Here is a 72089-nt window from a genome sequence, read left to right as displayed (position 1 = left end):
CGTGTGCGGTATCGTCCAAAAAATATATATTACTTCACGTACCTCAAAGCCTTTCAGCAGACTCATAAAAGCTTCATGCAACCCGCTTTCGGCGGATGAAATCCTCCCAACCACCGTGCCCATTAGCGCACGATGCGTTTTCGAGACAGCCGCTTGCTCCAGAAGATTCATTAGTGCGTCCGATCGCACACCGGACGGTTCCGGACTCTTTCTGTGGCTCTCCTTAGGAGCCGAATACCCTGGACTTTGTTTGGCCGAAGGTTTACCTTCTGGCCTTGGCGGATCAGGAGAAATCCTCCGTGACGACACCTCAGGGTCGCCCGCTTCACGAGGCGGGGAGGCACGGGGAGGTGTTTCGCTCTCCATCATCTCCGGAAGAAGATCCCCCGAAGACGAACTCTGTCGAGAAGGGATACGATCCGAACTACAAGACGCACGCCTCGGTTATCGTTCTCGGAAACGAAGCAGGATATATTTACTATAAAGTACTTTCGTTTACTTACAGCTCGGTAGAGGGCTGGTCCCCTTGCGGGTACTGTGCGGTAAGGATGCCCTCCGGGGTAGGACCCTCCGACAAAGGATTCTTCCCTCGCTTGGAGAACATTACTTCCAAGTCTTCATAGGCGGTCCTCTTCCTTCCCTGGGGACAGGGAATTTTAGATTCTTCCCCCCCGGTTATCCTCCTTCGCGGAGGCACTAATTCCCCTGGTTAGGATGAATAGTGAGTGAGGCTCGCTCTCGGCTTCTTTGTTCCTCCCTTTACCTTCCCCTGATGGCGCTTGATAAGGCGCAAGCTCAAGCATCCTGGCTAGTACAGGATCCGGTGAGCCCTCGGGAAGGGGGGTCGGACACCTGATCATCTTCGCCTTTTTATCCAATCCTGGTCAAAAGGCGACTTTTCAGAATGATGTTGTGATAAATTAAAAGACAATGTGTTCGGCCACGGAATTACTTACTTGAGTGTCTGGACGATTGCAGTTCAGACCCGCATCCTCGGAGGTGTCCGGACACTCTATTTGTGATCCGAAGAACGATCTGTATATCTCTTCGAGCGTCATGGCGAAGAAGTGCTGAATAGTTCGCGGTCCTTCGGGTTGAACTCCCACATACGGAGAGGTCGACGTTTGCAAGGCAGGGCTGGACGAACTAGCATAACTCTCATTACCTTAACAAGGGTGACATCTGTCTCGTGGAGATCTTGGATGCGACTCTGCAATGTCGGCACATCATTTACTGGCCCCCAGTCCAGCCCCCTGTTGACCCATGATGCCAGTTGTGGCGGGGGGGCCGAGCGGAAGGCAGGGGCGGCTACCCACTTAGTACCCGGGGGAGCTGTGATATAAAACCACTCCCGTTGCCATAAACTGGACACCTCCTGGAAGGAACCCTTTGGCCATGGAACATCGGCGCCTTTTCTTATTACGGAACCTCCGCACTCTGCGTGTCGCCCCTCAATCATCTTTGGCTTCACATTGAAGGTCTTGAGCCATAAGCCGAAGTGTGGGGTAATGCGGAGGAAGGCTTCACACACGACGATGAACGACGAGATGTGAAGGATGGAATCCGGAGCCAGATCATGGAAATCGAGCCTGTAGTAGAACATGAGCCCTCTGACAATAGGATCTAGACTGAAACCCAGCCCTCGGAGGAAGTGGGAGACGAATACGACACTCTCGCCAGGTTCGGGAGTGGGAATGACCTGCCCTCGAGCAGGCAGCCTGTGCGAGGTTTCGCCGGTCAAATACCTAGCTTCTCTTAGCTTCTTGATGTCCTCCTCTGTGACGGAGGAGGGCACCCACTGACCTTGAAGGTTGGATCCGGACATGATTGTAGGTCCGAAGTGCCTAGCCTGAGCCTTGGGTGTTGGAACTCGAGGTGGGGGAAGGATTCGATTGAGCGCGAGAAGAAGGGGCAGGCCTAGGCCTCTTTATAAAGAGGATGAATATCAAGCGTCCTCCGCGTGGCCGTTTGGGACTTGCCTAAATCGAGGAGTCATACTAACAGGCACGATTGGGTTACCCATACCCGTATTGATGAGAATCCCGTGAAAAAAGGGACACGATCTATGCTTCGACAAGACGTGCCAATAAAATCCGCCTCGCAACACGTGCAGTGGCAGGCTCAGAAAAACGGTTCGTCATGACCAGACCACGGCAGTACGCCACATTATGAAAAGCTGTCGGCAGATTGGATTTGTGGAAATATTATTCTCTCTATGGTGGTATGTGGAATTTGTTTTGCAGAGCCGGACACTATCCTTGTGTTCAAAATCTTCTATGGAGTATTCGGAGGAGGAACCTGCCTTGCAATGCCGAACATAATCTGCACGCCAGACTCACCGAGATTGAAGCCTGGTTCAGGGGCTACTGAGGGAGTCCTGGATTAGGGGGTCCTCGGACAGCCGGACTATACCCTTTGGCCGGACTGTTGGACTATGAAGATACAAGATTGAAGACTTTGTCCCGTGTCCGGATGGGACTCTCCTTGGCGTGGAAGGCAAGCTTGGCAATACGGATATGTAGATCTCCTCCCTTGTAACCGACTCTGTGTAACCCTAGCCCCCTCCGGTGTCTATATAAACCGGAGGGTTTAGTCCGTAGGACAACAACAATCATACCATAGGCTAGCTTCTAGGGTTTAGCCTCTACGATCTCGTGGTAGATCAACTCTTGTAATACTCATATCATCAAGATAAATCAAGCAGGAAGTAGGGTATTACCTCCATCGAGAGGGCCCGAACCGGGGTAAACAATGTGTCCCCCGCCTCCTGTTACCATCCGCCTTAGACGCACAATTCGGGACCCCCTACCCGAGATCCGACGGTTTTGACACCGACAGCAGTGAAACCACCGCACCTCTCCTCATGCATGCGCATAACTTCTCCCATTTACTTCTCCATCGGGAACCAATTTTCCTCGGCTTTTTCACTACTCCTTGATCTTCATTTGCATCCAAACCACACTGCATTCACATTGTTTTAACCTCTTCACATCCTCCTGGGGTAATTCTGAAGCCCCTATAAATAATCATCTTCTTCAGTTAGATTAGCCATCTAATCCTAATTCTCCAAACCATAGCCCTCCGGTCCAGCGGTTCCAAATGGCGAAAGAGATCGAGATGCAGGTTTTTAGCGTCCAACATGTCCTCGTCGAAGGCTCGTTGAGCATAGTTGCCACAGTCACCGACCACCCAAGGGTTGTTCGGAAGTGGATCAACAATGTATCCAACTCCCTCCAAAAGGTGGAGATGAATGTCATCAGTCTCGACGCAGAGTACACGGAGCGTTCCACTGGGAAGATCCAACGCGCCGCTGTCCTTCAGCTCTGCCTCGAAGATGATGTTTTGGTGTACCACATCATACACGCGCCCTCCATACCAGGTGAGCTTCACGATTTCTTGTCTCGGGAGGACATATACTTCTGTGGGGCAGCCATCGCAGGGGACAAACAGAAGTTGGAGCCGTACAACCTTGATTTGAAAACCATCGCTGACCTACAAACCAGAATAAAAATTCCTGTAGAAGATTGTGATAAACCGACACCATCCCTATTCGACGTAGCAAATTTTGTGCTAGGAACAAACCTTCAGAAGGGTGATGAGACACTGGCATTAAGGTCGTCTGGATGGGAGAATTATCCCTTGACGTACGAGCGGATAAAATATGCTGCCCTCGATGCCCGTGTGAGTTTCGAGATAGCTGCAAGGTCCAGAGAGCTTGTTGCGAAGCCGTCTACCACAGAAAATGAGAACAACAAGAAGAAGAAGAAGATGCTGCACCAGCAGCAGGGCATTATGGATGGATGAACTATTTCCTCTCTTGTAAAAAAATATTCCCTCTCTATCTATATTGATATAGATGGACTATTTCGATGGTGTGCATGTCTTTGGAACAAGTAGTAGCGTGGGTCCGCTTGACTATAAGGAACTATTTATCCGCCTAGCTTTCTCTACTACTCCTTCTAGTGATCGGTATGCAATGCATGTGTCCGTAGACATGACAGCTTGTCCATGGAAGTTCAACTACGACGACCATCATGTTTCATCCACTGCCACTCGCGATTCCCACGACGCCGCTCCAACCCATGGCACCACGTTCCCCGACGTGCGCCTCACCCCTCTCGGCCGCGCCGCCCCTCTGCCTTTGTGTGCATGACATGTGGGCCACCTTAAATGCGGCGAGCATCAAGTTTCTACCACAGCCACACGCGATTCCCACGACGCCGCATGAACCCATGACACCACACATCCCGCACCATCGAATTTTCATCCAGCGGCTGTGACACATTTCGTCTCGGGCATCAATCCTCAGCTGGAGTACTTCTATACTACAGGTTGTACCCACCGGTGTGGCCATCTACGCCTCGTAATGCCCTGACGCCCAGCTGTGGCACCCTCGCCACGGCCATGCCACCACCGGCCGGTTCATCTCGAACGAGTGAGTCGCGAACCACACCACCACCATGAGAATGACATGTGGGCTAGCCGCATTTAACATCCGCATGTCATTGACTCAGAGCATGGTTAATAATATAGCCGGCTGCTGGCTATATGATGTTGCCACGTCACATATAGCCAAGCTTGTAGCCAGCAAGTACAATAGTTGAATATTAATATGTACTATTTTGTTGTTACATGACCCACCTCGTTCTCTCATAAAATGCCTAGGAGCACGTGCTGCAGCCGGCTGTTAACTAGTAGCCCGCTTCTCTTCTCTTTCACCTTCTCTCTCGTCCAACTAAGCAAAAATATAATATTTAATGTCTTACAGCTCGCCTACATCACCTTATTGTACTTGCTCTCATAGGCCGGGCACTAAGCCACTGAAGTTCGGTCCCGTGGGCCCCGAGAGGGAAATGTAACTCCTGCGGCAGGCCTTGTGGTGCTCCCGTAGTACGAGCTCGTGCCAAACCCGGAATTTGTTTCTTACTACTACCAACTACTAGTAAGGTACACGTGCATTGCACACATGAGATTCTGGTGGTTTGTGCATTATGCTTCTACATGTGGAGTCTTCTAGATTCTACATGTGGCAAAATCTGGTGGAATGTAGATGATATCCAACGGCCAGTAGTGCTCAGATTTGCCATCTTTGTACCATCGGATTGGCTTCATCCAACGACCAACTTTCAAAGTTATGGTTTGGTTTGCAGCCTAAGGTTGCCACGCCTAAGCTTAGGCATGTCGGCATGTGTTTGGTTCATTGATACACTTGTGGCTTGCCACACTTTTCTAGCTACATGGTCCACATGTCATAGACTCAACTTCTTGCCAAATCTTGCCACACTTGTGGTGGCCATTTTGTTAGCCACATTTTTTGTGGCAGACACACTTTGCCTAAGCTTAGTTGTGGCAAAGTTAGTCATGAATGAAGTTCAACCATGGAGTCTTCTAGATTCTACATGTGGCGGAATCTGGTGGAATGTAGATGATATCCAACGGCCAGTAGTGCTTAGATTTGCCATCTTTGTATCGTCCGATTGGCTTCATCGAATGACCAACTTTCAAAGTTATGGTTTGGTTTGCAGCCTAAGGTTGCCACGCCTAAGCTTAGGCGTGCCACAAGTGTGTTTGGTTGCGTTCTCGTCTCAGCATAGTTGTTCCCTCGTCATGCATGCTCAACTCAACACCCCTCTTCATGTATGCTCTCTTCATGCATGCTTCTAGTGTATTTGTGCTAATCTAGTGTGGACTCATGCACCCTCCATACACTCTACCAAACACCCAAAAATGGGTCGAGAAGGGAACTCTTGGGATCATGCACCCTTCATACGCCCTACCAAACACACCAGGCATGTGTTTGGTTCATTGCTACACTTGTGGCTTGCCACACTTTTCTAGCTACATGGTCCACATGTCATAGACTCAACTTCTTGCCAAATCTTGCCACACTTGTGGTGGCCATTTTGTTAGCCACATTTTTTGTTTTAGACACACTTTGCCTAAGCTTAGTTGTGGCAAAGTTAGTCATGAATGAAGTTCAACCATGGAGTCTTCTAGATTCTACATGTGGCGGAATCTGGTGGAATGTAGATGATATCCAACGGCCAGTAGTGCTCGGATTTGCCATCTTTGTATCGTCGGATTGGCTCCATCCAACGACCAACTTTAAAAGTTATTCACACACTATATAGGGGGTATAGATATAGATGTGCCGGCCCGTTGCAATGGATCCAAAGTATATCTGTTTAGTGGAGTGCACTCTAAACTCATTATCTATTTATTTTTCTCTAACCTTTCGTAGCCATGCAACCAAGCCACATAAGCTTCATGGGTGCCCCCCACATCATATTATTCATACTACGTTGACAGAAAAAATATAAATCACCCAAAACAAGATCTTCCCATTTTTTGTTCCTACGATGCTGTGCCGTGCACGTACCTACTAGTTGTATAGTGGTAGTACTAGTTGTATAGTACAAACTTGGTACTAGTAGGAGCAGAGTAGTAGGGAATGCTCCTACTCTATCAACGAGCCCCATCTGACACCAAATTTCTTGGCTTCCGTGCTACAGCTAGATCTTCCCCTCGTTTCTGTTTTCCAACCCGGCGGCGGGCGGGGTGCGGTTTGCCAATAGTCGGTTTGCTCAACGGCGGTCCCACATGAAAGTGAAAATGCTAGGCAACATGCCTTCCCTAAGCTATGTGTCGTGTCGGACGGGCCGTGGAGTACTCCCGATTCCCGGGCGTGTGTGGGGGGAGTGCGACGCGAATGCGGCAGGCCTTTTCCTTTTACTAGCAATGTGCCCGTGCGTTGCGACGGATCCAAAGTAGTAGAATAGTAGTACTTGTTCACAAACTTGAAGGAAATCACTCTTGTTTTGATATACTCCTAATATATTACTCCCTCCATTCCTAAATATTTGACTTTTTAGATATTTCAAATGGACTATCACATACGGATTATATAGACATATTTTGAAGTGTAGATTCACTCATTTTGCTCCGTATGTAGTCACTTATTGAAAAATCTCTAGAAAGACAAATATTTAGAAGTGGACTGTAAGTGCTACTCCCTCCGTCCAGGTCAATAAGTCATCTTTGGTTGTGCAGCGTGACCAAGAAGGAGGGAAGACTTATACACCTAGACGGAGGGAGTACTACTATTACTTATGTACGTGCAAATGCATGTTTTAACATTAAGATGCGGTTTTTGTAAAAGTAGAAAAACAGCACTAGTCAAGCTTGTGAAACGATTCAATGCAAAACAAATGCAAAAATGCTCGTTTGATTGTTTACTTTTAGCTTCCTTCTCTGTCGTACTTTGTACGGAGTATCTCACTGGTTGGAAAGGCATGCAAATTCCCAAACCGCTTCCTACACCCTGCATCGAATTTTTTGCCTAACAAATTGTGCCGTGCAATTGGAATTCCAACTTGAGTACTACTACTAGTAGGAGTACCAAGGGCCAGTTCTTTTAGGCTTCTAGATTAGTAATCCCATAACTACTACCTCCGTCCTGGTTTATTGGTCCGCATTGTAATCTGTGTCAAATTTTGATCATAAATTTAACTAATGAAATGTTGGTGCATGTCACATGCACTAACATTTTATCAGTTAAATTTTTGGTCAAAATTTAGCACAAATTACAATGGTGAGGAATAAACCAGGACGGAGGTACTACTAGTAGTAGTTTAGAAGCCCAAATAAATGAGTGAGGCGCCTTAATGTTACTCTCCACTGTGACTAGTCTTATGGGAAAAGCTGGGGAAGCCGCCAAAAGAACTGGCCCAAGGAGTAGTAGCTAGGGATACTAGGAGTAGTAGCTAGGGATCGAGTGTGCGAGATGAACTGGAGAAAGTAAATGCAGAGAGATGAAATGCAAAAAATACGGAGGGATGTGATGGTTGCTTGTCCGTTTATTTTACAAGGCCACTTATTACTGGGAGTGGTTGGGTTTTGTGATATGACGGCTTTACTGCCGTGCCACGAGCGGGGTGAGACTCCCGTGCAGCGCCGCCCTCTACACTAGTACGACTACATCGGTCGTGGTTTATCCCCCATTGAATTTGACTGAAGATTTAACTGACAAAATGTTAGTGCATGTCAACAAAAACAATATCGTTGGATTCGTATTTGAACATAGTTTTCAATGATACTCCTATAATTTTAGGTGACATGCATCATCATTTATCGTACTATATATAATGTTAGTACAATTTTGGTCGTACTAATCTATAGTAGTAAGGTGCCCGTGCGTTGCATGGAAGAGTGAAATGCATTGATCGGGGTGTTGTTTATTTTGACAAAGGATGTGGGGGCCATCTCATGTGTAACGGGTATCGATAGGTTTGTTCAGATATTATTTCATCACTAGAGCTCACAAACATCCGGGTGAAATAGATAAAAAAGTATCTTTTGCAAACAAAAGCGTTCAACTGTTCAACCTGCATCCAAAACTTGTGAAGAAATAACTCTTATTGTGCTTTGCATGAAATGATCTTCAAGAATTAGTTTTTGAGTATCCATTGTTATACATGTTGGCTACAGATGACATGGCACTTTCTTATAGTCAACAGTTGGCTATACTGTTCTTGTATTAACCATGCCCTTATACACCTAGACAGAGGGATTAAATCAGGATGACCTGGGAGGGGGCAGAGGATATGTAAGAAATGGTTCATCATAAGTCTTTCACCAGTACTGTAGTAAAAATTCATACATGGAAGATTCTAGACTAAACCATAAATGGATACACTTCTATTCATGCGCGATACTCCAATAGAGCAAGATCATGCATGGAAGTCTCCACATGCTTAGGCAGCGGATTACATTGAGCGAAGACTAATGATCAACATTTAACTTGATAATGCAGATGTCCAGGTGAACCTCCTGGGAGTCCCCGTGCACATCGTTGGGGTTCAAATAACACCGTGCCCTTTCCATGTCCACATCGGCGGGAAAGTCCCAGCTCGGCAGAGTCCAAGTATGCTTGGTGTAGCCATTGTCGCCGCCCACGTACCTCCGACGGGTAGTAATAGTGAGCACACACGCATACATCGGCCTCGTGTCAGTGTCAGTGTCAGCGACGTCGCCCCTGACGCACACTACAGAGATGTGGTGGCGGCCTGCGCGGGCCTCGCCGGTGGCCACGATCAAGAGGAAGACGCTGCCGTCCTACTCCGAGACTAGCAGGCGGCGCTGATCCTCCAGCGACTCTGGCACGGTGAACGGGTAGCACGTCTCGTACTTGATGTTCTTCGCGAAGGTCCATTAGTGATTGCCGCACGCCTGCGTCAGGTGATGCACGATGTCCGCCGGCGAGCCCCAAAACGGCACCGGGCACTCATAGCAGTAGACGAAGGGCTCCTTGGAGGCATCGACTAGGCCGTCCATGAAACGGGAGTGGCTGTAGGGGACGTTCCGCCAGTTGAATATATGAGCAAGTTATTACGAGATTTATTACAAAATAAATCATGACGGCTATAACAGAGATTAAACTAATCATGCGGACTAGCATAGTAGATGAACAGATCGAATCTAGGACACAGACTAGAAACATGAATTCTACCACGATTTCGAACAGGAAGGACAGAAACACATACGGTGCAACGGGAGCAGCACCATTGGCGTTGAGGTTGTCGCCCATGTCGTTGAGGAAGAGGTTGCCGAGGTCTGGGAAGAAGTCGTCGTCCATGAAGTCGTCGCTGCTAGCAGTCGCGGGAGTGCGCTCCCCAAATTTCAACAGCGCCCGCCGAATGGAGCGTAGGAGGGAGTGGCTGTAGGGGACGTTGCGGCCGCCGAATGGAGCGCAGGAGTAGCCCACGAAGCAGTAGATGGTGCTCCTCCCTAGTCTCTATTGTTATCTCTATCTCAACTACTCTTCTTTTTTTTATAATATACTAGTTGTAGTTGTCAAATCGAATAGTACTGCGTCGCCCACTGCACGCCCGGCTGAACACGCCTCCTCGCCTCCATCAAACCCCTCTGTTAAACCCGCATGCAAACCGAGAAACCTACTCCGGCCACCGTACGTTCATGAGCGGGCCGGAATTAAACGCAACACCAGCCGAGCTCCTCCCGTCCGCCCTCAGTTTAAACGAGGCCAGATGCCGGCCAAGCTCCTACCGTCCGCCCTCTATTTACACGAGGCCAGACAGACAGCGGGCAAGAATCGCACCCCTCCGCCGCTCCCCCATCTCCGCCTTCACCAATTTCTCCACTCTTCCGATGGCTTCCAAGGAGCCGTTCTCTGGCATATTACCCGGCTGGGTGGCCCGCCGAGCCCTCCGGATACGGGCGAGGCCGCTCGGTGCTTCACCAACCTCGCTTGGCCCGACGGAGCCAGTTCCCGCCCCAAGCAGGCGCGTGGTTCAGCAACTCGCCGCTCCAGTTCAGCTCGATGAGGAGTGGCGAGTTGCTCCACGCCGGCATGGCGGCGAGCACACCGGTATGGGCATTGTCGCTGCCGCGTGGTACCGCGCCCCCCATGTCTGTGGGCGCGCCTCCCATGCCTGCGGCAGGGCCATGCAGGCAGAGACAGAAGCCGGGTGCGTGGACAGCGACGAGTCGGTGGCTAGCTTCTCCGTGTCCGCCGCCATCATCGAGGAGAAGTAGAACACGGGAGGCCGCCGCCACTCGGGTCCCATGAAGGCCACTGCCGAGGCGACGACTGTGCATTCAGGTGGTTTCTTTGCTTCTTCGTCTCTTCCAAGGACCTTCGTCGACCCCGCAAAGTGTCTGCCGGACATGAGGAAGACAAAGGGATCCGCGGTCGGCCATTTAGATTATGTACTCCCTCTCCAGCTGGCGGGAAATTTTGGTTCTAAGAATGGATAAATTGTATGTATCTATAACTAAAATAAGTCTAGATACATCCATTTCTTGGACAAGTATTTCCGGACGAAGGGAGTATTAATTATACCAAGATAGCTGGATTGGCCCCGCTTAGTTCATGTAAATGTAATGAAATCCATCATGTTTATATGAAGATCCGGCTTTTTTATACGAATTCCTTCATGCTTATATGAAATCATTCCGTGTTTGCACGGATTTCATCTGGTTGGTTAGAGTTGTGAAAATGTATGCTGCTGGCGTTTGATGTCGTCCTCCGCGGAAGGAAACGGGAGGAAATTTGCCGGCTGCCGTTGGAGATGCTCTTATGCTGGAAATAATAGAGTGACATCCAATCCATTTGAGTTAATTGCATGTATGATTGTCCCTCTATAAAAAGTTAATTGCATGTACAGTGTACACGTGACTTGCAGGGTGGCTACAGCTTCGTACAGAAAGTTAAAAAGAAACAAGTCCATCCTTAATCTTGTATTCTAAGTACTCTATGGGTTCCACTGTCAGTACAACAGCGAAAGAAGTATATATTAAATAAGTAATATATAATATAAAAATCTAAAGTTAAAGACATAATTCGAACTCATGTCATCGCATTGCGAGCATCCGGCGCTAACCAGTCCAGCACATTTTTGTTGTAGACCATGCTGCTGATATATCTCCATGTCTACTCTTACTCCATCTGTTCCTAAATATTTGTCTTTTTCAGATTTCAAATGGACTACCACATACGGATGTGTATGTAGACCTATTTTAGAGTGTAGATTCACTCATTTTGCTCCATATGTAGTCACTTGTTGAAATATCAAAAAAGACAAATATTTAGGAACGGAGGGAGTAGAAAACAGAGTTGGTGATGATGGTGTGCGTGCCATCCTGCAATATAGGCCGTCGGATTTATATCTAACGGATAGGAAGAAAACTATGGCAATTTTGCAAAAATTTACCCACACCCCTCTCCACGTTCGCAAATACGGCCTTCCCTCGTTCATCCTTTTCTCTCACAAGATAAACTACTCATACAAATGCATCTTGATTTTCCGTGCAACGCACAGGCATCTAGCTAGTTTCTTTTAAAATAGTTACTGCGATAATTTGGTTGAAGTGATATATTTTAAGTCTGCCCCGAATGATTTCAGATTCACTAGTAGTAACAAAGAAAAGGTTGCCTTGTTAATTAACAGAAAACATGGTGAAAACTATCACATGAGGCCGGTAAAAACGAGGCACACTGGGTTCAGCGTCATCGTCACTACAGCTGTGCGCACGCGAGAAGTCTACATATCAAGGGGGCTACTGAGCGAGGCACAGAGACACAATGTTCGAGATAGAAACCAATTGACAGATTACTATCAGATTGAGTTGTCACCCTTCTGCTGTCATTGTTGGGGTGGAGGGAGGGGGAGGGAGAGAAAGACATATCAAGAGTGTGCACGGTAGGCACAGAGGCACAACTAGTGAGTGTGTGTGTATGTGTGTGTGTGTGTTTGAAAGAGGAGTAGATAGATTACTATCAAGATCGAGGTGTCGCCCTACTCCTTCGGTGTCGAGTAGTGTGTGTGTGTGTGTTTGAGAGAGAAGCCAGTCGATAGATTAGTATCAAGATCGAGGTGTCACCCTACTCCTTCGGTGTTGGGAAGTGTGTGTTTGTGGTTGTGTGGGTGTGGGTGTGTGTGTCGAGGGGGGGGGGCAGTGACACTTACATATCCCTACTCTTATAAAAACAAAGTTGGTGATGATGGTGTTCCTGCCATCCTGCAATATAGGCCATCCGATTTATACCTAACGGATAGGAAGGAATCTGTGGCAATTTTGCAAAAAGATACCCACACCCCTCTCCGCATTTGCAAATAAGGCATTCCCTTGTTCATCCTTTTCTCCCACAAGATAAACTACTCATACAAATGCATCTTGACGTTCGGTGCAACGCATGGGCATCTTGCTAGTAGGGAGAAGGAGTTTGTGTGACACATATCAAGCTATATTAAGGGATAGGTAGATAGCATTTGTGCGAGGCATACTTAAAGCATCACGAAGATAAACAAAGTTGTGTGCATGCAAGTGCCAAAAAATGAAGCGAGAAACAATGTGTTGGAGAGAGAGAGAGAGCGAAATCTCAAAACAAAAGGTGCTCTGTTGGAATCCCATTGTATGAATTCATATGGTTCCAGAACTCGAGTTAACCTTAGGCATATGTGTGAGAGACATTATTATACTTTGAGACATTAGTGGCTGTGGGTGGGCGGAATTAAAGGGGCGGGCGTGTTCAACATAGAGAGCGTGTGTGTTTCTGTGTGATAGACTTGTAGGACGGGGTAGAAAGACGAATTCTAACCTTGACGGAGGGAGAGAAATACACGAAGTGCGCGTGTGTGATTCCGATGACCACAGGGAAATGAGATATGTATGCGTGTGAGAGAGATTGCACAATTCATTCACGTAACACTATTTAGCGATCGTGGACGTGCATCGCTTGAACATAAATCAATATCTACTTCATATCGTGGCCAAAGGTACAATATTGATTCAACGCTATAAAGATTGGACACTCACATATCACATTTTTTTCTATTTAAATAAACCTTTTCAGTTGTGCATGCCAAAGTTACAGTGATGTTTCTTCAAACAACCAATGTAGCTATCATGTACATGCACCATTGTTACTCTTGCATTCAAAATCATTAGTCTTGGATGATTTAAGGTTCTATTATGAAGTAATATATGTAATATTCATATATGAATTCAACGAGTACGCAATTTATGAAATGGAGGCTATGTAATCATATGAGGTAACACTTTTAAGTAGCGGACTTCTTTTTGTGCGCCTCTACACTAACACGTCAATGCATTATGTTTAAACTAAATAACCAATTGCACTAAATTATCTATTTACACGAGAAATACATAGGCTGAGTGTTTGATCCCTTTTTTTGTGAACGCGCCACTACACCCGTACGATTGGCCGCGCCCGTGTGAACGTCCAAGTTATCGGCGCATCATCCCGCGTTATTGTCTTTTTTTCTGGGGTGGACACACGAGTTATCAATTGCTGACGCGTGCCCCGTGTACACAGTCTCGCATGACCTTACCGCTAGCACGGTCCAAAATTAATTGAAACTGGATACGAACGATCCCGCGGGCGGCAAAATCTCCCGCCTCCTTCTAAAATTTCCGCCACCTTAGTCTTTAGCATGCGAAATTCCCCTTTTGTCCGTGGTGCACGGAGACCAACAGTTACAATACCGCCCTCATCTACATAATAGGTCGGGGCTGCTTTGGTAACTTCCAGTTCCCCCCACTACACGGCACCCCCATTTCCTCTCCCCTCCCGCAAAAACGACTAACTCCACAGCACCAGAGCATCTCACATCACGCCGTCCGTACTTCATCGCCTTTCTCCCCTCCCCTCTCGAAACCCTAGACTGCTCATCCACCGGCGTACCAGAGCCCATTCACTGCCAGCGGCGTCCACCTCGCCGGATCTACTTCTGCGGCCGCATCTACCCCTCCCACCTCCCCTAGAAACAAGTAGACTGCTCATCCACCACTGTACCACAGCCCATTCAGTGCCGTCCTTGTCCATGGCGCCGGATCTGCTTCGCCGGTACTCTCGTCAACCGCAGCGCATCTACAGCGGCTCATTCATACTCCCCACCGGAGACGCTTCATCCACACCCCCCGGAGCCGCCCCACCGACGCCCCCGTCGACGGCCTCTGATCCTCTTCGCCGACACCTTCCTCAACCCTACCGGAGCCGCTTCTCCGACAACATCGTCAACCCCACCGGAATAGCTTCACCTATACCATTTTCAACCCTACCGGGGCCGCTTTGCCAACTCACAAGTCCACGGCCTCAGGTCAGCTTCCTTGCACCCTCATCCAACCTACCAGAGTAGCTTCTGATGCCCCATCCACGGCCGCAGATCCGCATCGTCGACACCATCCTTAACCCAACCACCGGAGCAGCTTCACCTACGCCCTCGTCCACGGCCACAGATCCGCTTCGCCCACACCGTAGTCCACCCTACCGGAGCCGCTCCACAAACACCCTACTCGACGGTTCTAGATCTCCTTACCGGACCCCGACAGCCAGCGCAGCGTCATCACCCTTGACGTTTCTAACCTGATTCCCACCGTCTGGCAAGATGCCAAGCACCCGCCACGGCCTACGTACTTGTCACCTTTAAACCCGTCCAGCATCACCTGCCCGATGTACTTCAAATATACTAACAGGTCGCTTTTACCTGTTATGCAGCTGGCAAAAACTACAAGGACGATGTTTCTTCTAGATCTAACAGCTTGGCCAACCAAGATCCTGGACCGAGGCATTGCTATGATCTTGTAAGCGTCTCTCTCTCTTGTATTGTTCTGTGCCTTCCAGCGTGCTTTGCTAGGATTTTTGACTAGTAATCCCTTTGTGCAGACAATGATTTCTACTACTGGTTGCTAAATTAGATATGTAGATGTCATACATGATACTACCTCGTACCTCCATTCCTAAATATAAGTCTTTCTAGAGATTCCAATATAGGCTACATATGAAGCAAAATGAGTGAATCTACACTCGAAAATGCATCTATATACATCTATATGTGGTCCATACTGGAATCTCTAAATAGACATATATTTAGGAACAAAGGCAGTACATTACACAAAACCGTAGGTGGCATGTAGGAATTCCAGTACACTGCATTAGGCTCCCTTAGAGTGCCTGCTAGTCCAGCACACAGAGTCATCGCTAGTTTATGCTACACACACAATCATTAATTGGTGGTTTAAATATGCGCAAGGGATATGCAATGTATTATCATGTAGAGATGTCTGAAATTAGCCGTGCCAACTTGTAGATTGGGTTACACAATGAAAAAGTACAAGATGTATGTGGCAATTTCATGGAACATCGCAAAAAAAGGAGAGCCAGCGGCGAGCCTATACAGTGTGCTATGGTACATCACTCCTCCATTGCAATCATCGTGACATGTTATTTGTATGTCAGTTCTATTGGCCAAGTTTCTTAGGGACAATTATTATGAGTTATCCTAAGAAAATAAGCACCTGTGAATATAAGCTCCATGTAATAAGCCAACCAGTTCTTTTCATTGCGTTTTTAGCTTATCTTTGGTATGCTAAGTGAAAAGTCTAGATTGCATTATATTTTTTCATTTTGCTGCCCATATGAAAATTAATTTGACTTGCAAACATCACAAATTAAACCCAGTGTAGTAATTAATATGATAGGAAAACAGACCATCACTATTTGCTCAAAATGCAAATACAAAGATACCATCTACTTGGCACAATCTACTTTGGTCAATGTTTTCCATAGAGATCCCATTGCCTAATTTAAACGAAAAATGCATGACCCACATTTAAATGAAGAACAATTATTTATTGAAATTCGATGGACCAAGTGGCTGGTTATTATCATATAGCAGCACCACCTGAAAGCATCATATAGCAGCAACAGCAGCTCGTAGCAACTCATCATACAGCAGCAGCAGCAACAGCAGTGTGCAATTCATCATATACCAGCAGCAGCTCATAGCAATTCATCATATAGCAGCAGCAGGAGCAGCTCATAGCAATTCATCATGTAGCAGCAGTAGGAGTAGCTCATAGCAATTCATCATATAGCAGCAGCAGGAGCAGCTCATAGCAATCCATCATATAGCATCAACAGGAGCAGCTCATAGCAATTCATCATACAGCAGCAGCAGGAGCAGCTTATAGCAACTCATCATATAGCAGCAGCAGCAGCATCTCATAGCAATTCATCATATAGCAGCAACAACAGCTCATAGCAATTCATCATATAGCAGCAACAGCTCATAGCAATTCATCATATAGCAGCAGCAGGAGCAGCTCATAGCAATGCATCTTATAGCAGCAGCAGAAGCAGCTCATAGCAATTCATCGTATAGTGGATCAAAATGAAAATTTGGCAAAAAATCAGAGGAGATCCTCACCTTGTTGGATGAGCTCATCCTTCAACAGCACCTCAAGGCCAGGGCCTGGGAGGTGGGGAGGGGGAATAAGGTGCCTTCTGCCGTAGTGTGGCATCAGCCGTAGTTGTGCAGCGCCTGCCGGAGTAGTGCGTTGGACGAACCACTGTGGAGCAGCTGCTGGAGACCATGAGAATGAGGGGCGGCACCAGAGGGAGGAGCAGCCAGGGAGATTTGCCCCTACCCGTCGGCCATGTAGCCTAGCTGGACATTGCATCGTCGAGGACCAGGCCAGATGGGACCAGTGGCCGGCTTGCTGGAGGAACCCTAGTGCTGCAGGCAGGGGATCGCGGTAGAGGGAAAGGGGAGAGGAGATGCAAGCGGGCAGGGCAATGAACGCTTGCGTGTTTGTTTTTACTTGAGGGTGAAGTGTGAAGCGGGCGTCACCAGTTGCATTTTGAGTGTAATATAGGCAGACAACAGAGTCATTTCACTATTCCCCTTCCCTTCAATTTTTAGTGAGGTTCTACCCGAAACACCCCCCTCCAAAGCGAAATTAGTTAAGCCCAAGCCCATAACTCAAAAATGACTTCTTTACATCTTTTATGGCTTATTTTGACAATAAGCCCTGAAAAGGCGGAACAGAACTGGCCCTTAACCTGCAATTCAATTGTGCGTGCAATGATGAATCACTCCTGCCTGCTATAGTGTACATTTAGGCATCATCATACATGGCATAACCTAATACATGTGCATTCCATTGTAGAATCTGGAATATGCAATGTTTATGTTAGTTCATATGTTGCACATGATGTTTAAATGCCCCTTAAATCTGGTCAGTCAAGTGATGGTCTTTAAGCCTCCTTCTTTGCTTCTTTTCTTGATATGTAAGATTTGCTCACACATCTGTTCAATTGCTTGTTTGCATCAGCCAGCCATACTAGGACTGTTTGCTTTGATTACTTGCTGTTCTTGACCTAACACTCTAACAGAGCTTGTCAACGATTTAAACACTAAGGGCTGCTATGTGGGGCCTTTTCTAACTCATAGGTGACATAAAGGTTTGGCTGTACACTAAAGTAGGCTCTCCAAGAGTACCTGGAGGTCCAGTTCGAAGGTATGCCTAGTTTTTACATAGTGCACACATAGTAAATGCTCATTTCATTGTGTGCAAGTGCAAGAGATGCGGCATGTTTCATTATGTGGTGTTGTTTTGTTATAATTTCATCCTTTTGTGTTCACAGACTGGAAAGTATGCATATTTATCTTCCAAGGAGACGAGTAACTAGTTTGTGTCACCTTGTAGAGGGGGTGCAATGAAGATAAGATTGAGGATTTCCAAGTACAAGATGTTAGGAAGGAGCCTTGCAAGAGAAGTAGGAGCTGCACTGAGCCTCTTCAACCTGTTAAGATAAGTCACTGTATCCAACTCAACAGTTCAATTCCTTGTTTGTTTCAGGCATAGTTAATTTGCTCTTTTGAATTGCTTTATTTTCCTCAGTTAATGAGATGCCCAAAGAATGATGCCTGATGTTGGGTACTTGTATAACTATTAGTTGACATAATTAAAGGCCTTACCATTTAATTACTCTGCCGAAGTGTGCCTGTAGCTTTGAAGTCTATTAACCAACTATTATTGAATGAGGCTCACAATCTAGTTTATACTAGGCGAATGATTGCATAGTTTTGCTTGCTGTAGTATGTTTGTATGAAATCCTCTGCTGTTCATTATGCTCCCTAAGACTTTAATTGAGCTACAGAATGGCCAACTACTTGCTTACTTCTACGCAACATGCTGTCTAAATTTGTAACTTGTCCGTGTTTTGGATTGGGCCCCAACATCATGCTCCTCTGGTGAGCTAAGAGAGATTTCTGTATGCAGGCTGCACAGACTACCTTTTTTATAATTTTGAAAATATCACCTGCTTATGCTTCATGACGTGTAACATTATTGTTAGTCCTGTTTTGCCATGTACAAAATAGTCTGTCTTGCTCGCTTCACTGTTGTAACTATATTTTTGCCCTAGTCATGTGTACTTACAGAAACATTTCAGGATTAAGTGACATCAACACAAAGATCTGCGAGCAGTGCAGCATGGCCGTCACCGAATGATTATGGATTGGAATTGGAATGTGCTGATGTTCTCGAGCATCAACTAGAGGTGGCAAGACAACGTGTACATGATTCTGAACGTACAATCAACAAGTTGAGACTGGACATGCAGGTATTAGATGCAGGAGTCAAAAAAATGAAACAAGACACTGAGGTAACAACAAAGCAATTGGAGATTTTGTAGACTAAAATTTCTGCTATCTAAATCCGGTCAATCCTATTTTCTGAAGAGATTATAGTTCAAATGGTAAGTTATGTTGATGTGCGTCGATGATGTATGAGATGTATTTGCCTAGTGTATGTAATTTGTTGTTTGTGTATGCTTTATTATCACTGGTGCCGAACCATAATGCCCAGTGGGTATAATCGGCTGTAATTTCTTTATTGTATAGTGTAGGATTATTCTACGTTTCTATGCCTTAGTCTCTTTATTGTATAGTGTATGTTTTTTAGAGGTGATAGTATAGAGTAGGATAATTCTTTGAATATGCTATATCGTTCAAACGGGGGCCAACTTGCCCAAACGTTGTAGTGACCATGGCCCTCCACAGGCCGTACGTTCCATGGGCCATCTACGGGACAGACGATGCCTGGCCTTCTGTGGCCGTCGGATTCGTGGGCCTTCTATGGGCTGTCGGATCCGTGGGCCTTCTATCGGCTATCGGATCCATGGGCCTTCCATGGGCCAGCGGATCCATGGGCCTCTATGGGCCATCGGGTCAATGGGCCTTCTGTGGGCCGTCGGGTAAATGGGCCTTCTACGGGCCGTCTCATCTATGGGCCTTGTACGGGCCGTATAAGGGGCCGTAAACGGGCTAGAGTGGAAATCGTACGTTTTATGGGCTGACCATAACGGGCCCTTAAACGGCCGTATTTGATGATGCTATGAAAATGGCCCAATAGATTAACGGGCCACAAACGGGCCGACTGTATCCACGGGCTGAATTTGGCCCACAAGCAAAAAAGACCTGTAACGGGCCGTAAGTAAAAGAATGCTGGAAATGAGCCCAAGAATAAATGGGCCCTGAGAAGGCCGAAAGATAACATGGGCTGGAAACGGCCCAACGGTATAATGGGCCGTCAATGGGTATAAAGTGATACACTGTTCATCACGGGCCAGTTTTACCACGGGCCGTTAACGGGCCGAGGGTTACTAAGGGCCTCAGATGGGCCAAAAGACGTCATGGGCCATACATGGGCCGGAAGTTAAAATGGGCTGGAATTATATTGGACGGCCCAGATGATGCTACTGGGCCTAATTCGGATAGGCCGTAAACGGGCCCTGGGTTAGCGGGCTGTAAATGGGCTATATGCGAACAGGCCGTTAACAGGCTTGCCGTGGGCCGGCCCGCCACCTTTTGACCAAGTCAAACGGGCCGGCCTTTTCACAGGAATGGGCCTCTGTTGGGCCGTGCCACGTGTCGACGTATCATAGGCGCTTTGGGTCCAATGAGTGAATGACATCTGTCCCAACGGTGAGCCGACATGTGTTTCCTCCAGCCAATGATGATTTTACACGTGGAAAATCCCCATTGGTCGGGGCTGTTAGCGCGTTATCGGATCCAAAACTGGACCCGATAGCTTAACGGCGTTCTGTTACGGTGGATGCCACGTGTCGGTCACCCTTGACGAAAGCACTTCTGTGATGCGCGATTTATCGTCATGGAAGTGGACACTTCTGCGATGATAATTTTGGTAATGTCATGGAACACTTCTACGACAGCACAGGTAGACTATCTTGATGTGTCATAAAATTGGCATGGATGTACATGCATGACAAAAAATGCGACCTATTGTGACAACCACGTATCATCACGGAAGTGTATTTTTTTGTAGTGAGCGGTGCTTAGGCGATGCCCTGCGTCGGTAGCAACATCATCACCATCATCACGCCATCGTGCTGACAGAACTCTCCCGTGAAGCTCTGCTGGATCGGAGTTCGTGGGACGTCACCGAGCTGAACGTGTGCTGAACTCGGAGGTGCCGTGCGTTCGGTACTTGGATCAGTCGGATCATGAAGACGTACGACTACATCAACCGCGTTCTCATAACGCTTCCGCTAACGGTCTACGAGGGTACATGGACAACACTCTCCCCTCTCGTTGCTATGCATCACCATGATCTTGCATGTGCGTAGGAATTTTTTTGAAATTACTAGGTTCCCCAACAGTGGCATCCGAGCCAGGTTTATGCGTAGATGTTATATGCACGAGTAGAAAACAAGTGAGTTGTGGGTGATACAAGTCATACTGCTTACCAGCATATCATACTTTGGTTAGGCGGTATAGTTGGATGAAGCGGCATGGACCGACATTACGCGTACGCTTATGCGAGACTAGTTCTACCGACGTGCTTTGCACACAGGTGGCTGGCGGGTGTCAGTTTCTCCAACTTTAGTTCAACCGAGTGTGACTACGCCCGGTCCTTGTGAAGGTTAAAACATCACTAACTTGACGAAATATCGTTGTGGTTTTGATGCGTAGGTAAGAACGGTTCTTCCTCAGCCCGTAGCAGCCACGTAAAACTTGCAACAACAAAGTAGAGGACGTCTAACTTGTTTTTGCAGGGCATGTTGTGATGTGATATGGTCAAGACATGATGCTAAATTTTATTGTATGAGATGATCATGTTTTGTAACCGAGTTATCGGCAACTGGCAGAAGCCATATGGTTGTCGCTTTATTGTATGCAATGCAATCGCCCTGTAATTGCTTTACTTTATCACTAAGCGGTAGCGATAGTCGTAGAAGAAATAGTTGGCGAGACGACAACGATACTATGATGGAGATCAAGGTGTTGCGTCGGTGACGATGGTGATCATGACGGTGCTTTGGAGATGGAGATCAAAGGCACAAGATGATGATGGCCATATCATATCACTTATATTGATTGCATGTGATGTTTATCTTTTATGCATCTTATTCTGCTTTGATTGACGATAGCATTATAAGATGATATCTCACTAAATTTCAAGGTACAAGTGTTCTCCCTGAGTATGCACCATTTCCAAAGTTCGTCGTGCCGAGACACCACGTGATGATCGGGTGTGATAAGCTCTACGTTCATATACAACGGGTGCAAGCCAGTTTTGCACACGCAGAATACTCGGGTTAAACTTGACGAGCCTAGCATATGCAGATATGGCCTCGGGACACTGAGACCGAAATGTCGAGCGTGAATCATATAGTAGATATGATCAACATAGTGATGTTCACCATTGAAAACTACTCCATCTCACGTGATGATCGGACATGGTTTAGTTGATATGGATCACGTGATCACTTAGATGATTAGAAGGATGTCTATCTAAGTGGGAGTTCTTAAGTAATTTGATTAATTGAACTTTAATTTATCATGAACTTAGTACCTGATAGTATTTTGCATGTCTATGTTGTTGTAGATAGATGGCCCATGCTGTTGTTCCGTTGAATTTTAATGCGTTCCTTGAGAAAGCAAAGTTGAAAGATGATGGTAGCAATTACACGGACTGGGTCCATAACTTGAGGATTATCCTCATTGCTGCACAGAAGAATTATGTCCTGGAAGCACCGCTGGGTGCCAAACCCGCTGTAGGAGCAACACCAGATGTTATGAACGTCTGGCAGAGCAAAGCTGATGACTACTCGATAGTTCAGTGTGCCATGCTTTACGACTTAGAACCGGGACTTCAACGACATTTTGAACGTCATGGAGCATATGAGATGTTCCAGGAGTTGAAGTTAATTTTTCAAGCAAATGCCTGGATTGAGAGATATGAAGTCTCCAATAAATTCTACAACTGCAAGATGGCGGAGAATAGTTCTGTCAGTGAACATATACTCAGAATGTTTGGGTATAACAATCACTTGATTCAGCTGGGAGTTAATCTTCTGGATGATAGTGTCATTGACAGAATTCTTCAATCACTGCCACCAAGCTAAAAAAGCTTCGTGATGAACTATAACATGCAAGGGATGGATAAGCCTATTCCTGAGCTCTTCGCAATGCTAAAGGCCGCGGAGGTAGAAATCAAGAAGGAGCATCAAGTGTTGATGGTCAACAAGACCACCAGTTTCAAGAAAAAGGGTAAAGGGAAGAAGAAGGGGAACTTCAAGAAGAACAGCAAACAAGTTGCTGCTCAGGAGAAGAAACCCAAGTCTGGAGCTAAGCCTGAGGCTGAGTGCTTCTACTGCAAAGGGACTGGCCACTGGAAGCGAAACTGCCCCAAGTATTTGGCAGATAAGAAGGATGGCAGGATGAGCAAAGGTATATGTGATATGCATGTTATTGATGTGTACCTTACTAAAGCTCGCAGTAGCACCTGGGTATTTGATACTGGTTCTGTAGCTAATATTTGTAACTCAAAATAGGGACTACGAATTAAGCGAAGATTGGCTAAGGATGAGGGACGATGCGCGTGGGAAATGGTTCCAAAGTCGATGTGATCACCGTCGGCACGCTACCTATAATTGTTATTTGGTGCCAGCGTTGAGCATGAACATTATATCTGGATCTTGTTTGATGCGAGGCGGCTATTCATTTAAATCTGAGAATAATGGTTGTTCTATTTATATGAGTAATATCTTTTATGATCATGCACCCTTGAAGACTGGTCTATTTTTGATGAATCTCGATAGTAGTGATACACATATTCATAATGTTGAAGCCAAAAGATGCAGAGTTGATAATGATAGTGCAACTTATTTGTGGCACTACCGTTTGGGTCATATTGATGTAAAGCGCATGAAGAAACTCCATTCTGATGGACTTTTGGAATCACTTGATTATGAATCACTTGGTACTTGGGAACCATGCCTCATGGGCAAGATGACTAAAACACCGTTCTCAGGAACAATAGAGCGAGCAACAGATTTGTTGGAAATCATACATACTGATGTATATGGTCCGATGAATATTGAGGCTCGCGGCGGGTATCGTTATTTTCTCACCTTCACAGATAATTTAAGCAGATATGGGTATATCTACTTAATGAAACATAAGTCTGAAACATTTCAAAAGTTCAAAGAATTTCAGAGTGAAGTGGAAAATCATCGTAACAAGAAAATAAAGTTTCTACGATCTGATCGTGGAGGAGAATATTTGAGTTACGAGTTTGGTCTTCATTTGAAACAATGCGGAATAGTTTTGCAACTCACGCCACCCGGAACACCATAGCGTAATGGTGTGTCCGAACATCGTAATCATCCTTTACTAGATATGGTGCGATCTATGATGTCTCTTACTGATTTACCGCTATCGTTTTGGGGTTATGCTTTAGAGACGGCCACATTCACATTAAATAGGGCACCATCTAAATCCGTTGAGACGATGCCTTATGAACTGTGGTTTGGCAAGAAACCAAAGTTGTCATTTCTTAAAGTTTGGGGCTGCGATGCTTATGTGAAAAAGCTTCAACCTGATAAGCTCGAATCCAAATCGGAGAAATGTGTCTTCATAGATACCCAAAGGAGACTGTTGGGTACACCCTCTATCACAGATCCGCAGGCAAGACATTCGTTGCTAAGAATGGATCCTTTCTAGAGGAGTTTCTCTCGAAAGAAGTGAGTGGGAGGAAAGTAGAACTTGATGAGGTAACTGTACCTGCTCCCTTATTGGAAAGTAGTTCATCACAGAAATCTGTTCCTGTGACTCCTACACCAATTAATGAAGAAGCTAATGATAATGATCATGTAACTTCAGATCAAGTTACTACTAAACCTCGTAGGTCAACCAGAGTAAGATCCGCACCAGAGTGGTACGGTAATCCTGTTCTGGAGGTCATGTTACTTGACCATGACGAACCTACGAACTATGAGGAAGCGATGATCGCCCAGATTCCGCAAAATGGCTTGAGGCCTTGAAATCTGAGATGGGATCCATGTATGAGAACAAAGTGTGGACTTTGGTTGACTTGCCCGATGATCGGCAAGCCATCGAGAATAAATGGATCTTTAGGAAGAAGACTGACGCTGATGGTAATATTACTATCTACAAAGCTTGACTTGTTGCAAAAGGTTTTCAACAAGTTCAAGGAGTTGACTACGATGATACCTTCTCACCCGTAGCGATGCCCAAGTCCATCCGAATCATGTTAGAAATTGCCGCATTTTTATGATTATGAAATTTGGCAAATGGATGTAAAGACTGCATTCCTGAATGGATTTCTGGAAGAAGAGTTGTATATGATGCAACCTGAAGGTTTTATCGATCCAAAGGATGCTAACAAAGTGTGCAAGCTCCAGCGATCCATCTATGGACTGGTGCAAGCATCTCGGAGTTGGAATAAACATTTTGATAGTGTGATCAAAGCATATGGTTTTATACAGACTTTGGGAGAAGCCTGTATTTATAAGAAAGTGAGTGGGAGCTCTGTAGCATTTCTAATATTATATGTGGATGACATATTGTTGACTGGAAATGATATAGAATTTCTGGATAGCATAAAAGGATACTTGAATAAGAGTTTTTCAATGAAGGACCTCGGTGAAGCTGCTTATATATTGGGCATCAAGATCTATAGAGATCTATCAAGACGCTTAATTGGACTTTCACCAAGCACATACCTTGATAAAGTTTTGAAGAAGTTCAAAATGGATCAAGCAAAGAAAAGGTTCTTGCCTGTGTTACAAGGTGTGAAGTTGAGTCAGACTCAATGCCCGACCACTGCAGAAGATAGAGAGAAAATGAAAGATGTTCACTATGCTTTAGCCATAGGCTCTATCATGTATGCAATGCTGTGTACCAAACCTGGTGTGTCCCTTGCTATTAGTTTAGCAGGGAGGTACCAAAGTAATCCAGGAGTGGATCACCGGACAGCGGTCAAGAACATCCAGAAATACCTGAAAGGACTAAGGATATGTTTCTCGCTTATGGAGGTGACAAAGAGCTCGTCGTAAATGGTTACGTCGATGCAAGCTTTGACACTGATCCGGACGATTCTAAATCGCTCACCGGATATGTGTTTTTATTGAACGATGGAGCTATCAGTTGGTGCAGTTCTAAACAAAGCGTCGTAGCGGGATCTACGTGTGAAGCGGAGTACATAGCTGCTTCGGAAGCAGCAAATGAAGGAGTTCATATCCGATGTAGGTGTCATACCTAGTGCATCGGGTCCAATGAAAATCTTTTGTGACAATACTGGTGCAATTGCCTTGGCAAAGGAATCTAGATTTCACAAGAGAACCAAGCACATCAAGAGACACTTCAATTCCATCCGCGATCAAGTCTAGGTGGGAGACATAGAGATTTGCAATATACATACGGATCTGAATGTTGCAGACCCGTTGACTAAGCCTCTCTCATGAGCAAAACATGATCAGCACCAAGGCTCCATGTGTGTTAGAATCATTACTGTGTAATCTTGATTGTTGACTCTAGTGCAAGTGGGAGACTGAAGGAAATATGCCCTCGAGACAATAATATAGTTATTATTTATTTCCTTATTTCATGATAAATGTTTATTATTCATGCCAGAATTGTATTAACCGGAAACATAATACATGTGTGAATACATAGACAAACAGAGTATCACTAGTATGCCTCTACTTGACTAGCTCATTGATCAAAGATGGTTATGTTTCCTAACCATAGACATGAGATGTCATTTAATAAACGGGATCACATCATTAGGAGAATGATGTGATTGACTTGACCCATTCCGTTAGCTTAGCACTTGATCGTTTTAGTTTACTGCTATTGCTTTGTTCATGACTTATACATGTTCCTATGACTATGAGATTATGCAACCCCCGATTACCGGAGGAACACTTTGTGTGCTACCAAACATCACAACGTAACTGGGGTGATTATAAAGGTTCTCTACAGGTGTCTCCGATGGTACTTGTTGAGTTGGCATAGATCGAGATTAGGATTTGTCACTCCAATTGTCGGAGAGGTATCTCTGGGCCCTCTCGGTAATGCACATCACTATAAGCCTTGCAAGCAATGCAACTAATGAGTTAGTTGCGGGATGATGTATTAGAGAACGAGTAAAGAGACATGCCGGTAACGAGATTGAGCTAGGTATTGAGATATCGACGATCGAATCTCGGGCAAGTAACATACCGATGACAAAGGGAACAATGTATGTTGTTATGCGGTTTGACCCTTAAAGATCTTCATAGAATATGTAGGAACAAATATGAGTATCCAGGTTCTACTATTGGTTATTGACCGGAGACGTGTCTCGGTCATCTCTACATAGTTCTCGAACCCGTAGGGTCCGCACGCTTAACGTTCAGTGACGATCGGTATTATGAGTTTATGTGTTTTGATGTACCGAAGGTAGTTCGGAGTCCCGGATATGATCACGGACATGACGAGGAGTCTCGAAATGGTCGAGACATAAAGATCGATATATTGGTTGACTATATTTGGATATCAGAATGGTTCCGAGTGAGATCGGGAATATACCGGAGTACCGGGAGGTTACCGGAACCCCCCGGGAGGTATATGGGCCTTAGTGGAAAGGAGGGGAAGGGAGCAAAGGAGGGCCCCCCCCCAAGCCCAATCCGAATTGGGAGGGGGGCCGCTCTCCTTTCCTTCCTCCCTCCTTCCCCTTCCTTCCCTCTCCTACTCCAACTTGGGAAGGGGAAATCATACTCCCACCGGGAGTAGGACTCCCCCCTTGGGCGCGCCTAGAGAGGGCCGGCCCTCCCCTCCTTTATATACGGGGGAGGGGGCACCCCATAGACACACAAGTTGATCAGTTGATCTTTTAGCCGTGTGCGGTGCCCCCTCCACCATAATCCACCTCAGTCATATCGTAGCGGTGCTTAGGCGAAGCCCTGCATCGGTACCAACATCATCACCGTCATCACGCCGTCGTGCTGACGGAACTCTCCCGTGATGCTCTGCTGGATCGGAGTTCGTGGGACGTCACTGAGTTGAACGTGTGCTGAACTCGGAGGTGCCATGCATTCGATACTTGGATCGGTCGGATCGTGAAGACGTACGACTACATCAACCGTGTTCTCATAACGCTTCCGCTTACGGTCTACGAGGGTACGTGGACAACACTCTCCCCTCTCGTTGCTATGCATCACCATGATCTTGCATGTGCATAGGATTTTTTTTGAAATTGCTACGTTCCCCAACAACCATCACGGAGGGGTTCATCATCCTCATTGGTGCGTCTCTGATGATGCATGAGTAGTTCATTGTAGACCTATGGGTCCATAGTTAGTAGCTAGATGGCTCCCTCTCTCTCTCTCTTTTGATTCTCAATACAATGGTCTCTTGGAGATCTATTTGATGTAACTCTTTTTGCGGTGTGGTTATTGGCTTCCGATGAACTTTGAGTTTATCATCAGATCTATTTTATCCATGGAAGTTATTTGAGCTTTGATCTCTTATATGCATGATTGCTTATAGCCTCGTATTTCTTATTCGAATCTTTGGTTCAGTTAGGCCGAGTAGATCATTTTTTCTTGCCGTGGGAAGAGGTGCTTTGTGATGGGTTCGATCTTACGGTGCTCAATCCCAGTGACAGAAGGGGAAATGACACGTGTGTATCGTTGCTATTAAGGATAACAAGATGGGGTCTATTCCTACATGGGTAGATCTTGTCTACATGTCATCGTTCTTATTGCATAACACCATTTCTCCATGAACTTAATACACTAGTTGCATGCTGGATAGCGGTCGATGTGTGGAGTAATAGTAGTAGATGCAGGAGGAGTCGGTTTACTAATCTTGGACGTGATGCCTATATAATGATCATTGCCTGGATATCATCATAATTATTTGGAGTTCTATCAATTGCCCAATAGTAATTTGTTTACCCACCGTATGCTATTTTTCTTGAGAGAAGCCACTAGTGAAATCTACGGCCCCCGAGTCTCTTCTTTATCATATTTGCCTTCGAGATCTATTTCTATTTGCCTTTATTTTCAGATCTATTAATCCAAAAATCCATAAATACCTTGCTGCAATTTTTATTATTTATTTTATTTCACATTTTATCGAGATCTATTTATGCGATCTATCACAATTTTTATCCCTACAACTTGGCAATTTCTGGCACCGTTACCCGAAAGGGATTGACAACCCCTTTAACACATCGGGTTGCAAGTATTTGTTCTTTGTGTGCAGGTAACATTCACATAGTGTTGCTTGGTTCTCCTACTGGTTTGATAACCTTGGTCTCATCACTGAGGGAAATACCTGTTGGGGAACGCAGTAATTTAAAAAATTTCGTACACACACGCAAGATCATGGTGATGCATAGCAATGCGAGGGGAGAGTGTAGTCCACGTACCCTCGTAGACCATAAGCGGAAGCGTTATGACAACGCGGTTGATGTAGTCATACGTCTTCATGATCCGACCAATCCTAGCACCGAAAGTACGGCACCTCCGCGATCTGCACACGTTCGGCTCAGTGACGTCCCACGAAATCTCGATCCAGCTGAGTGTCGAGGGAGAGCTTCGTTAGCACGACGGCGTGATGACGGTGATGATGAAGCTAGCGGCGCAGGGCTTCGCCTAAGCAATGCAACGATATGACCGAGGTGGATTATGATGGAGGGGGGCACCGCACACGTCTAAGACAATGTCTGTTGTTTGTTCTACGGTGCCCCTGCCCCCGTATATAAAGGAGCAAGGGGGAGGCCGGCCGGCCCTTGGGGCGCGCCAGGAGAGGAGGAGTCCTCCTCCTAGTAGGAGTAGGACTCCCCTTTCCTAGTCCTACTAGGAGAGGGAAAGGAAGGAGGAGAGGGAGAAGGAAAGGGGGGCGCCGCCCCCTTCCCTAGTCCAATTCGGACCAGAGGGGGAGGGGGCACGCGACCTGCCCTAGCTGGCCCTCTCTCTCTCCACTATGGCCCATGTGGCCCATTAGTTTCCAGGGGGGGGGGGGGGTGGGGGTGGTTCCGGTAACCCTCCGGCACTCTGGTTTTCTCCGAAATCACCCGGAACACTTCCGGTGTCCGAATATAGCCATCCAATACATCAATCTTTATGTCTCGACCATTTCGAGACTCCTCATCATGTTCGTGATCATATTCGAGACTCCGAACTACCTTCGGTACATCAAAACACAGAAACTCATAATACCGATCGTCGCCGAACGTTAAGCGTGCGGACCCTACGGGTTCGAGAACTATGTAGACATGACCGAGACCCATCTCCAGTCAATAACCAATAGCGGAAGCTGGATGTTCATATTGGCTCCCACATATTCTACGAAGATCTTTATCGGTCAAACCGCATAACAACATACGTTGTTCCCTTTGTCATCGGTATGTTACTTGCCCGAGATTCGATCATCGGTATCTCAATACCTAGTTCAATCTCGTTACCAGCAAGTCTCTTTACTAGTTCCGTAATGCACCATCCCGTAACTAACTCATTAGTCACATTGCTTGCAAGGCTTATAGTGATGTGCATTACCGAGAGGGCCCAGAGATACCTCTCCGACAATTGGAGTGACAAATCATAATCTTGATCTATGCCAACTCAACAAACACCATCGGAGACACCTGTAGAGCATCTTTATAATCACCCAGTTATGTTGTGACGTTTGATAGCACACTAAGTGTTCCTTCGGTATTCAGGAGTTGCATAATCTCATAGTCAGAGGAACATGTATAAGTCATGAAGAAAGCAATAGCAATAAAACTCAACGATCATAATGCTAAGCTAACAGATGGGTCTTGTCCATCACATCATTCCCTAATGATGTGATCCCGTTCATCAAGTGACAACACATGTCTATGGCTAGGAAAGATAACCATCTTTGATAAACAAGCTAGTCAAGTAGAGGCATACTAGGGACACTCTGTTTGTCTGTGTATTGACACATGTACTAAGTTTCCGGTTAATACAATTCTAGCATGAATAATAAACATTTATCATGAAATAAGGAAATAAATAATAACTTTATTATTGCCTCTAGGGCATATTTCCTTCAGTCTCCCACTTGCACTAGAGTCAATAATCTAGTTCACATCGCCATGTGATTTAACACCAATAGTTCACATCTTTATGTGATTTAACACTCTATAGTTCACATCGCCATGTGACCAATACTGTCGGGGATATACCCCGCGGTATGACCCGGCCGGACTTGGCGACTCACCAGAGACCCGGCTGATACTTGGCGACTCATTGATGACCTCGACGGCGGGTCAGATGGATGACAAGGCCCAAGGCCCAGAAGGCCGGTTCATGTGATGGTGGGCCGGCTTAAGAGGAAAGGCATAAGGAATATTCTCCGACAAAGGAAGCAGGACTAGGACTCCACTTGTAATAGAGTAATCCTAATCCTACTAGGACTAGTCATGTAACCCGACCCTTCAATATATATAAGGAGGGGCAAGGCACCCCAAGAGGGACAGAAGATAATCGCTAAGGCTAGACACAACTAAAGGGGAGCCGGCTTATGCAGCGACTCCCTCATGAGCATAATGAGACCTAACCACAAACAGCACCTAGGGCTATTACCGGATGATGTTTCCTGGGTCCCGGAGCTATCAAAATCCTTGTCTTGTGTGTTGATCTGCCTCGCGTCTCTCATCCCAATCAAGCCCTCTCAAGCTACCACATAGATGCGTTGGCCTCACGACTAAGTCCTCACACCAGGACATCTGCCGTGACAATTCCATGACAAGTTGGCGCCCACCGTGGGGCGCCAACCATCGTGGAAGTGTCACGGCAGATGTCCTCATGGGAGGACTTAGTTGTGGAGCCATTGCGACGAGGTTAGCTTAAAGGGGTTAAACGGGACAAAGGACACGAGGAGTTTATACTGGTTCGGCCCCTTGCGGTGAAGGTAAAGGCCTAATCCAGTTTGAGGTGGTATTGCTAGGGTTTCGATGACCAGGGAGCGAATGCGCTTAGCCTGGCTCTCGATCTGATGTTTCTTGTCCTAAGCTGCCGTTGGGTCGTCCCCTTATATACCCGGGTTGACTTCCTGCCGGCCTACAGAGTCTCGGCCGGCTCATACAACGTGTCCGGCTCGGTGACTTATCTTACATGCCTTACAATACAAGTCTACATATACATGGCGGTTTATATCCGTGGGCCTTAAGCCGCCTTCGGGTTTGGGCCCTCTACTAAGCCTATCTATGAACCGCCATTGTTATTATACTCTTGGGCTTTATTGAGATGAATCGCCATAGGGATGACCAGGCCCCTCCTGGGCGGGTCATATCCGATAGTCATATCCCCAAAATTAGGCCCCATGTTGATTTGAACTTGTTCATGTCAATCTTCAATACTTAGAAAAAATACTTCCTCATCTTACTGTGAAATATTGTAACCCGCCATGACGTCATCTCCAGAATTTATGGTAACCCGCCATGATGTCACCTGCCATTAATGCTTCACAGAACCCAAATCTTAATAAATCTCTTTCTTTACTGTCCTTCCAAAAATCGAGGTGTCCGCGCCATCGCTTATCCATTTTTTGCCTCCTCGATTCTCGCGTCTGTCGTTTGTCCTTCCAGCCTTATAAATAAGACCTTGGGCTCTCCTCTCATTCTCCCCCTTTTCCTTCTCACCTTCTTCTTCTTCCTCTGGCACACCAACCCGTACGAACTCCACCACCGTTGTCCTCCGTTTCCGACCTCAACTCCGGCCGCTGCATCACCCTGAACGGACCAGAAAATCGCGGCACTTCTCCGATGTCCCATCAGCATCAGTAAGCCCTCCTTTTCTTCGCCATAGATCTGTCATTAGGGTTTAAGTGTTCATCGGTGTTCATCGCCGCCCTTCTTTATTCTTGTTTAGATCCATGGATTAGATCCAAAAACCACATAAATCTTGCGCGGTAGTAATTTTAGCACCTGTTTTTGATACTAGAATATATCCTCATCGCGACAGATCTCCTCTGGGGCACCTCTGCTTTTCCACTGCCGCCACTATAGGTTTCGAATTTATCCCCTTTTTTGAACAATTGCAGATCCAAATCTATAACTTTAATCTGTGAAACCTGTTTGTCCAACACTTAGTAGAATTTTACTCTTTGCGAGATTTTGAATACATATACCTTCCATGGCGGCTTACACGTCCGGCTTACAATTACTCATATACCATTAGTCCTCACTTAAGCCGCCATTCTGAATGTTTACTGTCAGCGCTTAACCTGTGATTTCACCAATTGACTGGAACCGGCAATTTTTCTTTCCTTTAGGCTTTCTTTCACAATGCCGCCCAAAACAGTCTACACATGCAACCGGGTCCCCTCCATCGTCACCGAGGGCACTTTTCCTGACCCGGGCGAAGAAAAACCTCAGCCGAAAGACGACGAAGTCATCGTTTTTACTGACCACATGAACCGGGGCTTCTCACCACCCGGCTCTAAATTCTTCTGAGACGTTCTGCACTTTTTTCAGCTCCACCCTCAAGACATCGGACCCAATTCCGTGTCAAATATCAGCAACTTTCAAGTCTTCTGTGAAGCATACCTTCAAGAGGAGCCCGGCATTGACCTCTTTAGAGAGTATTTTTACTTAAACCGCCAGACTGAGTTCACAAATGGTCCTAGCTTGGAGCTCAGCGGAATATCAATTCAACGCAGAAGAGACGCCATCTTTCCTTATGCCTGCTTGCCGAGTCACCCAAAAGATTGGAACCAGATGTGGTTTTATTTCAAAGATACTTCTCCGGCTGACGAGAATCCACTGCCGGGTTATCATGTTGAGTGCCTGAACCCAAAACATAATCTTCCTGAAAAACTTACCGCCGCTGAACGGAAGAAGATTGCACCTACTATTGTGAAGGTGAAAGCCCTATTAGGAAATGGGCTAACTGGCGTTGATTTAGTCAGGTGTTGGGTTTCTTGGCGGATCATTCCGTTAAGCCGCTGCACCGGCTTAATGTGTACTTACACTGGTGGTGAAAAATATTCATTGTGCCACAGCTCCGCACCATTAACTGATGAAGCAATAAATGAAATGGTGAAGTCTCTTCTGAATGAAGACCCGGAAGATTGTGTAAAAGTGGGTCTGGCCCCTTTCTGCAAGCTTAACCCGCCACCAGATGTAAGCCTCTGAACTTACTTATCTTCACCTCATCATTTGAATACTTTATTAACTCGACCCTTAATAACCCTTGCAGGCTAAGTCTGACTTTTGTAAACTGGAGTATGATCACAAGGCTGCTAAGAATCCAGGGCTGCCAAAAAACTGCTAGGAAAAGCGCCAAGAAAACCACCAAGAAGAAGAAGAAACCGAGCGCCTCTGACCTGCTCAAACTAGATGACACCTCTGAGTCAGACGTAGCTCTTGACTCTCTTGGCTCATTTTTCAATCATCTTATTGACACTGACTATTATCAGGCTGACATGGGAGCCAGCCAAGTAGCTGAAGATGAGGTAACTATTATTTCCTCCGGCTCAGACCCTTTGCCAAGACAGAAACCTCGACAAGTAACCCGGAAAGTAAGGTTTCCACACCCCTTGGCTTATTTAGATCCTCACTTTCTTTTGAAGCAACAGCAACACGAGAATCGCCGCCAGACTCGGGCCAGTGGAGGTGACGAGTTATCCTCCGGCTTACCAAACACTCCTGCCCCTCGAAAACATCGAAACGAGGTTCCATTTTAATTACTCTTTTTATCTGTTGGCAGATCTTATCTGCTTAAATTCTAACTCTGTTGATAACCCTTAATCAGGAACTTGCCCGTTCCTCCTCTCGCGACTCATCGCAAACTGAGTTGCCGGCTTGCAAAACTGCCCCTGGGTAATAGCAATTGATTTTACTCTGTAATTCTTCATACCCTTATATTTACACTAACTTGTCATAATCCGCGTAGTGGACAAGCAAAACCCAACAAGAAGGCGAAGGTGAACAAACCAAATGAAGCCCCGAAAACTGCTGAGCCGGAGCCACAAGTCTCTGTTCCTGAAGCTTCTGACAAACAGCCAGAAGAACCTGCTACCATCACTCCGCCTGAGATTCCGGATCTTAGTGTTGATGATACTTCTATGAATCCTTCCAATCCTGCACCCTCAAGCTCACTTAAGCCGTCGAAAACTCATGATGATGATGTGTTGATTACTGGCACCGGCTTTGTAGAGCCGGGAAATCCAATAGCTTTGGCTAAACATACTGCTAAGCAAGAGGTTATTGAAAGGCGAAAGATGAAGTTTGACATCTCCCATTATGCACAGCTGAGCAGCAGTGAGATCCTCTCTGGTTTTCTCAGCCAAGTACACTCCAGCCACGATCTTGAAGTTGATATGGTGAAACAAATGCACCAAAAGTATGAGGTATGTTTTTCAGTTTTGAATAATTTATGTATATCCTGCCAGCCCCCAAGTCTACTGGGTATGATAATATTGAATAGGCTGTAGAATTTTAACAGAATCCATAAACTTATGTCCTAGAATCCTTCCTTGTCCGGTTTAAAAAATAAAGCAGATGTTTAAGCAGCTTTAACTTTCCATCCGTAGTCCCCAAGGGCCGGTTTAATCAGCATGAATGAGCCGGTCCTATTTATCATTGTGGAAGAAAGGGGAGCTTAACTACATAGCCCCCATGAGCCGGTTGGGACTGTTTACATCATACCCGGCTCTGTATGAAGTAGATACAAGCGATATGCATTAGCCCCCAAGTGCCAAGTAGTCTTGCTTGCAAAGTACTGGGGACTTTATTCACAAGAGCCGTTGTCTTCAAAAATTTCTTTGATAGACATTAGCCGCCAAGTGTCAAGTGTTATTGCTGGCAAAAGACTTGGGACTTGTATTCTTGGTATCTTGATATAAATGTTGCTAACTCTATACTTTATACAGGCTGCCACTGCTGAACTGGAGTCTCAATTGAATGATGCAAAGACCTGCTTGGCGACTCAGGAAACTGAGACCCGGAAAGCTGAGTCAAAATTCCAGTTTAGCATGGCCGAGTCAAAAAACTGAAGACCAGTTTTGAAGCAGAGAAAAAGACTTGGGCGGAAGAAAAGACAGCGTTAATGCAACATGCTGAGAAAGCAGAGGCAGTGCTTCAAGAGGTGACCACTGAGCTCACCGGCTTAAAAAACCGTGTATCTCAGATGGTTTCAGCTATCTTTCGTGAGTCGCCTTGCCAGTCATCAAAACTGAATTTTTATTGTGATCATATAACCCGCCATTTAATCAATCTGCGATGTATCCAGGTCCCAGGAGCAGCAATCTCAATCAAGATATGCTAGTGAAGCTTAAAGCTATCTATACAATTGTCGAGCAGCTGTACAACGGAACTCAACATGCATTAGCCGCCATTTCGCCCACAGGTCAAGCACCAACTATGCTGATAGATGCTTTGAAGAAACTCTCCGTGCTACCTGTAAGATTTGATGAGATAAAACGGTCATCTGCAAGAACCGGTGCTGTGACGGCTTTGAGCCGGGCCAAGGCATGGGTACCAGAGCTTGACCCGTCTGAGGTAGCCACTGGTAACCCAAGCTTAAAACAAGATGGAACACCTTTTGATCAGAAAGACTTCTCAGCTTGCGGAAAGAAAATTCGTCCAATGGCCACTCTGATTGCCAATGACTCGGACCTTTCCAAGTACCATCCGGCTTATAACCAGGAGAACCAAAAGATGCCGACCCCGTCTTACAAAGTGATGGACTTAATCCCGCCAATTCGTAAGCACACCTTTGCCCCTAAAGTCGATCCGTCTAAGCTTATAGATGACGAGGCTGAATTTGAAGCTTTATCTGGCATCGATTGGTCATCACCAACTTTTCAGACGGCGGAGGAAGATGAAGAGCCGGCAAAGGATGACGCAGAAAACTCCGGGCAGCAAGGCCAAGAAGATTGAACCACCGTTGCTTCATCACACTTACTACCCGGCTCTGCCTCGACCCACTTAGTGAACTTATGAACCGCCACCAAAAGGTGGGTCTTCTTATCCTTGGACCTCTTAAAAGTTCCAAATATATCAAGCCCCCAAGTCGCAAACGGCCAAGTGATTGGAATCATCCTCAGCTCCTGAGCCGGAACATGAGCTCGGCGTGAAAACTTCTGACAACCGTCACATTTTCTGACCAAGTCCTCAGCATCAGCATGAGCTGTTAGCCAATAGAAACCATGACGAAAAGCCTTGGCTACAAGAGATTTAGAGCCGGCATGATGACCACAATCTCCTTCGTGGATCTCACACAGAATCTCACAACCTTCTTCAGGAGAAACGCAACACTGAAACGCCCCTGTAATGCTGCAATGGTGCAGCTCCCCATTGACAATTGTCATTGACTTTGACCGTCTGGTTATCTGCCTTGCCAAGGTCTCATCCTCCGGTAACTCACCCCGGGTCATGTAAGCCAAATATGGCACTGTCCAATCAGGAATAGCATGAAGAGCCGCCACCAATTGTGCTTCCGGGTCAGGAATAGCAAGGTCCTCTTCCGTAGGCAATTTGACCGAAGGGTCGAGTAGAACATCCAGGAACGTATTAGGTGGTACCGGCTTGTGCTGAGAGCCTAACCGGCTTAAGTTGTCAACCGCCTCATTCTTCCTTCGATCAATATGTTCAACTTGGTAACCCTTGAAGTGACCCGGCTTAAATTCATCTCCTTAGCCATCCGAAGAGAATGGAGCAGGGCCTCATACTCAGCTGCATTGTTAGTACAAGGGAACATTAACCGGAGGACATAAGAAAATTTATCACCTCGTGGGGAAGTCAAAATAACTCCAGCCCCTGAGCCCTCCAGCTGTCTATATCCATCAAAGTGAATAGTCCAATATGTGTTATCTGGCTTTTCCTCCGGTGCCTGCAACTCTATCCAATCATTGATGAAATCCACAAGCTCTTGGGACTTGATAGCCGTACGAGGCACATACTTTAAACCGTGAGGTCCAAGCTCAATGGCCCACTTAGCAACCCGACCAGTTGCTTCCCTGTTTTGGACGATATCTCCCAAAGGAGCAGAGCTAACCACAGTGATGGGATGACCCTGAAAATATTGCTTAAGCTTCTGGCTTGCCATGAAAACCCCATACACAAGCTTCTGCCAATGTGGGTATCTCTGTTTGGACTCAATAAGAACTTCACTGATATAATAAACCGGCCGTTGAACCGGATATTCCTTGCCTGCCTCCTTCCTTTCCACCACGATGGCTACACCGACGGCCCAGCTATTAGCTGCCACATATAACAACAGAGGCTCTTTATCAATAGGGGCAGCAAGCACGGGCGGCTCAGCCAATTCTTTCTTCAGATCTTCAAACGCTTGGTTAGCAGCATCACTCCAAACAAAATGATCCGTCTTCTTCATCATCTGATAAAGGGGGATAGTGTCGTGGGTTTGTCACGGCAGATGTCCTAGCGAAAGGACTTAGTCGTGGAGCCATCGCAACGGGTTAGCTTAAAGGGGTTAAAACGGACAAAGGACACGAGGGTTTATACTGGTTCGGCCCCTTGTGGTGAAGGTAAAAGCCTACGTCCAGTTGTGGTGGAATTGCTGCGGTCTTGAGGATCAAGGAGCGGAATCTCTTTACCTAGATCTCGAGTTGTTGTTTCTTGTCCTTAAACCGCCATCGGGTCGTGCCTTTATATACACAGGTCGACGCCCGCCGGCTTACAGAGTCCCAATGCCGGTTTATACACATACCGGCTGGGTCTCTACTTTGTCATACCTTATAATACAAGTCATGTATTAGATGGCGGTTCATAGCTACATGCCTTAATCTACCTTCGGGCCTTGGGCCTTCGAGTCCCTGTAGAAAACCACTTTATTCCTTGTCTTCATGGGCTTTAAGTAGAAACAATCCATTATGGGGATAACCCGGCTTCCTTGGCCGGTTTACACCTAATAGCAATATCCCCAACATTAGGCCCCAGATTGATTTGAACTAGTTCATGTCAATCTCCAAAACCTTGAGAAAATTTCTTCTTCCATATCTTCGCATAAATCTTGTAAACCGCCATGACGTCATCATCCAGAATCATAATAAACCGCCATAACGTCACCTATTATTTTAAAAGGTATATTCCTCACCTTCATTAATGAGCCTCCGACAATCGAGGTGACAAATCTGTCACATATCCATTTGTTAGGCTCCTCGATTCTTGCGCTTGACCCTTATCCTTTCGTCTTTATAAATACGGCTGAGGGCCCTTTACATTTCCCCCTTCTCTTCGTATCCTTCTTCTTCCTCGCGACGTCTCAGAACCCGAGCTCTGCCGCCGCCGTCGACCTTCGTATCTGCATCAACCAAGGCCGCCACATCAACCTGATCGAACCAGAGCAACGCAGCACTCCTCCGCTGTTCCGCAGCACCAGTAAGTTCATTTTCTTTTCAACCTCAAACCTGCATTAGGGTTCCGCCGTTCGTTGGTGTTCTTCCCTGTTCGTCTTCCTTCTGTTCTTAGATCTCATAACTTGATTTGCAATTGATAGTAGAACTAGGCGATGATAGTCCAGCCTCCTTTGCCAACCTCAGAAAACACCTTTTACTGCCTGAGATCCAATCAAATAAATGTGTTCTTCCACTGCCACCATTTTAGGTTAAATTTATTTCCTCTTTTTAGAACTGTGGCAGATCCAAATTTATACCACCGATCTGTGAAATATGCTTGCGCCATACTTAGAATTTTTTTTAAATCTGTAGCCTCTATGCCATTGTGGGCGGTTTATCCTTTAAACTTTGATAACTCATCATATACCATTAGCCCTCTGTTAAACCGCCAACCTGCTTTAAATGCTGAAATCCGGCTTAGTACACCCAAATGCTTGAAACATCATCGTCTTCCATCATTGCACCGGTTTGTAAGTTGTAACCATGAACTTTAAACCGGATATCGTGCCTTTTTTTAGCTTGTCACCAGAAATGGCCAAACAATTCCGTTCCTGTAATTGGGTTCCTTCCCGGGTTACAGAAGCGCAGCTGGCTGGTTGTGTTGCAACGGGCGCTTTAGCAAATAAAGACACTATCCATTGGCGAGTCCCCGGTCCAGAATTTTCTCCTGAACCCCAAGACGGAGAAGTTATTATATTTGCTGATCACCTGAGCCGAGGCTTCACTCCTCCCGGATCAAAAAATTTCCGTGACGTGCTCGCCGACTTTCAAATCCATCCCCAAGATCTTGGTCCAAACTCCATATCCAATATTTGTGACTGGCAAGTATTCTGTGAAGTGTACCTGCAAGAGGAACCTACTGTTGAACTGTTCCGGGATTTCTTTTATCTAAACCGCCGTACTGAGTTTACAGATGGCCCCAATACTGAATTAGGTGGGGTTTCAATTTAGAAGAGGAGAGATGTTGATTTCCCTCATGCCAAGCTTCATAGTCATCCTAAGGACTGGAATCAGACTTGGTTCTACTGCCGCAACACAGCCCCAGCCAATGAAAATCCTTTGCCGGGTTACCGTCCACACCGGCTTACCCAAGCTCACCCCTTTCCTCAACGGTTGACCGCCCAAGAGCGAGCAAAATATGCCCCTCAACTGGCAAAGCTCAGAGCCTTTGTTGCAAATGGGCTGACAGGCGTGGATTTTGTCCGATGCTAGGTTTCATGGAGCGTTTTACCTTTAAGCCGGCGGCACGGTTTAATGTGTGAATACACAGGGGATCTGAAAGACCCGTAACACCATATTGACATCCAGCTGACTGATGATGAAGTCACCGAAGCTGTTAAAAAGATGCTTAATGAGCCAATAGATGTATGCAGCAAAACTGGGCTCAGTCCTTTCTATGCTTCCAATAAACCGCCAAAGGTATAATCTATCGTATTTCTGCCTTTATCCATCCTTTGTTAAATTTCTCCTTTGATGACTTACTATTTGTCTATGCAGGCCGATGATCCATTCTGGAAGAAAAAATCACAGGATAAACTGGTAAAGAATCCTCGGCTTAAAACCAAGGCTTCAAAGAAGCCTATGAAAAGAAGGAACGTTGAACCGTCCGAGCCCATTATTAATGATGATCTGGATAATCCGGATTCAGAGGTAGAACTTGACTCTCTCGGTTCATTTTTTATACACCTTATTGACAATGATCATTATCAGGATGAAGTGGAAGCCAGCCATGCTGATGAGGTAACTATTCTTTCTTCTAATTCTGATCGTGTGCCAGTACCAAGAATCCGTCGAGCCATTCAGAAAGTAAAATTTTCAATTCATGCCCTCTTTCTCACTTGGACCCGCACTTTCTTTTAAAGACGCAACAGCATGAAGCTCGCCGCACAACTCGACATAGCGGCCAAGTGGTGACCTACTCCGGTTTACCAAATTCGCCGGTTCGCAAACACCGCCAAGAGGTTGCTTATACTCTTGATACCCTTTACCCTAAGGCGGGTTACATCCGATATCCTCTTAATCCATCTGACTCAAATTATCAGGGAACTTCCCATTCGTCTTCCGGTGAGTCGTTAGCGACACAACTTCCTCCTCTGAAAACTGTCCCTGGGTAAGCATAACATACTTTTAGCTTTTTTGGTCTTGTATTATATTGTCTCCTTGATCTTCGTGTCTGCTCTTTTTCAGTGCTAAAGCCAGACCAAGAAAGAAGGCTAGATTGAATAGGCCAACTGACCATGAAGCGGCTACTGAGCCGGAGAAAACCCCAGAGGCTATTGACCCGGAGGCTAACACTGTTATTGATAATCCGGAACCTCAAGCAACCGACACGCTTGTTGTACCGGTAGAAGATAATCCAACAAGCCAGTCAGCTGATCCACTAAGTCCAACTGTTGACCCGCCGAGTCCGGCTAAAGCATCCGATAAACCGCCAAGCCTTGCCAAGACTACGGACGATGATGTTGTCGTAACTGGCCTTGGTTTCAGCTCCCCTGGTCGTCGTGTTGCTTTATCAAAGCATAACGCCAAAGAAGAAATTTCTGCTATGGACAAAGGGAAATGGAAATCCGAGTTATCCAACTATACCAACCTCAGCGCTCAAGACCTTCATTCTGGTTTTTTAAACCGCCTGTATACAAGCCGCGACTTTGAAGCCGATTTAGTAGGCCTGATGAAGGAGCGGTATGAGGTAAATGTCACTTTCCCTTTGCATAAATATTCCAATAGTACTTTTGTTAGAATTGGTCTAACGTATCAACTCCAGTAGCCCCCAAGGGCCAGTTCATAACATTGGTTTGAACCAGGTCTTGAATCGATATTTGCATTTTGCTGGTGTAGTCCCCATGAACCGGCTTATATCATTTTAGAATGAACCGGTACATCCTATTAATCTCACCACTTACAATGATGACAATCCACCTGAATTTGAACGAATACGCATTAGCCCCCAAGTGTCAAGTAGATAACTTGTTATGTGCTTGAGACTTTAAATTAATAGCTGATAAGAAGCAATCCACATTAGCCCCCAAGTGCCAAGTAGATAACTTGTTATGTGGTTGGCACTTTAATATTGTAATGCTAACTTATCATCTGTACTTTGCAGGCTGAGTTGTCCAAAAAAGACTCCCAAATCACTCATCTCCAAGGAAACATCAAGTCTCAGATTGATGAAACTTGTAAAGTTAAGAGCGAGCTGACCACCGCTTTAACAACCATGGAGCAGCTGAAGGAATTCTTCAAAGACGAATGGGCAGATTGGGAAACTGAAAAAGCCACCTTGTTAAAGCGGTCAGAAGATGCGGAAAACGCCCTTAAACCGGCCACAGAAGAGCGGAGTAGCCTGAAGCGGCAGATTGATGCCATGACCTCTGCCATTTTTGGTAACAATCTCTTCACCAATATGTAACAACACCAGTTATAAAAACTTCCGGTTTAATAATAATTTGATCCTTTTGCAGGTAGCCGTGTTACTCATCTTGGCGCAAATATGCGCAAAAAATTGAAGGCCATCTATACTTTGGTAGAGCAGCTTTATACCGGCGCGCAACGGGCCATCTGCACAGCTTCCAATAACCATCTGCCCCCGTCGCTAATCAAGGAAACACTGGAAAAATTGTCTATGATGCCTGCCCGGATTGTGGAATTGAAGAGATCCGCTGCTAGGTCCGGTGCCCTTACGGCACTGACGCGCGCCAAGGCCTGGATCTCTGACCTCGATCCGAAAGATGTTGGAAATGGTTACCCAAGCCAACAAGAGGACGGTTCAGAATTTAACAATGACGATCTCCAGGCTATCACAAGAGAGATGCGACCACTGGCAAGTAAGTTAGCTGAAGATACTAACTTGTCAATTTACCAGAATGTATATGACGCCAGCGGCAAGCGAATAAGTGCTCCCACTTATGACGTGGAAAATCTGATCCTGCCGATCCGTAAGCACACTTACGCTCCTGATGTTGAACCGTCTGATCTTATACACGACGAAGCTGCCTTTCAAGCCTTAACATGAATTGATTGGACAACTATTGACTTCCAGCCACTGGGTGGAGAGAAGGAGGATGAACCGGCGCAGGAAGATCCGCAACCTTCACATCAACCTGAGGCAGAATCATAATCCGGAAGCCGGTTTAACTTGTGCCTATTGTCATCCTTGTGAAAAACAATCATTCTTTTGGGCAGTCAAAACGCCTTGTAATAGGCTAGCTTGAACAGCTGATCTGATATGCCATCGTGCATACTTGTTGCACACAATATTGTTTATCCGTCATGCTATATTTGCTTATGATCTTTATCGGTTTTATACAGCCCTGTTTCTGCATAAAACAAAGTGAAAACTGTCCTGGCGGTTTACCGCCGGACGGGTCATAATGCCCAATATATAGCCAAGGTTGATAACCATTTAAATAACGAAATATGAAAACATATCATACCTGTGATATTGAATCACTTTCTTGGTTTATCAACATTCTTGTAATAAGGGTGGCGACCCAAATACTGAGTATTGATAATTCAAGCCATGTTATGCTGGCATATAATAAGTGATGCTGGGTTATGATAAACACCGGATGATCATCCTGGCAACTTATAGTTAACTCCAGGCCGGGTTTGAATAAACACCGGTTTATATGGATGACTTATAATCAGGCCGGGCCATTGGACGTCGGTTTAGCTCAAAACTTTAACAAGGAAGAAAAAACTGACCAATAAAAACCAGAGAAAAAACTTGTAGTTGAGGCTTTTCAAGGGTTGCCAGGCCCAAATGCGCGGCTTTTCATGGGCTGCCAAGCTACTGAGTTAAACCGTTTTACAAAGCCTTTTAAGATGGTCCTCAGTCTTTAACCAATCGCCGGTCTATCATTGACAAGTTCAGGGTCATATGCGATTGACTTGTCAAGTTGGCGGGTCATACCAGGCTTACCTGGGCAGAGTGACTTACTTAATGAAGGCAGGTTAACCCGGGGTTTTAGGTGTATACACCAGGCTTCCAAGCCATGGCTTGATAGCCTATTGCAAGTGTAGATTTCTTTGTTCATTGCGACAGCAAAGAATCCGCAAGCAACATTTTGAGCTGTGCTCAACGGGTGCCTATGTTTGAGTTGTTCTTGACAACACTCTTTGGCCCCTAAGTAACGGCGTTGCGCCAGCCAAAAGGTGTAGCTATGGTTGAACACAACCAAGCCCCCAAGTGACTTACTCTCGTGGCTTTTGAGCCAGCCAAGAGGTGTAGCTATGGTTCGAATACGACCAAGCCCCCAAGTGACTTACTATTGTGGCTTTTGAGCCAGCCAAGAGGTGTAGCTATGGTTCGAATACGACCAAGCCCCCAAGTGACTTACTGTCGTGGCTTTTGAGCCAGCCAAGAGGTGTAGCTATGGTTCGAATACGACCAAGCCCCCAAGTGACTTATTGTCGTCGCTTTTGAGCCAGCCAAGAGGTGTAGCTATGGTTCGAATACAACCAAGCCCCCAAGTGACTTATATTGATAGACAGCTGCAGAAGCTGAATCAAGGTGTAAACCGGATGCCGCCTTACAAATAGGAACCTCCGTGTAACCACTCATGATATGAGAAGAATAGCAGATACCCCGCTTTAGCTGGGGCTCCAGTTTATTATATTGATCATAATATATACATCGTCAAAATATGTACATGATAGGAGCCTATGGTTCAGGTGTGTAAGGCCGTAGATGAGCTATGTTCCACGACCGGATCGTCTCCTCCTCTCACTTGCGTGAGTCTTTATGCTCTCGAACATCAATGAGGTAATATGATCCGTTGTGCAGATTCTTGCTGACCACAAAGGGCCCTTCCCAAGGTGGGGATAATTTGTGCATATCGGTCTGATCTTGGATAAGCAGGAACACTAGGTCGCCTTCTTGAAAAGCCCTGGTTTTAACCCGGCGACTGTGATAACGTCGCAGGTCTTGCTGATAAATCGCCGAGCGAGCCGCCGCTACGTCCCGTTTCTCACCCAATAGGTCCAACGCATCCTAGCGTGCTCTTTCATTATCTGCTTCAACATAAGCTGCCACTCGTGGCGAGTCATGGCGAATATCACTTGGAAGGACAGCTTCCGCTCCATAAACCATGAAGAAGGGTGTATAACCCGTAGATCTATTGGGGGTGGTATTAATGCTCCATAAAACGGAAGGCAACTCTACAACCCAACAACCCGGTGTCCTCTGCAAAGGAACCATAAGCTGGGGCTTGATCCCCTTCAAGATTTCCTGATTAGCTCTCTCCGCTTGACCATTAGACTGGGGGTGGGCCACTGAAGACACATCAAGACGGATGTGCTCTCTTTGACAAAACTCCTCCATAGCACCCTTGGAAAGATTCGTGCTATTGTCTGTTATAATGCTGTGTGGAAAGCCAAAACGGAATATCACCTTCTTCATAAATTGAACCGTCGTGGCTGCATCACGCTTGCTAACTAGCTCTGCCTCCACCCACTTGGTAAATTTATCAACCGCCACCAAGAGGTGGGTCTTCTTATCCTTAGACCTCTTAAAGGGCCCAAACATATCAAGCCCCCAGGTTGCAAACGGCCAGGTAATTGGAATCATCCTCAGCTCCTGAGCCGGAACATGAGCCCGACGTGCAAACTTCTGACAGCCATCGCACCTTTTGACCAAGTCCTCAGCATCAGCATGAGCCGTCAGCCAATAGAAACCGTGATAAAAAGCCTTAGCCACCAAGGACTTTGAACCGACATGATGACCGCAATCACCTTCGTGAATTTCGCGTAAAATTTCACGGCCTTCTTCAGAAGAAACACAACGTTGAAAAGCCCTTGAGACACTGCAATGATGTAGCTCGCCATTGATAACAGTCATGGACTTGGAACGCCGGATTATCTGCCTGGCCAGAACTTCATCCTGTGGTAACTCACCCCGGTTCATATACACCAAATATGGGATCGTCCAATCCGGGGTGACATGAAGCGCCGCCACCAACTGAGCCTCCGGGTCAGGAATAGCTAAGTCCTCCTCCGTGGGTAGCTTGACCGGCGGGTTATGCAAAACATGAAGAAAAACATTGGGCGACACCGGTTTACGCTGGGAGCCCAACCGGCTTAAAGCATCCACCGCTTCATTCTTTCGCCGGTCCACATGATCAACCTGACAACCCTTGAAATGACCTGCAACCATATCCACCTCTCAACGATATGCTGCCATCAGGGGGTCCTTGGAATCCCATGTACCAGAAACTTGTTGAGCCACCAGGTCTGAGTCACCAAAACATTTAACCCAGCTCAGATTCATCTCCTTAGCCATCCGAAGACCATGTAGCAGGGCCTCGTACTCAGCTGCATTATTAGCACAAGGAAATATCAGGCGGAGAACATAACAAAATTTATCACCTCGAGGGGAAGTAAGAACCACTCCAGCCCCCGAGCCCTCCAATTGCCTGGATCCGTCGAAATGAATCGTCCAGTATGTGTTATCCGGTCTATCCTCTGGCGCCTACAACTCTGTACAGTCATTTATGAAATCCACGAGTGCTTGAGACTTGATGGCCGTGCGAGGCATATATTTTAATCCATGAGGCCCAAGCTCAATAGCCCACTTAGCAACCCGGCCAGTCGCTTCTCTGTTCTGGATGATATCTCCCAAAGGAGCAGAACTGACCATAGTAATGGGATGGCCCTGAAAGTATTGCTTCAGCTTCCGGCTTGCCATAAAAACCCCATATACAAGCTTCTGCCAATGTGGATATCTCTGTTTTGACTCAATGAGCACCTCACTGATACAATAAACCGGCCGTTGAACCGAATACTCCTTTCCTGCCTCCTTGCGCTCCACCACAATAGCCACGCTGACAGCCCGAGCATTAGCAGCCACATATAACAGCAATGGTTCCTTGTCAATAGGAGCCGCAAGGACAGGTGGTTCGGCAAGCTGCCGCTTTAGAGCCTCAAACGCTTCATTAGCCGCATCATTCCAGACAAAGTTGTCCGTTTTCTTCAACATTTGATATAAAGGGATGGCCTTCTCCCCGAGATGGCTTATAAACCGGCTCAATGCTGCGATCCGGCCTGCCAGTCGCTGAACATCATTGATGCACTTCGGTTTAGCCAGTGAAGTAATACCCTTGATCTTCTACGGAATAGCTTCAATGCCCCTGTTAGACACCAGAAAACCCAAAAGCTTGCCTGCTGGCACACCAAAAACACACTTGGCCGGGTTGAGCATCATCTTATAAACCCGGAGGTTATCAAAGGTCTCCTTTAAGTCATCTATTAATGTTTCCTCCTTCTTGGACTTCACCACAATATCATCCACATAGGCATGAACGTTGCGCCCAATTTGGTTATGAAGACAATTCTGAACACAACGCTGATAAGTTGCCTGGGCCCTCTTGAGCCCAAAGGGCATAGACACATAGCAGAAGGCTCCAAAGGGAGTTAAAAAAGCTGTCTTCTCCTGGTCCTTAACTGCCATCTTAATCTGATGATAACCTGAATAAGCATCCAGAAAACTCAAACGCTCACAACCCGCCGTAGCATCAATGATTTGATCGATACGGGGGAGGGCAAAAGGATCAGTCGGACACGCCTTGTTTAAATCCGTGTAATCCACACACATACGCCAGGAGCCATTCTTCTTAAGCACCAGCACCGGATTAGCCTACCACTCCGGATGAAAAACTTCAACAATCAACCCTGCCGCCAAGAGCCGGGCTACCTCCTCACCAATAGCCTTGCGCCTCTCTTCATTGAACCGGCGAAGGAATTGTCGGACCGGTTTAAACTTGGGATCAATATTAAGGGTGTGCTCAGCGAGTTCCCTCGGTACACCTGGGATGTCAGAAGGCTTCCATGCAAAGATATCCCGATTCTCACGGATGAACTCGATAAGCGCTTTCCTATTTCGGATCCAGATTTGCACTGATGATGAACTATTTGGATGAATCGCTGAGCACAAAATCAACCGTCTTAGTCTCATCAGCGGATTTAAACTTCAAGGCCGGATCATGCTCCGTGGTTGGTTTCTTCAAAGAAGTCATGTCCGCCGGATCAACGTTGTCCTTATAGAACTTCAACTCCTCTGTTGCATAAACCGACTCAGCATAGGCCGCATCACCTTCCTCACATTCCAAAGCGATCTTGCGGCTTCCAAGTACTGTGATGGTCCCTTTATGACCCGGCATCTTGAGCTGCAGATAAACATAACAAGGTCGTGCCATGAACTTAGCATAAGCCGGCCGTCCAAACAGGGCATGATACAGGCTTTGGATTTTCACCACATCGAAAGTCAATGTCTCTGATCTTGAGTCATACTCATCTCCAAAAGCGACTTCCAGAGCTATTTTACCAACCGGATAAGCTGATTTGCCAGGCACCACACCATGGAAAACAGTGTTCGACGGTTTAAGATTCTTATCTGTCAACCCCATACTGCGGAAGGTGTCATAATATAATATGTTAATACTGCTGCCTCCATCCATGAGCACCTTAGTGAACTTATAACCTCCAACCTGAGGCGCCACCACCAATGCCAAATGACCTGGATTGTCAACCCGGGGCGGGTGATCCTCTCGGTTCCAGACAATAGGCTGTTCAGACCATCGCAAATAATGAGGCACTGCCGGTTCAACCGAGTTCACCGCTCGTTTATGAAGCTTCTGATCGCGTTTGCATAAGCTGGTGGTGAAAATGTGGTACTTTCCACCATTTAACTGCTTTGGGTGACTTTGGTACCCTGATTGTTGCTGCTGCAGTCCCTGTTGGTTAAAACCACCCTGGTTGCTCTGATTGCCTTCATTGCCATGTCCACCCTGATTGCCTTGGAATCATGAACCGGAGTTGCCTCCTCCATAGCCCGGCCCATAGGACCTGGATCCTGAACCGCCGGATGGTCCATGATCATTCCGGAAGAAATCTGAATTTTTGAATTCTCGCATGATATAACAATCTTTCCAGAGGTGCGTGGCCGGTTTATCTTGCGTTCCATGCTTCGGGCAGGGCTCGTTCAACAGGTAATTCAGGCGCTCCAGATTAGGACTGGGCTCTGCCCTTCTTGGGGGCGGCTTTCCTTTACGACGCTGACCATTACCCTGTGTATTGGTGTTAGCCACAAAATCTAAATTATGATCTGGCTTCCGCTTACCATTATTATTGTGGACCGTCGGGTTATGCTGCTGCCCCTTGGCGTTGCCGCTCTTCTTTCCCTTTCCCGGTTTGTCATCGTCAGACTCGGGGTCCTTGGTACTATCAGAATCAGCATACTTAACCAGAGCAGCCATAAGTGTTCCCATGTCATTGCAGTGATGCTTGAGCCGTCCCAACTTCAACTTTAAAGGCTGAAACCGACAATTACCCTCCAATGTTATAATTGCTGAGTCGGCATTGATGCGATCCGAAGAATGTAAGATCTCTGAAACCCGGCGCACCCAATGGGTTGTTGACTCGCCTTCTCCCTGGACGCAGGCGGCTAAGTCCACAATTGACATAGGTTGCTTGCACGTGTCTTTGAAGTTTTCTATAAACCGGGCTTTTAACTCAGCCCATGACCCAATGGAATTAACTGGTAAGCTTTTCAACCACGTGCGAGCTGTTCCATCCAACATCATAGCGAAATATTTCGCGCAGGCCGCTTCATCCACATCTAACATCTCAATAGCCATCTCATAACTCTCAATCCATGACTCGGGGGGCACATCAGCGGTGTAATTAGGCACCTTATGGGGGCCCTTGAAATCCTTGGGCAGCCGTACATTGCGCAAAGCCGGGACGAGGCAGGGCACCCCCCAAGAGCTGAAAGTAGGGCCTTGCTCTACAGAAGCCACCGGACGAACCGGAGTGAGCTGTCGGTCCTGCGCTGCTCCGTTGTTCACCACATCCTGAGCATTTGCCCCACCACGCGCCGGATCAGGTCCTCGAGGAACATCTCGGTTCCGCGCACTGCTTGACACAGCCAGTTCATCGATGTGCCTGCTATAACTCCGGCTCGGGCATGGGGTTGAATGAATTCTATCTCGGCTATATGAATAAGCCTGCTGCTGCACCATAGCCGTCTGGAGAAGATCGCTAGCATGCCGCGTCTCAACCGCTGTTGGGGATTCACCCTCCATTGGAATAGCGGCTAATCGTGATGCGGCGGCGATCATATTATCCAAAGGGGTGGAGAAGTGACCCGACGGCGTCAGTACATACTGCGGCGGGTTATGGGTCCGTTGAGGGGGATCCGTCACTCGTGGCTGATCCGGTGCTCCGGTCCTCGGCGTCTCAATCCGGTTCACTGCTGCTGGATTACTGGTTCCTGCTCCTGGCGTGCCAAAGAGATTCATTGCCTCATAAACCGGTGGTAGTCGCGATCGATGCCTTCTCCTTAACACGTCGTTTGAAGCGTTCTGATCAAACATGAGTCGATAATTTTCCGCCTGGATCCGTTGTGCTTGTGCCTCTAAAGCGGCCCGCTCCGCGGCTATCCTGGTATCCTCAGCTGCTAAGTCGGCTTTTGCCTGGGTGATCTGATCTTTCACCTTCGCAACTTCGGCATTGTGTGCACCTTGATCCGCCGGGTTAACCTCCGCCATCAGCATTGCCAGCACATCAAACAAATCAGATAGAACCTGCGCTGGCGGTCGCACAGGGCCTCCTGCCCCGGCTGCTGTCGCCGCTGCCATTGAAGAGTGGAGCGCTGGCTGTGTACCCGCCATGAAGATCGCCACCCGGTTTGGCAGGCCGAAGGGGTCCGAAATACTGTCGCCATCGGAATAGCCCCCGAGCTGTCCATCTTGCAGTTGGTACAGTGATTCGGTCTCCTCGGTGGTCGACTCGCCATCTGAGTAGACGACGGTCTCGCCATCGGACGCCGGTTCAAGTTCCGCACCATTGATGAATCCTACGAACGCACGCTTCACGGCGGGCTGAATCCGGGCAGGGCTTGCACGCTGAGCCGTCTCGACGAGGTCGGTGCAGATGTCCGGCTCAGGGCCCGGTTCGCCGATCTTGCCGATGAAGACGTGAATTCCTCCAAAGGGGACCCGGTATCCGTACTCGATTAAGTCGGCCTCGGGGCCCCAGCCTGCGTCGTCGATCTAGAGCTTGCCGCGACGACTCTTGGTCATCCGGCCCACGGCATATCCGTTGAGCCCTTCAAAATTGCCCTTCAAGAACTCGAAACCATCGCTCGATAGCCCCACGGTGGGCGCCAACTGCCATGGGTGTCACGGCAGATGTCCTAGCAAAAGGACTTAGTCGTGGAGCCATCGCAACGGGTTAGCTTAAAGGGGTTAAAATGGACAAAGGACATGAGGGTTTATACTGGTTCGGCCCCTTGCGGTGAAGGTAAAAGCCTACGTCCAGTTGTGGTGGAATTGCTGTGGTCTCGAGGATCAAGGAGCGGAATCGCTTTACCTAGATCTCGAGTTGTTGTTTCTTGTCCTTAAACCGCCGCCGGGTCGTGCCTTTATATACACAGGTCGATGCCCGCCGGCTTACAGAGTCTCGATGCCGGTTTATACACTTACCGGCTCGGTCTCTACTTTGTCATACCTTACAATACAAGTCATGTATTACATGGCGGTTCATAGCTACAGGCCTTAATCTACCTTCGGGCCTTGGGCCTTCGAGTCTCTGTAGAAAACCGCTTTATTCCTTGTCTTCATGGGCTTTAGGTAGGAACAATCCATTATGGGGATAACCGGGCTTCCTTGGCCGGTTTACACCTAATAGTAATATCCCCAACAGATAGCCTTCTCACCCAGCCGGCTTATGAACCGGCTCAGAGCCGCAATACGACCCGCCAGGCGCTGAACGTCAACGCACGCCGGCTTAGCCAATGAAGTAATGGCTTTGATTTTCTCTGGGTTAGCTTCAATGCCTCTGTTAGAAACCAAGAAACCCAATAGCTTGCCTGCTGGCACACCAAAGACACATTTAGCCGGATTAAGCATCATCTTGTAGACCCAGAGATTGTCAAACGTCTCCTTCAAATCATCAATCAGGGTCTCCTTCTTTCTTGACTTCACCACAATGTCATCTACATAAGCATGAACATTGCGCCCAATTTGATTGTGAAGGCAATTTTGCACACATCGATGATAAGTCGCCTGGGCAATCTTGAGCCCAAAAGGCATAGACACATAGTAGAAGGCTCCAAATGGAGAAATGAAAGTTGTTTTCTCCTGGTCCATAACCGCCATCTTGATCTGATGATAACCAGAATAAGCATCCAAAAAACTCAAACGCTCACAACCCGCCGTAGCATCAATGATTTGATCAATACGAGGGAGAGGAAACGGATCAGCCGGACAAGCCTTGTTTAGGTTCCTGTAATCCACACACATCCACCAAGTGTCATTCTTCTTGAGTACCAGCACCGGGTTAGCCAACCACTCAGGATGGAAAACTTCGACGATAAACCCGGCTGCCAAGAGCCGGGCCACTTCCTCTCCAATGGCCTTACGCCTCTCCTCATTAAATCAGCAAAGAAACTGCTTGACCGGCTTAAATTTCGGATCAATATTAAGAGTGTGCTCAGCGAGTTCCCTTGGTACACCCGGCATGTCTGAAGGCTTCCATGCAAAGATCTCCTGGTTCTCAAGGATGAACTCGATGAGCGCACTTTCCTATTTTGGATCCAAATTGGCACTGATATTGAACTGCTTCGATGAGTCGCCAGGAACGAAATCAACCATTTAGTATCATCTGCCGACTTAAATTTGAGTGAAGGATCATGCTCTGTAGTTGGTTTCTTCAAAGACGTCATGTCCGCCGGGTCAACATTATTCTTATAAAACATCAACTCCTTAGTTGCGAAAACAGACTCAGCATGGGCAGCGTCACCTTCCTCACACTCCAAGGCTATCTTCCGGCTTCCATGCACCGTGATGGTTCCCTTGTAACCCGACATCTTGAGCTGCAGATACACATAACAAGGCCGCGCCATGAACTTGGCGTAAGCCTGCCGTCCAAACAGAGCGTGATATGGGCTCTGGATCTTGACCACTTCAAAGGTCAATGTCTCTGATCTAGAGTCATGATCATCTCCGAAAGCAACTTCCAGAGCTATCTTACCAACCGAGTAGGCCGACTTACCAGGCACCACGCGATGGAAAACAGTGTTTGACGGCTTAAGATTTTTATATGTCAACCCCATGCGGCGGAAAGTTTCATAATAAAGGATATTGATGCTGCTCCCTCCGTCCATGAGTATCTTGGTGAACTTATATCCTCTGACCTGAGGTGCGACCACCAAAGGCAAGTGACCAGGATTATCAACCCAGGGCAGGTGATCTTCCCGGCTCCACACGATGGGCTGCTCAAACCAGCGCAAGTAATGGGGAACCGCCGGCTCAACAGCATTGACTGCCCTCTTATGAAGCTTTTGGTCGCGCTTACATAAACTAGTGGTGAAGACATGATACTGTCCACTATTCAACTGCTTTGGGTTGCTCTGGTAACCAGACTTTTGCTGCTGTTGATTCCCCTGATTACTCCGCTGATTGTAACCACCCTAGTTGCTGTGACTGCCGTGATTTCCTTGGAACCCAGAGTTAGAGCCACCACCGCCATAACCCGGTCCATGAGAGCCGGTTCCTGAGCCACCACCCGGCCCATGACTGTCTTGAAAAAGATTTGAATTTTTGTACTCCTTCATAATGAAGCAATCCTTCTAGAGGTTCCCAGACGGTCTTTCTCGCGTCCCATGTCTTGGGCAGGGCTGATTTAGCAGCTGCTCAAGATTGAAGCCTGACCCTCCAGTCTGTGGGGGCGGTTTACCCTTACGACGCTAACCATTATTCTGCGTATTGGTGTTAGCCACAAAGTCCAAACTATTATTAGCTTTGCGCTTACCATTGTTTCCATGGCTCGCTGGGTTATGCTGCTGCCCCCAGGTGCTACTGCTCTTCTTTCCCTTTCCCGGCTTTTCATCATCAGACTCGGGGTCCTTGGTACCATCAGAGTCAGCATACTTAACTAGAGCCACCATGAGTGTCCCCATGTCATTGCAGGACGTTTGAGCCACCCTAACTTCTGCTTCAGGGGCGTGAACCGACAATTGTTTTCCAACATTAAGACTGCTGAATTGGCATTGATGCGATCCGACGAGTGCAGGATTGTTGAGACCCGGCGCACCCAATGGGTTGTCGACTCACCCTCTTCTTGGACACAGGAGGCTAAATCCACAATTGACATGGGCTGCTTGCATGTATCTTTAAAATCCTGGATAAACTGGGCTTTTAACTCAGCCCATGATCCAATGGAGTTGGCTGGCAACCCCTTCAACCAAGTACGAGCCGTCCCTTCCAACATCATGGTGAAGTACTTAGCACATGCAACATCGTCAACATCCAGCAGTTCCATTGCCATCTCATAACTCTCAACCCATGTTTCAGGAGGTAAGTCGACAGTGTAATTGGGCACCTTACGGGGGCCTTTGAAATCCTTGGGTAACCGTACGTTACGTAGAGCCAAAGCCAAGCACGACACACCCAAAGTCCTGAAAGTCACACATGTCTCCACTGAAGTTGTCGGACGAACCGGGGAATGCTGATGAGGTGCATATTGAGCCGCCAGCTCAGCCTCTCGACGCGCTCTTCCTTGATCCATGATGTTCTGGGCATTAACCCCACCACCTGCCGGGTTATGTCCATGGGGCGGGTTACGGTTCCATCCACTGCTTGACACGGAAGATTCCTCAATATGCCTGCTATAACTCCGGCTAGGGCGAGGGGTTGAATGAATCCTCTCACGACTGTAAGAATAAGCCTGCTGCTGAACCAATGCCGTCTGAAGAAGCTCTCTAGCCCTTCGTGTCTCAACTGCTGTTGGAGACTCGCCTTCAATTGGGAGAGTCGCCAATCGTGATGCGGCAGCGATCATGTTATCCAAGGGGTTAGAATAATGACCCGTTGGTGTCGGCATGTGCTGTGGTGGGATATTGTCTTGACGAGGCGGGTCCGTCATGCGCGGCTGAACTGGCGCTCCCGTTCTAGGCGTTTCAACCCGGTTTACCACTGGCTGGTTACTGGTCCCTGCTCCGGGCGTGTTAAAGAGATTTCTCGCCTCGTAAACCGGAGGCAGGCGAGTCTGATGCCTTCTCCTCATGACTTCATTTGAAGCGTTCTGATCTAGCATGAGCCGGAAAGACTCTGATTGAATCCGCTGCACCTGAACATCCAAAGCGGCCCGCTCCACGGCCATCCTAGTGTTTGCTGTGTTCAGCTCTTCCTTGGTCTGTGCTATCTCATCCCGCAACTTTGCAACTGCCGCGTTATGCTGATCCTGATCTGCCGGATTAACCACCGTTGTTAACAATGATGCCAGCTTATCCAACAAGTCCGTTAAGACCTGAGCCGGCGGGCGCACAGGGCCTCCTGCCCCGGCACCCGTTGCCGTTGCTGATCCAGAAATCATCTCTGCGGCAGTTGATGAGTGCTGCACTGGTTGTGTTCCGGCCATGAAGATCGCGACTCTGTTTGGAGGCTTATAGGTGTCCGGAATACTGTCGCCATCGGAACAACCCCCAAGCCGGCCGTTTTGCAGTTGATACAATGACTCGGTCTCACCGGTAGATGACTCGCCATCAGAAGACAACCGCCTCGTCACCAGATGTCGATCTATCCTCAGATTCCGCTCCATGCTGAATCCATGAAGGCATGATTCATGGTAGGCTGAACTCGGGCGGGTCTTGCACACTGAGCAGTCTCGACGATGTCGGTGAAGATGTCCGGCTCACGGCCCGGCTCGCCGATCTTGCCGATGAAGACGTGAATTCTGCCAAAGGCCTCAATTGAGCTGGCCTCGAGGCCCCAGCCTGCGTCGTCGATGTAGAGCTTGCCGCGGCGACTCTTGGTTATCCGGCCCATAGTGTATCCCTTGATCCCTTCGAAGTTGCCCTTTAAGAACTCGAAACCACCATGCGCTGGCCCCACGGTGGGCGCCAACCGTCGTGGAAGTGTCACGACAGATGTCCTCATGGAAGGACTTCGTTGTGGAGCCATTGCGACGAGGTTAGCTTAAAGGGGTTAAACGGGACAAAGGACACGAGGAGTTTATACTGGTTCGGCCCCTTGCAGTGAAGGTAAAGGCCTAATCCAGTTTGAGGTGGTATTGCTAGGGTTTCAATGACCAGGGAGCTAATACGCTTAGCCTGGCTCTCGACCTGCTGTTTCTTGTCCTAAGCCTCCGCTGGGTCGTCCCCTTATATACCCGGGTTGATGCCCTGCCGGCCTACAGAGTCCCCGCCGGCTCATACAACATGTCCGGCTCGGTGACTTATCTTACATGCCTTACAATACAAGTCTACATATACATGGCGGTTTATATCCATGGGCCTTAAGCCGCCTTCGGGTTTGGGCCCTCTACTAAGCCTATCTATGAACCGCCATTGTTATTATACTCTTGGGCTTCATTGAGGTGAACCACCATAGGGATGACCCGGCCCCTCCTGGGCGGGTCATACCCGATAGCTATATCCCCAACAAATACCCTAAGGGTTTACTAGAGTCAATAATCTAGTTCACATCGCCATGTGATTAACACCTAGAGAGTACTAAGGTGTGATCATGTTTTGCTTGTGAGATAAGTTTACTCAATGGGTCTGCCACATTCAGATCCTTATGTATTTTGCAAATTTCTAGGTCTACAATGCTCTGGACGGAGCTACTCTAGTTAATTGCTCGCACTTTCAATATGTATCCAGATTGAGACTTAGAGTCATCTGGATCAGTGTCAAAGCTTGCATCGACGTAACCCTTTACGACGAACCTTTTTGTCACCTCCATAACCGAGAAACATATCCTTATTCCACTAAGGATAATTTTGACCGCTGTCCGGTGATCTACTCCTGGATCACTATTGTACCCCATTGCCAAACTCATGGCAAGGTACATAATATGTCTAGTACACAGCATAGCATACTTTATAGAACCTATGGCTGAGGCATAGGGAATGACTTTCATTCTCTTTCTGTTTTTTGCCGTGGTCGGGATTTGAGTCTTACTCAACTTTACACCTTGCAATACAGGCAAGAACTCCTTCTTTGACTGTTCCATTTTGAACTACTTCAAAATCTTGTCAAGGTATATACTCATTGAAAAATCTTATCAAGCGTCTTGATCTATAGATCTTGATGCTCAATATGTAAGGAGCTTCACCGAGGTCTTTCTTTGAAAAACTCCTTTCAAACACTCCTTTATGCTTTCCAGAAAGATTCTACATCATTTCCGATCAACAATATGTCATTCACATATACTTATCAGAAAGGCTGTAGTGCTCCCACTCACTTTCTTGTAAATACAGGCTTTACCGCAAGTCTTTATAAAAACTATATGCTTTGATCAACTCATCAAAGCATATATTCCAAATCCAAGATGCTTGCACCAGTCCATAAATGGATCGCTGGAGCTTGCACACTTTGTTAGCACCTTTTGGATCGACAAAACCTTCTGGTTGCATCATATACAACTCTTCTTTAAGATATCCATTAAGGAATGCAGTTTTGACATCCATTTGCCGAATTTCATAATCATAAAATGCGGCAATTGCTAACATGATTCGGACAGACTTAAGCATCAATACGAGTGAGAAAATATCATCGTAGTCAACATCTTGAACTTGTCAAAATCCCTTTTAGACAAGTCGAGCTTTGTAGATAGTAACACCACTATCAGCGTCCGTCTTCCTCTTGAAGTTCTCAATGGCTTACTGATCATCGGGCAAGTCCACCAAAGTCCACACTTTGTTCTCATACATGGATTCTATCTCAGATTTCATGGCCTCAAGCCATCTGTCGGAACCTGGGCTCATCATCGCTTCCTCATAGTTCGTAGGTTCATCATGGTCTAGTAACATGACTTCCAGAACAGGATTACCATACCACTCTGATGCGGAACATACTCTGGTTGACCTACGAGGTTCGGTAGTAAATTAATCTGAAGTTTCATGATCATCATCATTAACTTCCTCACTAATTGGTGTAGGCATCACTGGAACTAATTTCTGTGATGAACTACTTTCCAATTCAGGAGAAGGTACAATTACCCCATCAATTTCTACTTTCCTCCCACTTACTTCTTTCGAGAGAAACTTCTTCTCTAGAAAGAATCCATTCTCAGCAACAAAGATCTTGCCTTCGGATGTGTGATAGAAGGTGTACCCAACATTTTCTTTTGGGTATCCTATGAAGACGCACTTCTCCGATTTGGGTTCGAGCTTATCAGGTTGGAATTTTTTCACATAAGCATCGCCGCCCCAAACTTTAAGAAACAACAGCTTAGGTTTCTTGCCAAACCACAGTTCATATGGTGTCGTCTAAACGGATTTAGATGGTGCCCTATTTAACGTGAATGCAATTTTCTCTAATGCATAACCCCAAAACGATAGCGGTAAATCAGTAGGAGACATCATAGATCGCACCATATCTAATAAAGTGCGGTTACGACGTTCAGACACACCATTACGCTGTGGTGTTCCGGGTTGCGTGAGTTGCGAAACTATTCCGCATTGTTTCAAATGAAGACCAAACTCGTAACTCAAATATTCTCCTCCACGATCAGATCGTAGAAACTTTATTTTCTTGTTACGATGATTTTCTTCTTCACTCTGAAATTCTTTGAACTTTTCAAATGTTTCAGACTTATGTTTCATTAAGTAGATATACCCATATCTGCTCAAATCATCTGTGAAGGTTAGAAAATAATGATACCCGCCGCGAGCCTCAACACTCATCAGAGCGCATATATCAGTATGTATTATTTCCAATAAGTCAGTTGCTTGCTCCATTGTTCCGGAGAACGGAGGTTTAGTCATCTTGCCCATGAGGCATGGTTCGCAAGCATCAAGTGATTGATAATCAAGTGATTCCAAAAGCCCATCAGCATGGAGTTTCTTCATGCGCGTTACACCAATATGACCTAAACGGCAGTGCCACAAATAAGTTGCACTATGATTATTAACTTTGCATCTTTTGGCTTCAATATTTATGAATATGTGTATCACTACGATCGAGATCCAACAAACCACTTTCATTGGGTGTATGACCATAGAAGGTTTTATTCATGTAAACAGAACAACAATTATTCTCTAACTTAAATGGATAACCGTTTTGCAATAAACATGATCAAATCATATTCATGCTCAACGCAAACACCAAATAACATTTATTTAGGTTCAACACTAATCCCGAAAGTATAGGGAGTGTGCGATGACGATGATCATAACAATCTTGGAACTACTTTCCAACACACATCATCACTTCACCCTTAACTAGCTTCTGTTCATTCTGCAACTCCCATTTCGAGTTACTACTCTTAGCAACGGAACCAGTATCAAGTGCCGAGGGGTTTCTATAAACACTAGTAAAGTACACACAAATAACATGTATGCCAAATATACCTTTGTTCACTTTGCCATCCTTCTTATCTGCCAAATATCTAGGGTAGTTCCACTTCCAGTGACCAGTCCCTTTGCAGTAGAAGCACTTATTCTCAGGCTTAGTTCCAGACTTGGGCTTCTTCACTTGAGTAGCAACTTGCTTGCCGTTCTTCTTGAAGTTCCCCTTCTTCCCTTTGCCATTTTTCTTGAAACTAGTGGTCTTGTCAACCATCAACACTTGATGCTTTTCTTGATTTCTACCTTCGCCGATTTTAGCATCACGAAGAGCTTGGGAATTGTTCTCGTCATCCCTTGCATATTATAGTTCATCACGAAGTTCTAGTAACTTGGTGATAGTGACTAGAGAACTTTGTCAATTACTATCTTATCTGGAAGATTAACTCCCACTTGATTCAAGCAATTGCAGTACTCAGACATTCTAAGCACATGCTCACTAGTTGAGCTATTCTCCTCCATCTTGTAGGCTAAGTACTTTATCAGAGGTCTCATACCTCTCGATTCGGGCATGGTGCACTAAACTAAATACCAATTCCAGCTCTTGGAACATCTCATATGCTCCGTGGTGTTCGAAACGTTTTTGAAATCCCGGTTCTAAGTCGTATAGCATGGTGCACTAAACTATGAAGTAGTCATCATACCGAGCTTGGTCAAAACTTTCATAACATCTGCATCTGCTCCTGCAATAGGTCTGTCACCTAGCGGTGCATCAAGGACATAATTCTTCTGTGCAGCAATGAGGAAAATCCTCAGATCACGGACCAAGTCCGCATCATTGCTACTATCAACTTTCAACTGATTTTTCTCTAGGAACATATCAAAATAAACGGGGAGCTATATCGTGAGCTATTGATCTACAACATAGATATGCTAACACTACGAGGACTAAGTTCATGATAAATTAAAGTTCAATTAATCATATTACTTAAGAACTCCCACATAGATAGACATCCCTCTAGTCATCTAAATGATCACGTGATCCAAATCAACTAAACCATGTCCGATCATCATGTGAGATGGAGTAGTTTTCAATGGTGAACATCACTATGTTGATCATATCTACTATATGATTCACGCTCGACCTTTCGGTCTCCAGTGTTCCGAGGCCATATCTGCATATGCTAGGCTCATCAAGTTTAACCCGAGTATTCTGCGTGTGCAAAACTGGCTTGCATCCGTTGTATGTGAACGTAGAGCTTATCACACCCGATCATCACGTGGTGTCTCGGCACGACGAACTTTCGCAACGGTGCATACTTAGGGAGAAAACTTGTACCATGAAATTTAGTGAGAGATCATCTTATAATGCTACCGCCGAACTAAGCAAAATAAGATGCATAAAGGATAAACATCACACGCAGTCAATATAAGTGATATGATATGGCCATCATCATCTTGTTGCTTTGATCACCATCTCCAAAGCACTGTCATGATCACCATCGTCACCGGCTTGACACCTTGATCTCCATCGAAGCATCATGGTCGTCTCGCCAACTATTGCTTCTACGACTATCGCTACCGCTTAGTGATAAAGTAAAGCAATTACATGGCGATTGCATTTCATACAATAAAGCGACAACCATATGGCTCCTGCCAGTTGCCGATAACTCGGTTACAAAACATGATCATCTCATACAATAAAATTTAGCATCATGTCTTGACCACATCACATCACAACATGCCCTGCAAAAACAAGTTAGACGTCCTCTACTTTGTTGTTGCAAGTTTTACGTGGCTGCTACGGGCTGAGCAAGAACCGTTCTTACCTACGCATCAAAACCAAGAAGATTTTTCTTCAAGTATGTGCTGTTTTAACCTTCAACAAGGACCGGGCGTAGCCACACTCGATTCAACTAAAGTTGGAGAAACTGACACCCGCCAGCCACCTGTGTGCGAAGCACGTCGGTAGAACCAGTCTCGCGTAAGCGTACGCATAATGTCGGTCCGGGCCGCTCATCCAACAATACTGCTGAATCAAAGTATGACATGCTGGTAAGCAGTATGACTATTATCGCCCACAACTCACTTGTGTTCTACTCGTGCATATAACATCTACGCATAAACCTGGCTCGGATGCCACTCTTGGGGAATGCAGTAATTTTAAAAATTTCATGCGCACACGCATGATCATGGTGATGCATAGCAACGAGAGGGGAGAGTGTAGTCCACGTATCCTCGTAGACTGTAAGGGGAAGCGTTATGACAACACGGTTGATGTAGTCGTACATCTTCACGATCCGACCGATCCTATCATAGTACGATACCTCTGCGATCTGCACACGTTCGGCTCGGTGACGTCCCACTAACTCTCGATACAGTTGAGTGTGGAGGGAGAGCTTCGTCAGCACGACGGCATAATGACGGTGATGATGAAGCTATCGGCGCAGGGCTTCACCTAAGCACTGCAATGATATGACCGAGGTGGATTATGGTGGAGGGGGCACCGCACACGTCTAAGACAATGTCTTTTGTGTGTTCTAGGGTGCCCCTGCCCCCGTATATAAAGGAGCAAGGGGGAGGCCGGTCGGCCCTTGGGGCGCGCCAGGAGAGGAGGAGTCCTCCTCCTAGTAGGAGTAGGACTCCCCTTTCCTAGTCCTACTAGGAGGGGGAAAGGAAGGAGGAGAGGGAGAAGGAAAGGGGGGCGCCGCCCCCCCCCCTTCCCTAGTCCAATTAGGACCAGAGGGGAGGGGGCGCACGGCCTGCCCTAGCTGGCCCTCTCCCTCTCCACTAAGGCCCATGTGGCCCATCAGTTTCCCGGGGGGGGTTCCGGTAACCCTCCGGCACTCCGGTTTTCTCCGAAATCACCCGGAACACTTCCGGTGTCCGAATATAGCCGTCCAATATATCAATCTTTATATCTCGACCATTTCGAGACTCCTCGTCATGTCCGTGATCATATTCGGGACTCCGAACTACCTTCGGTACATCAAAACACATAAACTCATAATATCGATCGTCACCGAACGTTAAGCGTGCGGACCCTACGGGTTCGAGAACTATGTAGATATGACCGAGACTCATCTCCGGTCAATGACCAATAGCGGAACCTGGATGTTCATATTGGCTCCCACATATTCTACGAAGATCTTTATCGGTCAAACTGCATAACAACATACGTTGTTCCCTTTGTCATCGGTATGTTACTAGCCCGAAATTCGATCGTCGGTATCTCAATACCTAGTTCAATCTCGTTACCGGCAAGTCTCTTTACTCATTCCGAAATGCACCATCCCGTAACTAACTCGTTAGTCACATTGCTTGCAAGGCTTATAGTGATGTGCATTACCGAGAGGGCCCAGAGATACCTCTCCGACAATTGGAGTGACAAATCCTAATCTTGATCTATGCCAACTCAACAAACACCATCGGAGACACCTGTAGAGCATCTTTATAATCACCCAGTTACGTTGTGACGTTTGATAGCACACTAAGTGTTCCTACGGTATTCGGGAGTTGCATAATCTCATAGTCAGAGGAACATGTATAAGTCATGAGGAAAGCAATAGCAATGAAACTCAACGATCATAATGCTAAGCTAATAGATGGGTCTTGTCCATCACATCATTCCCTAATGATGTGATCTCGTTCATCAAATGACAACACATGTCTATGGCTAGGAAACATAACCATCTTTGATAAACAAGCTAGTCAAGTAGAGGCATACTAGGGACACTCTGTTTGTCTATGTATTCACACATATACTAAGTTTCCGGTTAATACAATTCTAGCATGAATAATAAACATTTATCATGAAATAAGGAAATAAACAATAACTTTATTATTGCCTCTAGGGCATATTTCCTTCAATACCTATAGTAGTTGTACTGCATCATCCTTTCCTCTTTGGTGAAATACCAGCGTAGTTCAAGCCGCATCAAAAGGAATTTCCGGCGCCGTTTCCGGGGAGGATCAAGTCAAGATAGTCTCCCGACAACTCGCCAATTTCTGGCGCCGTTGCCGCGGAGACATCGTCAACATCTATCAGGTTCCTAATCACAAATCTAATCTCTTTGCAATTTACATTATTTGACATTTTTCTTTCATTTTCATCTCCCCCACTTCAGAAAAATTTGCCGTTTTATTCGCCCTCTTTTTCGTTCGCCGTTTTCTCGTGAGAGCTATTTTTTTGTTTGCAATCTTGTTTGCGTAGTTGCGATGTCTCAAGAATATACCAATTTGTGTGATTTTTCCAATACTAATAATAATGATTTTATTAGCACTCCGATTGCCCCCCTCCCTGCCACTAGTGCGGAGTCTTGTGATATTAATGCCTCTTTGTTTAATCTTGTTATGAAAGATCAATTTTCCAGTACTCCTAATGAGGATGTCGTGTCCCATCTTAACATATTCGTAGAATTATGTGATAGGAAAAATAAAAAAGATGTGGACAATGATATTGTGAAGTTGAAATTATTCCCGTTTTCTTTGCGAGATCGTGCAAAATTTTGGTTTTCTTCTTTGCCTCGCAATAGTATCGATTCTTGGGATAAATGCAAACATGCTTTTATTACTAAGTATTTTTCACCCGTGAAAATTATTTCCCTTAGAACACAAATTATGAATTTTAAGCAACTTGAGCATGAACCTGTTGCACAATCTTGGGAAAGAATGAAATTGATGTTAAGAAATTGCCCTACTCATGGTTTAAATCTTTGGATGACCATACAATTTTTTTACGTGGGATTGAATTTTGTTTCTAGAAATCATTTAGATTCCGCCGCAGGTGGTACTTTTATGGAAATTACTTTGGGTGAAGCTACTAAATTGTTAGACAATATTATGGCAAATTATTCACAATGGCATACCGAAAGAGCACCTACTAGTAAAAAGGTTAATTTGGTTGAAGAAATTAGTACTTTGAGTGAAAAAGTTGATGCTCTTATGAAATTGGTTGCTAATAAAAGTGCTTCTATTGATCTCAATGATGTGCATTTGTCTACTTTGATTGAGCAAAATAGTGATCCCATAGATGTGAATTTTGTCTCGCGAGATAATTTTAATAACAATGCTTATAGAGGTAATTTTAATCTTAGACCTTTTCCAGGAAATTCCTTTAATAATTATGGTAATTCTTATGGTAATTCTTCTTATTATAATAATAGGAACACCTCTGATCTTGAGAATAATATTAAAGAATTTGTCGGATTACGGGTTCCGGCAAATCCTTGAGGTTCGAACACTGGGGTGCGCACGAAGATCTCTCTCTCCCAAGCTCGCTCTCGCAACGATCTCAAGGCCTAGCTCGACGAACCAAAAGAACAAGAGACACGAGGATTTATACTGGTTCGGGCCATCGTTGTGGTGTAATACCCTACTCCAGTGTGGTGTGGTGGATTGCCTTGTAGGCTGAGGATGAACAAGTCGAAGGGATGAACAACCTCCTGAGGAGAGGTGTTCTTGAGCTCGGTGAGCTTGTGTGTGTGAGAATGGTCTGAATGATCCCTCTTCGCCTCGGGTGGTTCTCTCTCTTTCTCCGGTCGTCTCCTCTCTCTTGGGTTGCCTCCTTCCTCTTGGGCCGCCTCCTTCCTCTTGCGTCGCCTCCTTTTTCTTGCTAGGGTGGTGGCTAGTCCTATTTATAGAGGCCCCGGTCCTCTTCCCAAATATTAGGCGGGAAGGGATCCCTCAACGGCCAATTTCGAAGGGAGACAACCAGTACAAGTTATCCTGACAAAAGGTGGTCTTCGCCTGCCAAAGGCTCTGTGTTGACGCTGCCATGGGCTCCGCGGTGACCTCCGTCCTGCTGGTCTTGGTCTCATTGCAATGATATGGAAACCTTTGCCTGATGCCTCGGGACTCCTCGTCTGCGCTTGACCCTTTAGCACCAAACAGGAAATTGGTACTCTATGCTACCTCTTGAGCATTGCGTTGGTTTTCCCTTGAAGAGGAAAGGGTGATGCAGCAAAGTAGCGTAAGTATTTCCCTCAGTTTTTGAGAACCAAGGTATCAATCCAGTAGGAGGCTACACGCAAGTCCCTCGCACCTACACAAACAAATAAATCCTCGCAACCAACGCGATAAGGGGTTGTCAGTCCCTACACGGTCACTTACGAGAGTGAGATCTGATAGATATGATAGGATAATATTTTTGGTATTTTTGTGATAAAGATACAAAGTAAAGAAAGTAAATAAAAATGGTAAAAGAAATAGCTAAGTGTTGGAAGACTAATATGATGGAAAATAGACCCGGGGGCCATAGGTTTCACTAGTGGCTTCTCTCAAGAGCATAAGTATTTCACGGTGGGTGAACAAATTATTGTTGAGCAATTGACAGAATTGAGCATAGTTATGAGAATATCTAGGTATGATCATGTATATAGGCATCACGTCCGAGACAAGTAGACCGACTCCTGCCTGCATCTACTACTATTACTCCACACATCGACCGCTATCCAGCATGCATCTAGAGTATTAAGTTCATAAGAACAGAGTAACGCTTTAAGCAAGATGACATGATGTAGAGGGATAAATTCATGCAATATGATAAAAAAAACCCATCTTGTTATCCTCGATGGCAACAATACAATACATGCCTTGCTACCCCTACTGTCGATGGGAAAGGACACCGCAAGATTGAACCCAAAGCTAAGCACTTCTCCCATTGCAAGAAAGATCAATCTAGTAGGCCAAACCAAACTGATAATTTGAAGAGACTTGCAAAGATAACCAATCATACATAAAAGAATTCAGAAAATTCAAATATTGTTCATAGATAAACTTGATTATAAACCCATAATTCATCGGTCTCAACAAACACACCGCAAAAGAAGATTACATCGAATAGATCTCCACGAGAGAGGGGGAGAACATTGTATTGAGATCCAAAAAGAGAGAAGAAACCATCTAGCTAATAACTATGGACCCGAAGGTCTGAGGTAAACTACTCACACTTCATCGGAGAGGCTATGGTGTTGAATTAGAAGCCCTCCGTGATAGATGCCCCCTCCGGCGGAGCTCCGGAACAGGCCCCAAGATGGGATCTCGTGGGTACAAAAGGTTAATTAGGTTTTTGGCTCCGTATCTGATCGTTTGGGGGGTACGTAGGTATATATAGGAGGAAGGAGTACGTCGGTGGAGCAACGTGGGCCCACGACGGTGGAGGGCGCGCCCCCCTACCTCGTGGCTTCCTGGTGGCTTTCTTGACGTAGGGTCCAAGTCCTCTGGATCATGTTCGTTCCGAAAATCACGTTCCCGAAAGTTTCATTCCGTTTGGACTCCGTTTCATATTCTTTTTCTGTGAAACTCTGAAATAGGCAAAAACATCAATTCTGGGCTGGGCCTCTGGTTAGTAGGTTAGTCCCAAAAATAATATAAAAGTGGATAATAAAGCCCAATAATGTCCAAAACAGAAGATAATATAGCATGGAGCAATCAAAAATTATTGATACGTTGGAGATGTATCAAGCATCCCCAAGCTTAATTCCTGCTCGTCCTCGAGTAGGTAAATGATAAAATCTAAATTTTTGATGCGGAATGCTACTTGGCATAATTTCAATGTAATCCTTCTTAATTGTGGTATGAATATTCAGATCCGAAAGATTCAAGATAAAAGTTCATATTGACATAAAAGTAATAATACTTCATGCATACTAAGTAAGCAAATATGTCCTCTCAAAATAACATGGCCAAAGAAAGTTCATCCCTACAAAATCATATTGTTTAGTCATGCTCCATTTTCATCACACAAGAATGCTCTCATCATGCACAACCCCGATGACAAGCCAAGCAATTGTTTCATACTTTAGTAATCTCAAACTTTTTCAACCTTCACGCAATACAGGAGCGTGAGCCATGGATATAGCACTATCGGTGGAATAGAATATGATGATGGGGGTTATGTGGAGAAGACAAAAAAGGAGAAAGTCTCACATCAACGAGGCTAATCAATGGGCTATGGAGATTCCCATCGATTGATGTTAATGCAAGGAGTAGGGATTGCCATGCAATGGATGCACTAGAGCTGTAAATATATGAAAGCTCAACAAAAGAAACTAAGTGGGTGTGCATCCAACTTGCTTGCTCACGAAGACCTAGGGCACTTGAGGAGGCCCATTGTTGGAATATACAAGCCAAGCTCTATAAGGAAAAATTCCCACTAGTATATGAAAGTGATAAAACAAGAGACTCTCTATTATGAAGATTATGGTGCTACTTTGAAGCACAAGTGTGGTAAAAGGATAGTAACATTGTCCCTTCTCTCTTTTTCTCTCATTTTTTTGGGCCTTCTCTTTTTTATGGCCTTTCTCTCTCTTTTTTTATTCCTCACTTGGGACAATGCTCTAGAAAATGATGATCATCACACTTCTATTTATTTACAACTCAATGATTACAACTCGATACTAGAACAAAGTATGCTCTATATGAATGCCTCCGGCGGTGTACCGGGATATGCAATGAACCAAGAGTGAGATGTATGAAAGAATTATGAACGGTGGCTTTGCCACAAATACTATGTCAACTACATGATCATGCAAAGCAATATGACAATGATGAACGTGTCATGATAAACGGGATGGTGGAAAGTTGCATGGCAATATATCTCGGAATGGCTATGGAAATGCCATAATAGGTAGGCATGGTGGCTGTTTTGAGGAAGATATAAGGAGGTTTATGTGTGAAAGAGCATATCATATCACGGGGTTTGGATGCACCGGCGAAGTTTGCACCAACTCTCAATGTGAGAAAGGGCAATGCACGGTACCGAAGAGGCTAGCAAAGGTGGAAAGGTGAGAGTGCGTATAATCCATGGACTCAACATTAGTCATAAACAACTCACATACTTATTGCAAAAATCTAAAGTCATCAAAAACCAAGCACTACGCGCATGCTCCTAGGGGGATAGATTGGTAGGAAAAGACCATCGCTCGTCCCTGACCGCCACTCATAAGGAGGACAATCAAAGAACACCTCATGTTTCAAATTTGTTACAAAACGTTTACCATACGTGCATGCTATGGGACTTGCAAACTTCAACACAAGTATTTCTCAAATTCAAAACTACTCAACTAGCACAACTTTAATATTACTACCTCCATGTCTCAAAACAATCATCAAGCATCAAACTTCTCTTAGTATTCAACACACTCATAAGAAAGTTTTTACTATTCTAGAATACCTAGCATATTAGGATTTTTTAAGCAAATTACCATGCTATTTAAGACTCTCAAAATAATCTAAGTGAAGCATGAGAGATCAATAGTTTCTATAAAACAAATCCACCACTGTGCTCTAAAAGATATAAGTGAAGTAATAGAGCAAAAACTATATAACTCAAAAGATATAAGTGAATCACATAGAGTATTCTAATAATTTCCGAACCATGTGTGTCTCTCTCAAAAGGTGTGTACAGCAAGGATGATTGTGGTAAACTAAAAAGCAAAGACTCAAATCATACAAGACGCTCCAAGCAAAACACATATCATGTGGTGATTAAAAATATAGCTCCAAGTAAAGTTACTAATGGAAGTAGACGAAAGAGGGGATGCCTTCCGGGGCATCCCCAAGCTTTGGCTTTTTGTTGTCCTTAGATTATCTTGGGGGTGCCATGGGCATCCCCAATCTGAGTCTCTTGCCACTCCTTGTTCCATAATCCATCAAATCTTTCACCCAAAACTTGAAAACTTCACAACACAAAACTTAGCAGAAAATCTCGTGAGCTCCGTTAGCGAAAGAAAACAAAAGACTACTTCAAGGTGCTGTAATGAACTCATTCTTTATTTATATTTGTTTTAAACATACTGTATTCCAACTTCTCTATGGTTTATAAACTCTTTTACTAGCCATAGATTCACCAAAATAAGCAAACAACACACGAAAAACAGAATCTGTCAAAAACAGAACAGTCTGTAGTAATCTGTAACTAATGCAAACTTCTGGAACTCCAAAAAATCAGCCAACATAGGAAGACCTAGACAATTTGTTTATTGATCAGAATCAATTGTAATCAATATTTTATCACGTTCTGGTGATTTTTAACAATTATTTTCGTGAACAGAAAGTTTCTGGAATTTTCTGCAAGATCAAATAACTATCATCCAAGAAGATCCTATAGGTTTAACTTGGAAAAAACACTAATTAAAACATAAAAACACATCTAACCAGAGGCTAGATCAAATATTTATTCCTAAACAGAAGCAAAAAGAAAAAAAACTAAAAATAAAATTGGGTTGCCTCCCAACAAGCGCTATCGTTTAACGCCCCTAGCTAGGCAAAATAGCAAGGATAGATCTAGGTATTGCCATCTTTGGTAGGCAATCCATAAGTGGCTCTCATAATAGATTCATAAGGTAATTTTATTTTATTTCTAGGGAAGTGTTCCATGCCTTTCTTTAATGGAAATTGGAATCTAATATTCCCTTCCTTCATATCAATAATTGCACCAATCGTTCTAAGGAAAGGTCTACCAAGAATAATAGGACATGAAGGATTGCAATCTATATCAAGAACAATAAAATCTACGGGCACATAGTTCCTATTTGCGATAATAAGAACATCATTAATTCTTCCCATGGGTTTTTTAATAGTGGAATCCGCAAGGTGCAAGTTTAAAGAGCAATCATCAAAATCACGGAAACCTAGCAAATCACACAAAGTTTTTGGAATCGTGGAAACACTAGCACCCAAATCACACAAAGCATAGCATTCCCGATCTTTAATCTTAATTTTAATAGTAGGTTCCCACTCATCATAAAGTTTTCTAGGGATAGAAACTTCCAACTCAAGTTTTTCTTCATAAGATTGCATCAAAGCATCAACGATATGTTTGGTAATAGTTTTATTTTGACTATAAGCATGAGGAGAATTTAGCACGGATTGCAACAAGGAAATACAATCTATCACAGAGCAATTATCATAATTAAATTCCTTGAAATCCAAAATAGTGGGTTCATTAACATCTAATGTTTTGATCTCTTCAATCCCACTTTAATCAATTTTAGCATCAAGATCTAAAAACTCCGAATTTTTGGAACGCCTTCTAGGTAAAGGTGGATCATATTCAGTCCCATCATTATCAAGATTCATATTGCAAAACAAAGATTTAATAGGGAACACATCAATAACTTTTAGATCTTCATCTTTATTTTCCTAAAAATTTGAAGTACACGCTTTTATAAAGCAATCTTTCTTAGCACACATCCTAGCGGTTCTTTCTTTGCACTCATCAATGGAAATTCTCATGGCCTTGAGAGACTCATTGATATCATGCTTAGGTGGAATAGATCTAAATTTCAAAGAATCAACATCAAGAGAAATTCTATCAACGTTCCTAGCCAATTCATCAACTTTAAGCAATTTTTCTTCAAGCAAAGCATTGAAATTCTTTTGCGAATTCATAACTTCCTTAACACTAGTATCAAATTCAGAGGGCATATTATTAAAGTTTCCATAAGAATTGTTGTAGGAATTACCATAATTATTAGAGGAATTACTAGGATAAGGCCTAGGATTAAAGTTTCCTCTATATGCGTTGTTACCAAAATTATTCCTACCAACAAAATTCACATCCATAGATTCATTATTATTCTCAATCAAAGTAGACAAAGGCATATCATTAGCATCAGAAGAAACACTCTTAGTAGCAAATAATTTCATAAGTTCATCCATCTTTCCACTCAAAACATTAATTTCTTCTATCGCATGCACTTTTTTATTAGTAGATCTTTCAGTGTGCCATTGAGAATAATTAACCATAATATTATCTAGGAGTTTAGTAGCTTCTCCTAAAGTGATTTCCATAAAAGTGCCTCCCGCGGCCAAATCTAAAAGATTTCTAGAAGCAAAATTCAATCCGGCATAAAAATTTTGTATAATCATACACACATTTAAACCATGCGTAGGGCAATTACGTATCATTAATTTCATCCTCTCCCAAGCTTGTGCAACATGTTCATGATCAAGTTGCTTAAAATTCATAATATCGTTTCTAAGAGAGATAATCTTAGCGGGAGGAAAATACTTAGAGATAAAAGCATCTTTGCACTTATTCCAAGAATCAATACTATTTTTAGGCAAAGACGAAAACCAAGCTTTAGCACGATCTCTAAGCGAAAAAGGAAATAGCTTTAATTTAAAAATATCATTGTCAACATCTTTCTTCTTTTGCATATCACACAAATGAACGAAGCTATTTAGATGAGTAGCGGCATCTTCACTAGGAAGGTCGGCGAATTGATCTTTCATGACAAGATTCAACAAAGCAGCACTGATTTAACAAGATTCAGTATCGGTAAGAGGAGCAGTCGGAGTGCTAAGGAAATCATTATTGTTGGTATTGGTAAAGTCACATAATTTAGTATTATCTTGAGCCATCGTGACAAGCAAGCAATCCAACACATGAGCAAACAAGAAACGGGCAAAAAGAGGCAAACGGAAAAGAGAGGGCGAATAAAACGGCAAGGGTGAAGTGGGGGAGAGGAAAACGAGAGGCAAATGGCAAATAATGTAATGCGGGAGATAAGGGTTTGTGATGGGTACTTGGTATGTTGACTTTTGCGTAGACCTCCCCGGCAACGGCGCTAGAAATCCTTCTTACAACCTCTTGAGCACTGCGTTGGTTTTCACTTGAAGAGGAAAGGCTGATGCAGCAAAGTAGCGTAAGTATTTCCCTCAGTTTTTGAGAACCAAGGTATCAATCCAGTAGGAGGCTACACGCAAGTCCCTCGCACCTACACAAACAAATAAATCCTCGCAACCAACGCGATAAGGGGT

The sequence above is a fragment of the Aegilops tauschii genome, chromosome 2 (assembly GCF_002575655.3).
Source record: "Aegilops tauschii subsp. strangulata cultivar AL8/78 chromosome 2, Aet v6.0, whole genome shotgun sequence".
Lineage (NCBI taxonomy): Eukaryota > Viridiplantae > Streptophyta > Magnoliopsida > Poales > Poaceae > Aegilops > Aegilops tauschii.
This window is presented reverse-complemented; position numbering follows the sequence as displayed.